This window comes from Dermacentor variabilis, chromosome 3 (assembly GCF_050947875.1).
Source record: "Dermacentor variabilis isolate Ectoservices chromosome 3, ASM5094787v1, whole genome shotgun sequence".
Lineage (NCBI taxonomy): Eukaryota > Metazoa > Arthropoda > Arachnida > Ixodida > Ixodidae > Dermacentor > Dermacentor variabilis.
In genome coordinates, this window is record NC_134570.1 from 178,205,375 (window position 1) to 178,277,463 (window position 72,089).

General features: G+C 46.5%; 1 pseudogene; it reads right to left on the bottom strand.

The window, feature by feature from the left end:
* Positions 1 to 775: 775 nt before the first annotated feature.
* Positions 776 to 48,989, bottom strand: LOC142576544 (monocarboxylate transporter 9-like; annotated as a pseudogene).
* Positions 48,990 to 72,089: the final 23,100 nt, after the last annotated feature.

Sequence of the window (72,089 nt, forward strand, 5' to 3'; positions counted from 1 at the left end):
GGCGGGAGTGCTCGGCGACTACCACTTCATCATAAACTTTTGCTGTATTGAATTGCATTTTTTTTTCTACTTATATAAATATACACGTGTTTGTTCAACGTCCTGAATATTGGACCCAGCCTCATGTTCACCTTCCCCGCCACGAGGAAAAGGGATCCCACGTTTTCGAACCCCAGTCTCAACACTAGGCTCAAATGAGAGATCAGCAGTCGCGTGCGGTTCTTCAATATTCACCGCATCCGCATCGCTGCCGCTTTGGTGCAAGGTACAGGCGTCGTCTGCATAGGCGCTATTTATTACGCGCTACTAGGAAAATTAGGCAATTACCAGCCCTGCGGATTTGCCACGATTACATTGCGAGTATACACTAGGCATTTATAGCACATTTAGCCCATGTTAAATTTCGTTGCAGTAGGCCTTTAAAATGCGCATTCCCCGTTATTGCTCACAGTTTATGATGAAACGCTATATTGCCACAATATCCATCTTTCGACTCTCATAATCACTGCTCGTGCAGTTCAAAGCTTAGACGCAGGATACTTAGTTGCAGCACCACACATCCTAAACTTCAGTTTTCTTGTACTAACAACTGTCAAATTCCAGCGAAGCTACGGCCGCCGCAGCGATGCAATGAATACCATGCATTTCGCGCTGAACGGGCACACTATAAAAAAATCACCGAGGTTATCGAAAGACCATGAAGTTCTCCTTGGCAATTCGGCGTCGTGATTAAGGTGGCGTGAAAGTCGCCTTCCTTTATGAAGCTTCCTACGGCTGTCCGTTAAGTATTTTTTTTATTGTACTGTAAAATTTCACAGCATAAGCTTGCATCAATGATTTGCTTAGTCCCGGCCGATACAGAAACAGCGTGACGCATTTATTTGCATTAAGGCGCTCACAAAAACGTAAGAGAAAAATGTAAAAAAAATGTGAGTGAAGCAATAGTACATTTAGAACACCTGAAGTATATATACATGTGAGCGATATAATTTCTTCAGCACGCAAAGCCCAGTGAGCACACTACAACATTTGAACACGTTCCTGCGAGTTTGGATTTAGAGAAATTATAAATGAATATGCATATAGGGTGTCCCAGCTAAGTTAGCCGAGCTGTTAAACAAAAAAAAAGTACTTACAAACGGTGCAAGATAGGATTTTAAGAGCTACGGTGATACGTCGCCAAACATTTGATGACCGAACTCCGTAGGTTCTATAATGACATCTTTCGCATTTTATTTTAAAAACTTTTTTTGTTGAACAGCTTGACTAACGTTAGCTAGGACACACACACACAGACACACACACACACACACACACACACACACAAACACGCGCGCGCGCACCCATATGTATGCATATTGTATGGGTCTGAGCTTTCTTCAGTGTTGTCGGGCGTTTTATAGCGAAATAATCTTGTCTAATTGCATTGCGTCTACGACCAAACTTCGCGCGTACATTCTTAAACGTAAGCGAGCGCTGGAATGTACAATGAGCCATGTACAAATAGCCGACACACATGACCCGTGAGTAAAGATTCCGATGACCGACGACGGCTCTCGCTGCCATCTTTGTGATTTGAGGGTCACATCTTTTTCACTGTACAAGTTCACCGAGTACAGAGCTACAATCGTGATTAACATTTGTAACACTTGCTTGTTCTTGGCCATCACGACAATGTGACAATATGCATAATGTGCTGTTGTTCCAGAGACGTAGTGCGAAACTGACAGAAGTGTAGAGTTTTTGCGGAGTTATGAATTGGAGATGCAGCGCCGATACTGTCACTGAGAGAGTGGCAATGAGAATCTTTCCGAATTCCCTCGCGTATGCTCAAGGCGATAAAAAACGAGGCATGAGGACTTCAGCGGCAGGAGGTCGACTTTACCCGTTGACGACTGCTAGTGTTTCCCTCTTCTACCCTGAATGAGTGTGCCATTAATACTTCATAATTTGTAATTCCTACATTTTTGTAGCGGCCTCAGCACCTTCCAGCGCACTACCTTTGCCCAAGACATCTTTTTTCCTTTCTTTCGCTTCCCACATGAACACAAGAATCCACATTATGGCTGCAAAGGCGATGAGCGACCCGCAGATAACGAAAAGCACATCGTAGGCTCCAACGTAGTCCCGAAAGTGTCCTGTAAAAGAAAATGAGAGAAGCATCACTTGAAAGTCGCCTGATCAAAGGATGTAACTCTCTCGTTAGCTTTGGATGTGTAGTTATTGTTAACTGTTTTGGCACGGCTGTAGGTCGTGAGGAGGGGCGGGGGCAGGTCACAGTCGAGAGAATCGGGAATTCTCGCTAAATTCTTACGGCACACAGGTTTCTTTATTACGGGCTTTGAGTTTTGCTCGAGCACGCCACACGCATGATACCAACTTCAGTGGGCAGATTTCTTGAATAAAAAAATATGCAACGTGCTGCGACCTATACAGTGCCTAGTTTTAAAATCTACCACTTTTCTAAGGAATTCGTAAACGAAGGCACAGAGACAGGTACTTAGGGCACCAGAAATTAAGAAATCTAGCACTTTTTATGCGAGTGCTCAAAATTCAACATTAGTGATGAAGTATTGTAATTTTTAGATTATCATCTTCAAACGTGAACGCTGGTTGATTTGATCAATTGCCTGCATGTATAATGGTGGTTGGACAAATCCTAGATAGACGAGACAGTATGTGCCCCTGTACGTCGTTTGTGTACCCCATGTCGTGTGCGTGCAGTGAACATTGGGTTTTCAAAATACCTTGCAAAGCTTCCACCAACTTGTATTTATAAAGCAGCACTGCAAAGCTTCCGCAACTTCAGCCCTAATTTTCTGGGACGAAAAAGGTGTTCTTTTGCTTTATTTCATGGAGCGTGGGAGTACAGTTACAGCTGACGTATACTGCGAAATGCTGAACAAATTGAGACGTGCGATCAAATATATACGGAGCAGGAAGCTGTCGTCTGCAATTCTCCTCCTTTGTGAGCATGCGCGTCCTCACACCGCTGCCCGTACCAAGCAGAAGGTTCAAGATTTTGGTCGGGAACTTTTTCCCCACTTTGCACCAATTGACTATTTCCCCTTTTCGCACTTGAAACAGTGGTTTGAGGGAGAACGGTTTGAAGGCAACGAGAAACTCAAGACCGCCGCTGTCATCTGTTTCAATTCCCAGGCGGTATACTTCTATGCAGTTGGACTAAAGATACTGCTCCAGAGGTACGAAAAGCCCTTAAACGTTAACGGTGGTTATGTAGAAAAGTTAATCAGGTTTATAGTAAACTAAGCCCACCGACAAAAACTTTGACTAACGAATATATATATATATATATATATATATATATATATATATATATATATATATATATATATATATATATATATATATATATATATATATAGATATATACGAGCGAACGGGCCTTACAATTTAAATAACCCTCGTATATATCATAATACTTCCTGACGACATTGACTTCTTCATCTTTGATTGCAAACATCTCTTTTCGGCAAATGAAGAGTGATCGTCTTGCCAATATTACGCTTTCCTCAGTATTTACAGCGCCTTTGAGTTTTCCTAATTTAGAGGCTCAAATTTCGCTTACTTCCCTCGTTGGTCAGTTTCAACAGCTTCAGTGTATATGGTCAAAGTTCTTTCCTTCGATACTTTCACGCTTTGTGGATTCTCCGTTTTCGCTATTACTTTTTTGTAAAGCTTGCTTCGCGCATCTCTTTATACTCTACTCCCGCCTACTATTCTAGCCTGAGAAATTATTTTACTTGCACTCTCCATTCATTGCCACTTGCTGTCCTTATGCGCCTGATTGAGAGCCCACATATTTGTGAGTCACGACCTTGATTTCTCTACCTTTCTTCCAGTTGCTGCTACATTTACTGATCTTAGTTTTTCTTTCCATCTTTACCACACTTGATGACAACTCTGGGGCTTGCTCATCCAAAGTCTCTACGCTTTGCCGCTAGCAGCTCTACGCATAGCACTAATGCTGGGATCTGCAATTATTATTAGGTATAGAACAAATCTTGCTTCCTGTGTGGGCTTTTCTGTGCGAACTTTCGACTGCTTCGTTTGCGGAAAAAGGCATCCATTCTTCAGTATCTCTTGCATCGCGCGATGTTTACTGACATGCCTCCTCCGCTAGTTCTAATTCTGTGAACGCAATTGTTTACAAATGCCTGCTCTCAAGCCCATCTTTTCAAAACTTCCACGTTGATATGGTTAATTTGGCAGACGGATGAATGGTACTGATTGGTGGGCATTCGTTGTTCTTGCCCAGTGTACCGTACAAATTAGCCGGCTGAAAGTAACACAGGCCAGGAATTGTGTCCGCTTGAGCATCCCTTGCTGATCTATGTTCCTTTCGTCTCGTTAGTTTTTGTCGTACACAGCTCAAGATCGAATAATGAGATATCATCGAACACCATAGTTTATGGAGTTTTGACATTCATCACCTCTAACTCGACTTCCACGTTGAATAAATCTGCAATTACCATCACGATGTATAACGCATGATTTAATATGACTTGCATTGGCTACGGACTCAGAATATGTTATATAGCCATATATTACTTTATCCAACTAAATGTGAACAGAAATATGTTTTTCAGTTAATTGTAATTTTTCGTCACAACAAAATTAAGCACATCGCTCACTGCGGCAAAAAGAACGAGGTTAAGAACATTTCACGCGTTTCACAACCACGGTGGGTATTGTGATTTGTATTCACTTTTTATGCCAGCAGATGTACGTGTTTAAGTCTGCTACTGCTTGCGAAATTGGCACTTTATGGGTGCCAAAAGTAGTAATGAAGGATAACATGCAATTTTTATTTAATCCTTACCTATCACAGAGGGCTTTATAAACGAGAGTAGCCCGGCTGAGGCGATGACCATTCCATATGACATGGACATCCTTTCTTGGCCCAGGTAAATAGCGAGGATGACGGGAAACAGCACTAGACCAGTGCCGATGGTGTAAGCGATGATGGCGGCCACGGCGAAGATGAGCCCGTGAATGTAGAGGAAAGGCAGGATTATGAACATTCCTCCCTGGACGGCAAATATTAGTACGATCAGCTGCTTGTTGGTCAGCCAGCCACGGTCGACGGCGGCGGGGGAGTGTGAGCCTGCCGAGTGCTTCGGCGATGGCTCCCATGGAAATCATAGTAACTGCACTGGAAACGGCGACACCTCGGTCTACGGCGAAGTCACGAACAATGATATGTAGCACTCGAACCCGAAGCTGGTGAACAATGAAGCTGTACATGACGAGGTAAAAGATGGGGTGCTTGAACACGGTGAGCCCATGGCGCAAAGTCCCGTGTTTCTTATCGCCACTGGAGGGTAGACGGTGAAGCCCGAGCCTTGACCAGCTTTTCCGCGGGAGAGGCGCTTCGCCACTTGGTGTCCGCGGGAACAGGCTGAACGCGAGCCCGTTCATTACAATGGCGCCGAAGATGAGCAGTGCGCCGCGCAGACCGTAAATCTGGTGATGTACTCGAGAAGTTTGGAAAAACGAACGTGCCCATTGTTACGCCGGTAAAGTTGATGCCCATGGCGAGACCTTTGTGCTTGACGAAGTGCTCACTGATTATGGTCGGCGAGACGACAAACACCATACCGGCTCCGATCGCTGCGAGAACGGAATGACAAAAACACACACTTTAAGTATATAAGAGTAGCACTTCGTCGCGTTCAGTGACGTAGCACTTACAGTCTCGACAGCTGCTCCCTGTTTTAGACAATAGCTTTCGCAATTATTCTAGCGGCAGTTATATAATATGCTAAATAATGCGGTACAACCCTAATAAAAATTTTCAAACATAAAAGAGCACATAAAGACGCCCCTTAGTTTCTCTTTAAATTAGCGAGTTTTACTTGCCAAAACCACGATATGATTATGAGGCACGTCGTAGTGGGGGGGGCTCCGGAAATTTAGGACCACCTGGGGTTCTTTAACGTGCACCTAAATCTAAGTACACGGGTGTATTCACAATTCTCCCCTGTGGAAATGCGGCCGCCGGGGCAAGTGATTTGATACCGCGACCTCGTGCTCAGAAGCCCAACTCATAGCCCCTAAGCAACCATGGCACGTCTCAGTGCCATGGTTGCTTAGGGCACTGAGACGTGCCCTAAAAAAAAACACGGCTGAACCTCCGTTTTCTCTGTGTATGTGTTGGTGTGTGCATTTGTGTTTGCGTCGATGCGTGTGTGCAAGGGAGTGGGCGTGGCTCACATACAAAATACCTTAATTTTGTGCGCACCCGCCGTGGTTGCTGAGCGGCTATGGTGTTGGGCTGCTGAGCACGAGGTCGAATCCCGGCCGCGGCGGCCGTATTTAGATGGGGGCGAAATGAAAAAAAAAACCGTCTACTTAAATTTAGGTGCACGTTAAAGAACCCCAGATGGTCCAAATTTCCGGACTCCTCCGCTACGGCGCGCTGCATAATCAGAGTGGTTTTGGCACGTAAAACCCTATAATTTAAAAATATTGTGCGCAATTTTGACACACCATCAAATAATGAAAATTCAGGCGTAACGCATCAAGATAAGTCCACGTTATTGCGACACAGTGTTTATGCCGCAGTACTTGTAACAATGGGAGCGCCTTGAAGATACGAAGTCTTGTGAGAATAAGGACCAATTGCGTGAAAACACTCCTCGAAGTTTTGTAACACGTGGCTATTCGTTAAGGTGACTGCTATGTATTACGATTGTGACCAGCCAGGCGCAAAGGCCTTGCTGAGGCAATGTTGTGGCTGTTGTTCATGATACTGACGCAAGCGCGCACTCTTGCAGCAAAGGCTCAAGTTACTCGCCGCACGTTTTCGGAGTCCCACTACTCGTGCTGCGCTCACTTCAAACTTTCTGTAAACTTTCGTTTGTCTCTGTAGCAAAAGATAAGTATGATCATTCTTTCCGTTTCTCTTACGAACGGGTTTGCCTGGCTTTCGTGCTTCGATGAAGCCACAACATATTGGCGACGAAGTTCCGAATGCCGTGTCAGTTTGTAGAGGCAACGCGACATAGTTCATGACCTTAGGTACCTCCGTGTCGATGCAAGACATGCCCACATCGTTGTCTTCGTCTTTCTTGTGTTTTTCTCTAATTTATTCGTGCTTAATTTTCCAAACAATTTGTTGACATAAGTTGTCAAATCTTGGAATCAAACAAATCAGGGTCCCGGAGGCACCGGATACTGTCTAGCCAGCCCACCACAAGCGCATGCAACAGGTGACTAACCCTCTTGCACCACCATGAGCCGCATGGCTTAATGTCGCCATCCGCACCAGAGCTGCCGTCAGCCAAGACATCTGAGGCACTGTAAGATCTACTTCAGGTCCAGTTTGCTCCGCAGCTGTCCTTCATTGCAGAGACGACGAAGTTTTATAAGAGACGTCAAGCAGACAACGAGGTTGTGGCTAACTTCGTTGCCGAGCTAAGGAGGTTTGCATAACTTGCGACAACATGTCTTCCTGAACAAGCCGTGACTGCGACCGATTCGTAAATCGATTCATACGAATCGGTCGCAAAGTCCGCGACCAATTTGTATGCGCCTTCAACCACGAAGCGGTCCAACTACTCTTCCCTTAGAACAAGAGAATAGCGTTCCAGAAAACTGTAGCAAGCGGTTGCCACGAAGACTGCTCCTAGAACTGCATTGCTCACGCGTGCTTCGGAAAATGGTTCGTGCTATGTGCACGAGATGCGTCATAATAATCGCGTGCGTCGTTTCCTTGCAGCTTCCACCAGGACTAGCCAATTTATACGAACAAAGGCTGCCCACATACTGCTGTCACTTTCTGCAAGTGTCAAAATAAGGGACATATATAATATATACTGCTCCTGTAACAGTTGCTCGCAAAAGAAACGCAAGCAGCGAAAGAGCATAAAATCCCTCGAAAAGGTGGACGAGAGCATGACCGACTCCGTAGTGGTAGAAGTGAATGACGTAAGGCGTCCTCACCACGTCGCGATAACTGTCAGTGTTACAAATGACAGTAAGCCTGTGTGTATAAAATTCGAAACCAGTGAAACAGTGGTCGTCATGTTACTGCAACTGTTCAAGAAGATTTTCACGACCAAGCAGCTAGATCCAGTGTCGACCAGGTCCGAACATATGCAGGTGCTCTAATCGAGTGCACATGTACGAAACAACGATCATGTCGGCAAACTGTCGTCACATGCTTCAAAGGGACAAGCACCTACACATATCGGTCGAGGCTGCTATTAGAGCATGCAGTCCAATTGGAGCAACATAGTAGCCCTAAAACGATTGTAGACAGCCTCGTACAAGTCACTGCAATAGCCAGGCTGGTAACCTTGCTGGGTCGGTACAGCAATATCTTCAAGGATACACTTGGCACGATCGCTGAGGAACACACTGAACCGGTTCAGCCAGAATATGAGCGCCAGAAAAAGCTCGAAGCGTTCTTTTACTGCCAGCTGTGGAAGCCGAGTTGAACTTATAGCGACACTCGATATCATAGCTCCCATTGTGTTATGAGGAAGCTTCAGCTCGGGCCCAACTACGACGCGGCCTATTCAAATAAACGTAAAACGCGAAAACGCTTTTCTAAGGTAACTTCTGGACCCATTATAATGAAATTTCTTGCATTTGAGAGATAAAGTTAAATTTTAGTGACTGTTGGAAGCGGAATTTCAATTTAGGGCGTAAGATTTGTTAAAAGGCTTTTCGAAATTTCGCATGTTCAAAAAAAATAGATGCACGAATTTATAAATTGATAGCTCTGGATCAAGAACAGCATAGCGGTTCTGTAAACAGTATCCATTAGATTATTCAAGGCGGACAAATCTTATATGTCAATTTATATCTTAGCTGAATTTGTTACGTTGTGTACAAGCGTTCTGCAAAAGCTTCATTTCCATATTACTGAATATCTTTAGAAAAATGTGTGACATATCAATTTTCTCCGCATTATATGTACTGTATCATGCAATTCACAGAATTGTGATTCCTTGCTGTATTACAGAGCGGTGAACTTAGAAGTTTCGTTTTCAGAAAATTTTCCCTTTTTGTCAATTTTTTAGAAGAAATTGGCAACCTAAATAAAAAATATTGCTTTTTCCAGGGTCACAGATTTGAAATCGCTGTAGAAAATCTGGCGCAAATGTTTTTCTTAACACGTGCAGAACAATAAACGCAACAACCAGAATACGCGTTTCGCTTTACCGAAGGTCCAGTGCCGGTGCTATTCTTCTAAGAGCGAAAATGCTTTGCTCCACTTTTATTATATTTCTTCATAGCCAGAAGAATTTTCCGCTTGCGGTAGCTGCGGCAACGCTTATTTGCTGCTCGCCTTAAACGTGCAATCTCTACGATGAAGAGCACTGGGCAAGAGGAACTTCTACATCTACTGCGCACTAGGGAGTCTGCAGGGTTCAGCTGCGGAACAGCTAAACATTTTCGCGTTCTCGCATTCCAGACACCTATGGGGAGAGTTGAACATGTTTTGTGGGTACAGTTGTGTAATATTGAAACGGATGTAACCTTACCATGTATCGCTCCAAGTGTCACTGTCATCACGGCGATGCTATTGGCAAAGAAGCTCAGCATAGCACCAATGCCCGAGATCACCGCTCCTGCAATGATGACTGGCCGCGCGTTGAAACGATGCGCCAGGGGCCCCGTGATAAGGCCTGTAAAGCAACAATCGCGCGCATCCTTTAGCAGGCAGCCTCTACGTGAATTTTTGATTGCTCCATCCTAATTGTTGGTCCTCCTGCCAATGCATTTGCGCTTGAAACTTCAGGTGCTCGATTGACTGGCAAAACCAAGCGTAATGACATGTGAGAGAAGCAGATACACAGGCTACCCAATATTGATTCTGTCCAAGAGGGTGTTCCGTGCTCTGCGCTGTATAGACAGCCGCAAACTTCGCGTATTCGAGCTGTTCTTGTGAAACCAAAGTAGAACAAGATATAGCGCAGCGATTCTGCGATTCGCTTATTCTGTTTTTCTCTACGTTTACACGTAAGAGAACATAACACTACTCGTAGTCTACCAGGATGTTCTAATTCGTTTTATGCAAAAAAAAGAGCAGTTCACCCTAGAATGACAGTGTCGCATAGGGAGTTCTAATGGCAACAATATCTCATTAAATTCACGATTCCTTCTGCCATATTAGGGGAAGAGCACTTGATGCAGATCCTTTTTACTTTTTAACTGCGCCAAATTCATCCACCTTGATGCTGTTGTAGGGCAAAATAGAACATCTGATTCTTAATAAAGAATCATCGAACGCGCAAAATACGACTAAAGGCTGTTTCACATGCTGCGACTGGAACGACGAAAATCGGTGAAGCTGCACGCGTCGCCATGCGATTTTTAAAGGGCCCATTTCGCATGATAGCGATTTGAACAATGCGACTGGTGCGACGCCCGGGTTGCTTACTGCCAGATTTTGTGGCACACTCTGTATAAGTATTCTATTGTAATGACTAAAACATTTACATTATATTATTGACTTTTCTTGATTAGGAGCAAATAATACGCATGTTTAGTAATTTAAAAACGTGTTAAGATTTGTTTTAGAGTGCGCAACGGCGGTTTCTGAAGTTCAGTGCGACATGGCACACGTAAACAGCTGTTCGCAGGTGGTTCAGCGCTGTGTGTTGTCTCATCTGCCTTCTATGACCGTTTGGTTCTGCCTGCGCTACAACAATCTACAAGATGACCTATCGACAAGTTCATATTGCTATCCTCATCGCATATGCAGTATTCGGAATTCGGTTGCCACGAAGTCGTCGTGTCAGCCCAACAAGATCCTCGCGCTACCTGTGCTCGGCGTCAGCTTCTGGAGAAATGATGTGTGTACATTGCTCGTGATTGCGCATATGCAGTGCCTGCTCCTATTCATATTCTGGCGCCAAACGCAACAAGACGCAGACACCCGAAAGCCCGCGTGTGCTCCTGAACGAAGCCGCAAATGATATGTGTGATTACTGAACGTGGAATAAAAATTGTGTTGTACAATTCAACCTTAGGGCTAGCCTGGTTCGTCTATCGCCGTGCATGTGCTGTGAATATATATATGGGAGTCCTCTCTAAACATTTCTAAAGGAGCAAAGGCGGCACATCACATGTTTTGTGCAGTTACCATCACTTTTGTAGAAACCTGTACGTTGTAACATAGCATTCTAAATGCACACTTGTCGTCCACTTTGTTGTGCTGCGTCTCGCGCTGGTAGTATACTCTGAACTTCTAACAAAATGACCATATCAGTACGCGCTATCCATAATGCAGGATCGTAGGCCCACGGCAGGCGCACTTGCCGTAGGGTTTTTCAGCTTCCTGCTCAGCCTCGCACGGCACTCACGGTTAGCCTGTTTTGTGGAAATAAATATTATTACATTATTAATGTTATAAGATATTATAGTTTCTTCACTGTAATTTATAGCAATCATCCAGACTTTTTAAGGTAGTCATGCATTTAGCCTGTAATACATCGACATTGTTTCGACATGCTTATGGGACTCATTTCAAACTAGATTGCTCCAGCCAGAGAAAGTACAAATGAAAGCCTCAATGTTTACACCGATTTGGAGTTGCTAAACAGATTATATTGGCAGAATTTTCTACCAGCTTGCTTTATCTGCAGTTCTATGTTCAGAGTTGGAAAAACTGATTCTTTTTTTTTTTTTGCTGTCGAAAGGCTACTTCAATGTTGATAGCATTTTTTGAAAGCATTCATTTCGAAAGTGTTAAGCAATGACTATATCTCTAAGTTTATCAATGCATTTTTGCTCCAGGAACAAAATTAGGTTTTCTTTCTCCCTCACATTGACAACTATGGAATGAAACTGTTCACTTTCTTAAGTATCAGGATGCAAACATTCTGGAGGTTGTCCTGAGCATTGGTCCACATCCCATAGTGTGCATGATTGTATCAAGTTCTACGCTTGCAATCGCAGGGATCTACGCATATTTTAATATTGAACCAAACGAATTTATTGAACTTTGTTATCAAATCTGCAATGTGGCCATGCAGTAATGACCATATTAATTAGCAAAAAAAATCTCCAGATTCAGTGTACGCGTTGGAATCTATGCGAAGTGAAGTTTTTGTGAAGTGGTCAATTAAATACTGTTAAGGTAACTGTGATATATACAATTTGTCTTATTTTGAACAATCCAACATGTCATCTCTTGCAAGGTTTGTTTATGCACCGCATATGTCACAACCTTAATGTCATGTAATCTTTATGCAATAAAATGTTGGCAAACTATAACGAAATGCAAACGGCAGTTAATGTAGATGCACACTGTCAGACATCAACACACTGACGTTTATTGAGCAAGAAATGGTGCGAGGTGTATGCAGATGAATGAATGACATGTGCGTATGTACTTGTTTAATTATATATTTGACAGGCTGCAAGGTTGGAGTATTAGGTGAGGGGGAATAAAAAAGTAGTTACAAAAGGAAGAAGGGCACATCACTAAGAAAAAACCAGCACAAAAAACCAGCACCAACAAGCCTAACGTGTTTTACTGGCACAAAATTATACAATACTTAACAAACAATAGCAGAAACATTACTGCCCATGCACCCTGTACACATGGTAAACCAGTGAAGTCGAAATGTGCGGCCCCTGTGTTTATCAACGGGTTAATTCCGACGGTTTAATAAAGTATTTCTATATTATTGGTTATGTCTGTGTTTCTTAATCAGGTTACGCACACGTTCGGCTTGGGTTTATCACATTGTTTATTTGGAATGCCACACATCGCGCTTCGCAGAGATCAGCATCATGGAAAGTGCAATCAGTGGCTCACTGTGTTATTCCAGCGGGTCCATCAAAGTCTTTCTGAATTATGTTACGCATTTGTGCTTTGTAATGTGTTAATCATAGCATTTATGACTCGGTCATGTACTGTAGTTACGAAGTGACACACTGGGGCTGCAAATTTCGTTTAATTAAAACAAGGGATATATTTTTGAACCTATTATGAAGTCGGAGAGAGACTGCTGCAGGCGCGCTCTGCTGCGAGAGAGAAACGACGTAACTATCGGTGTAGCCAATGGTCCACCACACCTTTGCTGCGAGATAATTATGACATCATGATCTTGTCTGAACCCCGTCCCCCTCTGTGTCCCTTGCCTGCAACAATACGTAGATAGATGTATATATTTTCAATGCATAAGCATTTATATGTCTACCCAACAAGGAATTTCTCTGTCCGTCATGTAGGACGAATGCAATGGCTCATACCCCTCCCCCCCCCCCCCCGCCCACTAGCGCTTTTGTGATCGGACCACGAGCGTTTCGCCTAGACAGATACAGCTGCACTGCAAAAACAATGAACACCTTTCTGCTAGAGACCAAGATGATCATGAGGCGTACTAACAAATGAAAGCTTATCGAACTTGCCGAGCAAATGCTGCTTGACAAACAATAAATCGAAGTTATACACAAAGCAGAAGGAAAAACTGATGTGTGTCCATACAGATGCGAACAGGAAACGAATCCATCTCTGAAAGTGTACCGGAGGCCTTGGTGACACAAGATTCTCCCAGTGTCTTTGCATCTACAGCTTCCATAATTTCTCTGGGCAGGTCTCCACAGAATGCTAGCTTCTTCCTCTACACTGCACTCTCGGCATCTGAGCGTGCAATCTAGAGGAAGAAGCTAGCATCCTGTGCAGATCGGCTGCCTAAGGAAATTATGGAAGCTGTAGATCTAAAAACGCTGGGAAAATCTTGTCAGCGTGGCCTCCCTTAAAAATGGATACATTTCCTGACAGGAAACACACAGTCATTTTTCCTTCTCCTTTTTGTGTACGTTCGGTTTATTGCTTGTCAGCCAGCATTTATTCGGCGTGTACATTAAACTTTTGGTTGTTAGATCATCTCGGTTTTCTTGTTCGTCCTATGTCTTTTCAGGCGCCATTTGCAGCCAGGCTATTTACTTTTTTTCGACTGCGACAACTCACTTTAATGACCCTTATGATGCTTCTGTGTACCTTATAATTTTTCTTATTTGGCCAGTGTAGCAAGCATGTATAGTGTGAAGCAGTAAGAATAGGGTACGCTAACTTGTAATTAAAACGTTAAATGTGAAAATGCAGGTATTTATAAAGGTTACCAGAAGGTAGTAAAGCAATAAAACCTGATAAAAACTAGTACTTGATGAAACCAAACATAAAAATGAGAAAGGGAGAAAATACACATAAGTATGCAAGTCCAGGGAAAGAAAACGTTGTGATCACCAAGTGTGCATGTGGCTACCTTCCAAGAAACTCGTTTTTTTTTCAATGACATGGAGCTGGGACAGTGTGCTTGCATAAGCAAGCTGTCAGTCTGTCTATTGGAATAAGACAGTGTTTCTTGAAAGGTGCTGGTATGCAGGATTGGCAATTGTATTGATTTTTTCTTCCACTTAGAATTCTTCTGTATTTTATTTCTGTTGCATTTTTATTTGTTTGGCTGCATCAAGCACGAATTTTTATCAAGCCTTAAAAGGTGTATTTTTTTGTTCTCGTAATTGGTATAACTCGCCACATTTGTACGATGAACCTTAGTTGAAAGTTAGTCCTCATCCATCTCTAGTGTCATCATGTTGATAGTGCCATCATGCTATGCACCCTTGCAACATTTGCGTGTGTGTGTGTGTGTGTGTGTGTGTGTGTGTGTGTGTGTGTGTGTGTGTGTGTGTGTGTGTGTGTGTGTGTGTGTGTGTGTGTGTGTGTGTGCGTGCGTGCGTGCGTGTGCGTGCGTGCGTGCGTGCGTGCGTGCACATGGATTTCGATGTGAAATCGGGCCCTTGGGCGACGCTATCATTCTTCTCCTGTGCAGCCTTGTCAGTTCATTAACTATACTGCAACAGAAATACGATGGGCAAGAACGAAGTGAACACACAGAGTGCTTCATTCTTGTCTGGTTTCTATCTGTTGCACATTAGTTAATAATGAATACACACCAACTCGTCCAGTTTTCCGTTCTTATGCCGGGCTTATAAGCCCGCTTGTGTCCTAGCATATGTGCTTGGCTATGTATCCTGTAATTTATTTCTTGGCCATGTGCTTGCAAGTCGCATGTCAAACTGCTGAATTTCCTCACAATCTCATGTGATGTGCAGGGCCAGACAGTTTCTGGTGAATCCATGCAGGTGTACAGAATGTTACGTATGTTTTAATTTGCACGACAAGTGCTGCTTTGATTGCTTTCAGTTCAGCCTTTCTACGTGTAGGATGGTTTGAAATGGTAGTCACTTATATGGGGCTTAATTTTATGTAGTGTCATACTACTGTTACACTGATATTGCCACATAAGTGTACTATGCCTATATGTGCCCGATGTTTGCTTGCATCTTCAGAATTAACAATCTCCTCTGTGTGTTTGGCAGTTGCTTATAGTCTCCTGCCCTAATTGTTTGCCCACATAATACCCATTATTGCACGGTATGTGCCCTGTTGTGTTTCAAGTTCAGGTGCTCCCGAGGTTGTTTCTGAAGGGAGGGGTAGTCGTCTTTGCATCTCACACGCTATCTGGCATAGTGTCTTGGGTCCAGGTTCTGAGCTCCTGAGGCAAAAAATTTTTGCTGCAGGCTGCAACTCTACTCTGTCTAGGTGTTTGTTTGTTTGCTCTTTCTCATTGAGGTCTTCAAGCATGATAAAGTCGGAAAGACCTGTTATTACCAGATACCTGTATTCGATGAGTTGTCTTTTTGTGCGCTGCTGGTAATTCATACCGTACAACACCTTTGACACAAGCATAACATCTGCAGTTTTCCATAGTACCAATTTGTCCACCCCCCATGATTTCAAGATTATTCTCTTCACCCATTTTAGAATTTGCGTCTAGGCATTGCATAATTGTTTCACCCACGTGCTGGCTCTGCCGTCATGGTCTTACACTAGCTGAGGATTTGTGGATGTTGACTTGCGGGTATATTTGTCCAGCTATGTGGAGTACAATGTGCCATCTGGGGTAGTTCTTGATTCGTCTTTTATCCGACGTCGATGTAAGATTACTTATCAAAAGCGAAAGAGCAGACTGAGCAAGAAAGTCTGCAGTGTTCTCGAGAGCTTATTGCATCATTCTTGATTTGTGTATAAGATAGCTTTCCCATAGACTGTAGTACAGCACAGGCTGTAGTACTTCTTGTAGTATGCCTGTGTTGTTGGTGTGGGTGGGCCAAATGTATCTTCAACTCTCACGTGGAATTTTCTGTCTTTCAAAAAGTTACTGTTTACCTGAAGTGTTCTACCACAAATTTGCTTGCTCATCGTTCCTCTTATTAGAGTAGCATGAGGTACTGCTGTTAAAAGCCTCTTCACCCTCTTCATTCTTTCATAAGCGGTATTACACAATGTCCTGTAATAAAGTTTCTGCTGCTTATGGCCCACGCATGTCTGCCAGAAGAGATAACTCTTGAAAAAGGTTTTCTTTGTGCTGTGTGTGTGACGTAGCATGAGCATTCCTTTCTTGACATTTATACATATGTAGAACCAACTTCCTGACATAGTATTTGCTATACCTGATTATGCTTATTTGTGCAGTGCTGTTGAACAATACATATTGATGCAATGAATGTTTGCACCCTCGCACTATCACGAAAGATGGTTGTTTTACAATTGTGCCCTTTGCTTTCGATTGGTGTTAGATTTTGCAGAAGCATGCCCCCTTATGCAATAGTATTTGGCAGTTTAAGGGTTCAATAAAAGGTGATGAACTAAATCTAAGTGCAAGAGCTTTTTTAACTATAACTCCCATCGAAATGCGACTTCCACGGCTGGCAATTCAACCCCTCGCCTTGTGTTAGCAGCAGAATGGTATAGCGACAGTGGCAGGTGAATAAACTGAAGAACAATATTTTCGTCTATAGATTCTTTTTTTTTCTTGTATGTAGGTAAAACTTGGAATCCTTTGTGATTGCAAAAAAGCAGTTTGTGATCCTTTATTGAATAAACCACATATCAACTATCTCCATGGGGCTAGCTTGCCGTGCGGCTAATTACGCGCTCCATATTGTGTGTAGCTGAAATGCAGAAATTTTTTCTAAAATCCCCGGTGATATGTTCTTGCAAGTGGCATGGTATTTCATTACATAAAGGTAGTAATCACAGCAGATATCATTATATGGGTTTACACGCTAATATATGTGATGACAAATTTATTAGAAACCGTTATTAGAAACATGTATGGCATGGATGTTTCCGCATAGTTGATCAGCTGTGAACATGCAAGTCCTTGCACTTATACGATTCAAAGTTTCACACGAATGGAAGCAACTGGCTGACTTCACCGCACAATTTTGGTTTAGTTTTCTTTATCGTGTCGTTTACAACTGTTTCATCCCCACAAGAACAGGCTGTTTGCCTGCTTTTCGCATTGTTGCCCGAGTTTTACAAGACGGTGCAGGAGGGTCCGTTGTCACTGTGCCACTATAGCAAGCGAATATTTTAGTTAATTTAGCAGCTGTATAGTTATTTACCCTTCAAAGCAAATGTTAATACAGGTGCAGTAAGGATAAAAAGTCCGCAATACATTGAATGTTTATTGGTTTCTCTGCAAGAAAAAAAATTCTCTAGAGAAAAGGCGCAACATAACGTGCATGTAACATTCGAAAACCAATTAACGACGCTTTTATTCAAGCCACAGATTTAATGCTATCGTAGAAAATTCATTAAGGTTGCCTACACTTTTGTTCTGTCAAATTTAATAAGTGAGGTAAGATAACCTCTCAAGATGCATCGGGAAATTCACGCTTGAAAACCGACAAGGAAATGCAATTGAAAGGTACCGTGTTCAGCACAACATTGAAACTTCGGCTACTTTGCTGTCTTGTCATTTGCCCTTGCCAAGGTTGAAATTACTTAAGATGCTCCGTACGCGCGATTTTTTTATGCTATTCAACAAAAAAAAATTGTGAAGACCCCGAAAGGCCATGTCGTCTCGCGGCAACTCGCAAAGGTGTACGAAGCAAACGTGAAAATGCACTTCATTTGCTGCGTAGCGTGTCACCTAACGCGTAGAAATGGGAGGCTGGACTCTGCCGTACGAGTATTTTATTCTCCCTTCGCGTACGTACCGAATTCGACAGTCCACGTCTCCGCGCACTGAACTTGTTGAGCGAGACGCCATTTCCCAAAACTAACCGGCGAAATAGCTCTCCGCACAATTCCGACGGAAAATCGCAGTGATCGCTGAGACAGTGCGACTGTGCGACCAGCCGGTTGGTCGCAGCCGAGAATCGGGGGGTCGGCACTGCGACTGCGATTTTAGTCGCAAACGACGCAATTCGCACTTCCGGTGCGACGAAAATCGCATCATGTGAAACAGGCTTAACAAAGCAACCAGAGCTGCTGGCGCTATCCAGGTCACAGTGGTCTAAACTACGATATAGCGAGCGGAAAGATTAATGGGGCCCTGGCCCGCTTTTTATTGAAGTCGGAAAACGCAATTTAAGGTAAAACAGACTACCGCAAGAATACGTTGCCGCAAGAAGTATTTCGATGCGTTCTATAAAAGCGGAATTATATGCAATCACAGCACGCCTAAGGATCCTCATCGCGGTGTTACCGCTATTTCTTTAATGCCTTGCACTGCGAATTTAAGGCTACGGTAGAGTGCGGCGCGCCCACAACGCCCCGCCTACTCAACGTCACCATGGCGTGCAGTTCGAACTTTATCATAGATGTTGATGTAGACGGAGCTATTTTCGATTTTGTCGCTTATGACGCGCCAAACACGGTTATCCTCAGCGAGCTGCATTGCACTCAGCCAGCTGAGGTCCCTTAATGAAACTAAACGGTAGCGACATTCCTCCTTGCCCGGCCTGTCCATCTGCTGGCCTTCTCGCAGCTCACTCTTTCTCTCGTAGCTAGCCGTAGCAGTTTGGTCGTTCGCTCGAAAGCAGTACATAAAGTTCCACGAGGTGAGACAATAAAATTCTTGGGTGTTTGCGCACGAATTTTTTTACCGTATTTAAGCCTTGATTGTTGTGTGCTGTGCTAGGAGTGATGATGGAACGCTATGAAACTGGCAGAAGCAGATGCTCTTTCGTGCTTTTTCGGCGCGTAATTGCGCGCTTGTTTTGTGACTTCAGGTTGGCCGCCTGCTTCCAGTTAGAAGAAGGCTTTTGAGGCTAGTTTGGAGGTCAAATTCCTTTTAGCGCCGAGTACTAGCAGAAAAATCAGAATTATTTATCTCGCCAATAATTTATGCGTAATGTACACGATGTTTACATACATTCCTGAGCTTTGTTTGAGTGTTATGTCGTCCACGGCCATGCATTGTACTCGTAGGCAAAAACAATGCCCTTGCTTGCGCAGAGCAACACGCTTCACGAGTTATTTCTATGCCATTGATAATATTCTTTATTTGCCTTTCTAAAGACACTTGCCCGGCGTGAAAGGGCTGCGGTGAATGTTTCGCCGGTACACGCCAAATGCGATGCATTTGCGTGTGCGCAGCACTATGTAGCTGCCGATCGAGAACTCGGATTCGTTTGCGCTGCTCGATGTGCGTATTCGTGTACTGGCGTTGACCCAATCGAATGCCATGTGTCCTGCTTGTGCAGATTTATAATTTAGTCTTAGTACCGTGATTACCTAACGCAAGGCGCATGACGTATTCGCCTGGATAACGCGAACCTCATGTAGAAACGTGCGCGGCAACACGGAACATCTCAGCTATTCTCGTTGTTTCGTCATGACGCTGATATTTCTTTATGCAGTGAAACTGGCCCTACATTTTTATGACAAACTAGTGCCATTGGCTCCCAAGTGCAAACATCACAGTGGAACCTGTACTTCATTTCTGAACAAAGCGTATGCAAGGACGGAAGTTACACATAGAAATGGTTTCCAACAATGAGTACTTCCCCCTTTGTGCAGTTCCAAGTCAGTACGAGCCAACAAACTCGTGCACCACTTTATCCTCCCAAGACGGCGAAGCGGAGAAAGCCTACTCACAATAGTCAAAATCATTTTCACTGATCGTTAACAGCTTGTCCTTGCAGAATATATATGCAGCACCTAACAAAAGCGTGGACTGACAAAGCTACGCACTCTCAGTACTACAGCAATAACACGTTTTACGTTTCTAGCACGATGTTGGACCGAACACAGCCTACGCACTCCATAGCTTCTTACACCTGTTGACGATAGCGCGATCAGGAAAACAAATCTGAACTAGCACCGAGAATGGCACCCTTGCATAAGCCTACCCACAAAGCAAAACAAAGACTGAGTTCTTCAATGACGCGGTCAGCCACAAAGCGAAGACAAAGAGGGGATGAATACAGATAAGAGGCATCTTCACCCAGCAGGTACACAAACAGTTAGAAACAATTCCTGGCAGAAGAGTGCATTCACCGACTATATAGCGATGGCCTTAACGTTAAAAAGTAACTGCATGGTTTCTAAGCGGCCAGTGGGTCTCAAGGTAGGCTACGCAGATGTTTATTTTTCTCTCACCTGCCAAGTAGACGAGGCCGCCCATAAGCATGATGGGCCACGATCCCTCCGTCCTGTTGACTTGAAAGGTGTCCAGGATGGCCACGAACAGGAAGCCCGCCGAACGCCGCCCAGCCATGGCGAAGAAGCATGCCAGCGCACAGGCACCTTGGCGAGGGCGACGGCACGAGAAAATTGTTCAACTAAAAGGTATTCCCATACAGAATCCTACCTCTACAAATGGCGCTCAACATTACTAAACCAACGCCAACGAAGCATATTAAAATTTACCGCACTGCGCCAATATCATCTATGCCTGAAGAGGTTTGAGCCGCTATGGTTGCCTGGGCGCAGCCAAAGAGGGTAATGAAAAATTATACCTGATTTGCGCACTCGGTCACCAAAAAACACATCACAGACGCCAAACAGCCTTTCCTTTATCACATTTCCTCTGTGACGTCATGGCGTCTTCCCGATCCCTTAATTTTTAAAAGCCATAACCGAAATCGTGGAGCCACATCAAACTACTGCTTGCTCGGCCATGTAATGTATATATAGCACGGCGCTAACATCTAGCGAGTGCAGCGCCGTGCTATACGTGTATGGCTTAGCAGAAGCTCGAATCACGAGACGAATAGGTGCCAACAAGCCCAGTTGCCCATCGTAATTGAACATAGACGTATGACAACACGTCGCGCTGACTATCGGGTCTTATGCCGCGGTCATAGCTATAGCTATTAGCGCTACGGAGATGCTACGGAAAAGCGCCGAAAGGATGTTTTAGTGAAACAATACATCCTTACGGAAGGAAATAGGTCCTTTTTGTGATAAACCACTCTTGAATCCATAGTTTTGCACATTTCCCTTTAGCAAAAGGGTGTCTTTGCTGCTCCAAATACCGGTAATGGTACCAAGTGGGTGATAGTTAAATAAAGGTCCTTCACAATATTGAACCGAGGGCGAAACAGATTGTATGTTAGAAAAGGTTTACGAAGTTAAAAGCGCATGAAGTGTGGCTGGTTTCAACGGCCTTAGTTTATTGCTTGGCCGTACGTCCATTAACAGGAATATTATTAATTAATGAGGTGCTGATTACGTAAATGGAGCTAAAATTTATCACTGAAGTTCTTGCTGCGCGGTAGCGGAACCACGGAGAGAAAACGCAAATTACATCTTGTGACAACAATTGAAGTAAGCCGTCCAGAAAGGAAATGGCCTGTCTGGAAAATTCTGGGTTGCGCGTGCGATGATTTTCACTTGTGTGAGCCGGTATAAATACCATACTTTTCTGAAATAAACCTATGTTGATAGTTAGCGCACGTCCTGCAGTCTTTCATGTCCCTGTCAATCCAGCGCTATGGGTTGAATTGATGCAGTGAACCAACTAGCCCAAAAATCTGCACTCATACATCGTGTAAAATTTTAAAACTTAGCATAGGTTCAGCATGTATTGCTTCAGCTACCGCTATTGCACTACTATTTCATCTAGTATTTTCAGGTGCCATAGAGAAGGTTTTTGCTTCTATTTCAACGGCGGTGGTTATACGTATGAAGACAGCAGAATGCACATGCAAAAAAGAAGAAACTACGTGCTACGATTTATGCACGCTTTCAAACCAAAAAGGAAAAATGGCTCAAAAGTAAGAAAGTAACAAGAAAGACCACACTACAGCTTGTCTCATGACAATCGTGCAACTTAGCGGCGCAGAGCTCCAGCAATGATAATCATTTTTATTGAATTTGGGAGCTGGCTTTCGCACCAACAATACTATATAGTGCCGCGCAAATGAGACGTGGACCGAGAAGAGAATAAGGGTACACAGGCACTTCGCTTGTGTCTGTGTGTTCGTGACCTCTTCTGTGTCCTCCTCTTGCTTGTATTAAGCACTGGTAGTACACACGATAACATACCAACATACTAGCATTTCGACAGTGACTTAAGTACAAGTAATGAACAGCCCAAATCGATATGGCCGTTTTTGCACTCGGAATGTCCAGCCGGCGTACCGTCGACTAAGAGCTAAGAAGCACGGCAGTTTCGGCAGAACTGGTCAGACCGTTAACGCATTGCGCCTACATTCTCGGAAATGTGTGCCGTTTTGGATGGCTCAAAAGCTGTTCTGGGAAAACTCACTCGCGGTAATATTGTATATATTTTTTTCTTTCTATGGTGCATCAGCAGCTTCCGTAAATGTGTCAGAGGAACAGAAACAAAACAAAATTGTTCAGACATCTACGCAAGAACTGCGTTGCGAGAGTCACTTATGTTGCAAGGCCCGATGCGCTCCTTATGCAGCCTTTTCTTCGCTCTTCCCCATGAACTATATGGCAAAATAGAGAGTTTTAGATTAGGGGATGCAAGCGGCTTGCGTGCGCTAGAACTAGGGCCCACGGTGCTGCGCATGCGCAGACCCCTACATCTAGGTCTGCGCATGCGCAGTACTGTCGCCCCTAGGTTTTGTGTACGCAAGCCGCTTGCGTCCCCTAATATAAAACTCTCTAATAAAGAAACCACAGACTGCAAACTTCAGAAGTAAACGCCTAAAGTTTATACCGTACGAAGGCAGCCAATCGATACATTCCATTTTGCTGTGGGCCTTAGTCAGGCACAACCATCGAGCCCGGGCTTCGCTGACCGGCTTTAACTGCCTCAAGGAAATACGCGTTTCGCTACCACGTCTCGTATAATCCTTTAAGGGGCGCATTCGCCCAGCAGAACAAGCATGCACCCTTTCTTTCTCGTAGGGCTTGTGCAGAAATTATTATATATTTTTTTTCTGACACCAAGTGCTATCTTTTCCAACATTTAAACGAGCTGTGCGACTTCAGGAAATTTTTTCCGCTCACCGAACTTTTTATTCTAGAAGCTTCTCGTCACGCCTAATGAAAAACATAATGTGACGTTTTATTTAGGTGGCGTTCGTGCTTTAGGAGTTGGCACCTTGCCTGAGTCGTAACGCAATGTGTTTGCCACATGCGGGGTTCTACCAAAAGTAGTGGTTTTTCTGAGAAGCAACACGTTCTAACTAGTATTCTAGTTCAAATGAGGGCGACCTTGATTGACGCGGGAACTCGTAATAGGTCTCACAATGCATCCTTACTCTAACACCATTTCCATACGTTTCCTCTATGCCGCCCTGTTTCTGTTGCGCGAACACTCGAATGAATGCGAACATGTGAAATATGAATGCCGACTTGTTCAAAGCTATTCTGAAAGGCACCGCAATGAATACCGTTTTATCGCGCCACGGGTTTTTATTATGAACAACGTAATAGTCTTGCATCGCGAGGCTATGAAATGTGTTCTGCTCGCCTCCGCTGCGACGACTACTGATAATCCTTGTAGGAGCACGTCGCGTCAATTCCAAGGGCAGGCTCCACACTTGTGCAACTCGCACTCAATACCTCACGCTGTTTCGCTTGCGCCAAGCAAATCCTCTTACTGGGGGTCATGACGTACCTGACAGGGTGCCAGAAAACATCCACCTCCACCATGCTGTTCGCCAGCTTTCCAATTCACCAGCTTTCCAAGTTCAACAGAATGACAGCGCAGACCTGCTCCAGGCCAAGACGATAGCTGCCTGCCATTGTCCATACGGCGAACATACTCGTTCTGGTTTGCGCACGTGATTCCATTAGACTTGCGCTCGCTAGCATCATCCAGGAAAACGAGCAACGCTGAAGAGTACTGCGGCCACGAATTGAAGTGGCTCGAAGAGAAATCGCGAAAAGTGACTCTTTTTTGTTTTGTCTATGTACATGCGCGCTATCACAGAGTAGGTTCCTTGTTTACAAACATGAAGCTTGCCTACACGGGGAAGGCGTGTCCCACACCGTCAGAAGCGCCATGGCCTCTGCTATCCGTGATGACATGAATTGCGCCACAGAGTGAATCAGTTTCGATGTCCTCGAAATAAATAGCTTAAACAACTCGGCACATAAAGTTCTCCTAAAATATTCGCACGTAATAAACAGCACATGTCCGTTGTGTGAAAATAGTATTTGAGGTGTCACGACTGATCAGCAAGCGACTACAGTGTACTATGACAGTATTAGCGCTGCTCATGCCAAAATACACCACCAAGCGAAATTTTTCTTGTTATACTTTCTTTTAGTGGTGTCTTTTTTAAGGGAAGTAGAAAGTGTGTTGCTGCAATAATGTGGTAATTTTTCATGACTCACACACTTTAATCTGCAGGATTGCGCTTGACAAATATTCATCGCGGCGGACACATTGCCACAGTCGGCATATTTCTTCACTGTGATTGGAAAGCACTTGCAGCGGGATTACCGCAAACGATATAAGCTCCGGCTTAACTATGTTAACCATAATGACAGTTTAAATAAGGTTCGTCTAAATAGGTTTGCGCTGCTGGTTATTTATAGTTTACTGTGCCCAATTTCTCTGTGTGATATTTCACGAGAAACAGTAAATAATATAAAACATCTATTCGTATTACCCGAGCTCTAATGCCTGTTGAGTTTGAGAGTTTTCTTTCGTGACCACTTTCATTGTGCCTCAGTGCAATGATGGCATAGGGAAACCGTTCGGGGTGTGAAAAGTTTACACAGCCGAGTGTCCATATCTCTGCGAGTGTTCAAGAACCTGGGCTGGTCAAGAATTCTCCCGAACCCTCTGTTGGGAAATCATCAAGCTTAAACCTATCACGCGGCTTCCCGCAGGGAGTGATTTGTCAGATTTTTTTTCTTACTCTCACTTGCTGCACTTAATCGGAGTCTGCAACCACCGCGTCGTCCACGCCTAGCATTGCGCGATGTTTCTCTAAGCTTTCTTTGTACAATCATCTGCCAGAAGGATCCCGTCTGTTTCCCCTTGTATTGCCAGAACTATTATCCCAGACATGACGCTGGCCCCAGTCCAAGTACCTTGAGCCCTCTGTGGATGATTACTGCCTAGCAGATGCTAGCGCATTACGCGCATTTGGCACAATCATCTCGCACAAAGGTCAAGGTCAGGTCTCACGCCCTCGTACACACGGAAACATACGCGTGCAACGCAGGCATGCCGTCCTTTCTCACCGGCGATGAGCCAGCTGTGAATGCTGTCCGGACCATGCTGGGGCACGTGAGCGCAACCATTCCAGCGTCGAAGCAGTTGGCCTCCGGCCATGGTGATGACTGCCCCCTCTGCACGGGCAAAAAGAAGAAACGCAGACAAAATCATCAAGTGATTGAGTTAAAGATAGACTGATCGCGCGATATAAATATTAAGAAAGTCAGCATTGTGTGCACGGATGGAAATGACGATCAGAATACCGCCTTGAGGCACAGCCCGCGCAGGGTAAAACGAATGAATTGTTGGGTTAGTTGGTGTTGCATTAATAACGGACAAGATTAGCGCAACGAAAAGGCAACGCATACGGGAACGCGTTTGTCTTTGTGCTCGTATTTTCTTTCTGTGTGCATTGTCTTCTTCTTGGGATAATTTTCCTCGTCGGGGTAAAATGAGGAAGGCTAAATGCACCAAAATTGACACCACCGCCATTGCACGATTTGAACAAACGTAAAATGCTTGGCATAATATTCTGTAAGCCTGTTTGCATTTCTGTTTCACTACATACGCGCCCATCTACTGTTGCCATTGAGGAAACTTCTGGACAAAATAAGCATCAATCACCGGGAGCATGTTTAAAGTCTGCCGAATTTACCCTTCTCCAGGCACGTTCAACTGCCACATCATTCCGTCGAACGCGTGAGCGTCGTGCTCTTGCAGTCTGGTTTTCAACACACCCGTACAGGCGAGCAGAGAGAATATTTTTTTTTCAACTATAGATTTGGAACGTACGCTAAAGAAATCAATGAGAATGCGGAGCGGTTCAAGTGCCACCGGGATATGCAGCGAGAGTGGGAGGCGCGAATACATCTCAGCTCGAAAATCGAGACGCTGGTAACTGATTGTTGCTTCCTCCGCGTGCGCCTAAAGGGGATGAGCGTAAAGCTAATAAATCCAGTTTCCTCCAACCTGTAACTCAAGTAGTCATTCTGAATGACTTACTGCCCCTTCTGGGCATCTGAAAGAGCTGACGTGGTGTCAGTTGTCCGCTCCCTAAAATTATGCCAAGGAATGCAATCGCTTTGCCAACCCTGTGTATATATTCTTCTTAGATTTCTTTTCTTTTTCGCACCTCAACTGGACCACAATGTTACCGGGAAAGGCCGGACCTTGTATATTCGTATTGTGGCACTGTGTTATTTTCTACAAGTTGCCGCTCTTCCGTCTTCCTACAGGGCCCCTGCTCTATTGTGCTCGCCGCCACACTATTCAACTTGCCCCCTCTCTCGCTACAACAGCGGAACGCGCATTGGTGCTGAGCACCGGCCGTTTTCCCTACTCATCATCATCGTCATCATCTTCATCATCAACCTGGTTACGCCCACTGCAGGGCAAATGCCTCTCCCGTACTTCTCCAACTACCGGGAAGACGACGAAGTGTCTTCTTGGCAGAAGACTTGTTTCTGTGCTCTGTGAATTTTTGGTGAAATCTTCGCTATTCGTGGTGCCTCGCCTCCCCGTCTTGCGGCCATGGACGCGGAGCATGCCAGAAGCCCCCCTGGCGAGAAGTCATCACGGCCGTCAACCGCAAGGAAGCGAGTTGGCTCCCCCAGTGACACCGAGCTGTACTCTATGTCGGAAGACGACTCATCCGACGACGGCTTCATACCCGTCCGGAGTAAGAGGGCGAGGAGAAAAATCGCCAACACAGCGCCGTCAACTCCTGCGAGCACAAAGACTGTGAAGTCAAGGCCTGCGCGCTGGCCACACGTCATCATCTTTATGCCGGAAGAACCGTAAAGCAACCTACGATTGCTGAACAGGCAAGCTCTATCCATTTTTCTGGAATGTGCAGTGCCGGATCAAATTAAAGACATAAGAATCAATCCACGCAAGAATATACTCGCCATAGACGTGTACAACGCGAGTGCGCTTAGAAAACTTCAAGAAATCACAGAGCTAGACGGAATCAAAATGCGCCCCTTTATCCCGATCGACGACACATCCATAGCCGGTGTGATTTACGACATTGACATTGCCATTCCCAATGATGACTTACCTAGCCTCATCAAGCCGGCATACGAAGGCACGATCATTACGCAAGTGCGCCGTCTTGGGAATACGCGCTACGTAAAAGTAATATTCAAGGGGGATTGTATCCCATCCCACGTTAAAGTCGGACATTTCCGACATCCGGTTCGACCATTCATCCAGAAGCCGCTTCAATGCCATCAGTGTTTCAGGCTAGGACACGTCAAAGACGTGTGTCCCAACTCGCTACTGTGTCCCCGTTGCGCTGAACCTCATGCAGAACAGACCTGCGGTGCCACGGTCCTGAAGTGCGTCAACTGTAGCGGCCCTCACGCGGCCTCGTCGAAGGACTGTCCCCGCATCAAGCGGGAGCGCGCGGTTCTTAAGCAAATGGCGAGAGACAATTCGGCCCACAGGGAGGCAGCCGAAGTAGTCCGGCGTCGGCGTGACGTAGGCGCCATCGTACGTCTTCGACGAAGGCGCATGCGCGAAGTGACAGTACCCACTCCACTGCGGTGCCAGTTAGTCACGCCGCAAAAAGGCCCACCACTTCCACGAAGGAAGCAGAAAAGACTCTATCTTTAGAGGAGTGGCCTACGCTACCGAGCCGCTCCCTTGCGAAGGAACCTCAGAAGGTCCGGGCCCCACCTGATCCTTCTCCGGCCATGGATGATTCCCCTAAAACAGACCGCCAAGTCGTCTCGATGCTACGTTCTCTCATGGAGGCCATTCGAGCAATTTTAGTGGACATCGGGACACCCTGTGCTCAAAACGCACTTAAAGTGCTGGACGCCTTAAGCCCAGTGCTTGCATCCCTCAACTAGAAAGATGGCTACCCATACCCCATCCTTCCAGAAAGAAGTCAAGGCAGCGTCCGTCATCCAGTGGAACGCCAGAGGGCTAAAATCACGAATTTCAGATTTTCGTCAGTTTGTGTACACCAATCTGTTTCCACTCATCGTCATTTGTGAGCCCAACTTGTCGAAATCAATAAGACTGTCAGGATACGAATTTATCATGTCATCAACAAATGGTGCATGCAGCAAAATCATTTTTGTTCGTCGTGAACTCACCTATGTTTTACAACCAATTGCGCCCCACGACGACAATCAATATATATGCATCACAGTTAAAAAGAACAAACTCTTGTTTACTCTCATAGGCGTGTATATATCGCCTTCCAGCAATTTCGATACCAAAAGATTTGCGGATATCTTGAGTGTTTGTCCCGCCCCATGGGTCATCATAGGAGATTTCAATGCACACCATCCAGCATGGGGAAGTACAAGGACAAATGCAAGGGGACGAAGATTAGCAAGCATCGCCCACAACTATGGCCTTACTCTCCTGAACGATGGTAGCCCGACCTTTCTTCGAGGCGTGACATACGGCAGCTGCCTCGACCTTGCTTTCGTCTCCAACTCTCTCGCCAGATGTGTGAAGTGGTTTCCAGACATTGAGACACATGGGAGTGACCACATTCCCACCTATCTGAACATCAAAGGCTTGTCGTCTAGATCAGGCTTACGGAGTACCATTCGGACGATTCAATGGGCCAACTTCAAGTCTGAGATGGAAGATGCCTGCCGCGAGGGCCTACCATCTGGGTTAGAGCAAACGATTAAAATTACGATGCAAAACGCCACTCGCATCATGACGATCTCTTCCACGCGAAATGACTTCGACATAGAATTAGAGCGACTTCGAGCGCTTCGTCGCCGGGCGGAACGTCGATATCGGCGTACAAAATCAATCCACGACCTTAGGGCAGCCAGGAGGGTGCAAAAGAAGATTCAGCGTCGTATGGATAGATTAGCGTCGGAACGTTGGGCAACGTTTTGCCAGAAACTCGACCCCCGCAAGCCACTGTCTCACATTTGGAAAACGGTGCAAGGTCTGCGTTGCCTTCCGGAACGGCGTTTCCCATTCAAGGCGCTAGCGCTTTTCCAAGGGCGGCAAAACATCGATGTCGCAGCAGACTTTTGTGCACGGATCGCAGACCAAGCGACTCGTCCAAATCCTCCAGGCCGAGCTGACGTCCCCCATTCCCGTGATTGCCGCATGGACCTTCCTTTTACAATGGAGGAGCTCGAAGCGGCTCTAGCTCTATGCAGGCGCTCATCATCTCCGGGTCCGGATGGTATATCATACCGGGCCTTGGGCTATCTCGGAGAGTCCGCACGGATAGAGTTGTTGAGCCTTTACAACTCCTCATGGCAGGAGGGAAATGTTCCTGACGAATGGAAAGTAAGCCGCCTGGTACCACTCTCAAAGCAGGGCAAATCCCCATTAGAACTCACCACTTACCGCCCAATAGCGCTGGCCAGCTGTGTAGGAAAAATAATGGAACGGATGATCCTTGGCCGCCTGGAATGGTACCTCGAATACTACAAGATTTATCCGATTTCCATGGCTGGTTTCCGAAGTGACTGCTCTTCCATCGACAATGTAGTTGATCTCGTTTCATATGTCCAGCACGAAAGGTCCCGTAAGCGTATATCTGCAGCTTTATTCTTAAATGTGAAAGGGGCATACGATAACGTATTACATGAGGCCATTCTCGACGCCCTTGCGACGGTTGGCCTAGGTGGTCGAGTTTTTTTGTGGATTGCAAGTTACCTATCTCCAAGATCATTCTTTGTGTTAACTGACGATGGCCCAACTGCGCGACGCTATACCAGCAGGGGCGTTCCTCAAGGCGGTGCTCTCAGCCCGACGCTATTCAACCTCGCTCTTGTTGGACTTGCTGAATACTTGCCAACTACCATCAAAATTTCAATATACGCTGACGACATCTGTGTCTGGACTTCGGCAGTCACACGTCCTCAGATACGTGCGCGACTTCAACGAGCGGCCACTTTGACAGCGAACTACTTGTGTAAACAGGGTCTCAGCATATCACCAGAAAAATGCGCACTAGTAGCATTTACTCGCAAACCGATGACGCCTTATATGATCTCAATCAATGGGCGGACCATTTCCTATGTCCGAACCCACAGATTCCTTGGCGTAATTATTGACCGAGACCTCTGTTGGAGCCCGCACGTGGCCTACATGAAACGGCGCCTGACAGCAACTTCCCAGGTATTTAAATACTTGACAGGAAAGACGTGGGCGATGTCAGTAGACGCAATGCTTAAACTCTACAGAGCTCTCTTTCTCGGTTTTCTAAGATATAGTCTACCTGAATTGACCAACACCTGCAAGACAAATATTCGTGTTCTGCAGGCAACACAAGCTCAAGCACTCAGAGTCTGCCTTGGTTTGCCCAGATGCACGTCAACAGAGGCAACTCTTGCGATTGCTCGGGACCACCCAATGCGAACTCACATTACGGTGGAAGCCCTGAGAACGCACATCAGACATTTTGCACGTGCCACCTATCACCACCTTGCAACACTACCTTCAGACAGGCACCAATCATCATTCTCCACAACTATCATCAAATACAACGACAAACTTCCATCGGGCTTCATCGCTGCATCTAAACCATCGATACCCCCTTGGTGTCTTATCAGCCCCACAGTCCATCTCAGTGTACCAGGAATCGGGAAAAAGTCTGAACTGTCGTCGCCTGTGCTGAAACAACTGTCTCTGCTTCTTCTGCACGAGAGGTACGCGGGCAGTGAACACATTTATACTGATGGTTCCACAAACATGCAGTGTTCGTCCGGTGCTGTGGTTGTCCCAGCAAAAGCTATTACCATCAGCTTTAGGACTGACCACCCAACATCATCGACATCTACTGAACTAGCTGCTCTTCGCGCTGCACTTCGTTTCGTCAATCGGGAGCCACCTCGACAATGGTCAATCTTCAGCGACTCAAGGGCAGCCCTACAATCTGTACAATCAGCTCTGCGTCGCGGGCCATTCGAACAGCTCGTATTCGATATTAGGTGCCTACTCCATACATCACAGGAGAAAGGACACCACGTGACGTTTCAGTGGCTGCCAAGTCACTGCGGCGTCACTGGAAACGAAGATGCCGATAATGCCGCTCGGGCAGCTCTTGAAGACGCACAAGAAGAGGCCATACCGCTTTCAGGATCCGACGCAGCTAGCAGACTTCGAGTGCTTGCACAGGAGATCACGCTATCTCTATGGTGCACACCAAACAGCCAGACCAACCAGAGCAACCGTCAATACCATCTGCCCTCGTTGGTGCATCTCTATATGCCAACTGCACTCCGCCGAAAAGAGGCGACTCTGCTTTATCGCTTATGGCAATGGGTTTAACGAAATCTTACTCCTTCCGCATTGGAATGGCCGACAACGCTCTCTGTAATGCCTGTCTTTGCAAGGAGACGCTGGAACATATTCTGTGCGACTGTCCTGGATATAATGTTCAGCGACAGTCCCTGGCATCTGTTCTGGCGCACCTTGACAGTAGACCATTGTCCCTCGACACGATTTTCACATGCCGCCGACAGAAGACATCGCAGGTGAAAGGCGACAAAGGGACTACTTCGGTTTTTGAGAGAGACTGGATTAGACAAGCGGCTGTGAGAGTGATGGCACGTACCAAGCCAGATTGATGGACTCCAACGGACGATGTGTGTGTGCTGTGCTGTGTGCTCTCTCTCCCCCTTCCCCATCTTTAATCTCCCCCATCCCTCTCCCATGTGTAGGGTAGCAAACCGGTTAAGCTAAACTGGTTAACCTCCCTACCTTCCCTTCTCCACTTTTTCCTCCTCCTCCTCCAACTACCCCGGATATGTACTAACTGTGGCATTGTTGTCCCTGCAAACTTCTTAATCTCATCCGCGCACCTAACTCTCTGCCGCCCCCTGCTACGCTTCCCTTCCTTTGGAATCCAGTCCGTAACCCATAATGACCATCGGTTATCTTCCCTCCTCATTACATGTCCTGCCCATGCCCCATTTCTTTTCCTTGATTTCAACTAAGATGTCATTAATTCGCGTTTGTTCCCTCACCCAATCTGCTCTTTTCTTATCCCTTAACGTTACACCTATCATTCTTCTTTCCATAGCTCGTTGCGTCGTCCTCAATTTAAGTAGAACCCTTTTCGTAAGCCTCCAGGTTTCTGCCCCGCACGTGAGTACTGGTAAGGCACAGCTTTTATGCACTGTTCTCTTGGGGGATAATGGCAACCTGCTGTTCATGATCTGAGAATGCCTGCCAAAGGCACCCCCGCCCATTCTTATTCTTCTGATTATTCCAGTCTCATGATCCGGATCCGCAGTCATTACCTGTCCCAAGTAGATGTATTCCCTTACCACTTCCAGTGCCTTGCTACCTATCGTAAACTGCTGTTCTCTTCCGAGACTGTTAAACATTACTTTAGTTTTCTGCAGATTAATTTTTAGATCCACCCTTCTGCTTTGCCTCTCCAGGTCAGTCAGCATGCATTGCAGTTGGTCCCCTGAGTTACAAAGCAAGGCAATATCATCAGCGAATCGCAAGGTAGTAAGGTATTCTCCATTAACTCTTATCCCCAATTCCCCTACTCGCCTCGTGTCAAATGGAACCTAGCTGCCGCTAATCTCCGTCCCCTTTCCGTTCTCCGACCTATGTCTCTCTCCTCGTTTTTTTTATTTTCTTTTTTTTCATTGACCTCCTTGCCCTACATACATTCCCATGCATGGTGTCGAATAAGTCAGCTGTACATCTGCTAAAGCGCCGAAGAAAAGTCAATCACTGTCACAACTGTCCCTTACGGTTTGATGTATCTGAGAACAACCGGGCACCCGGTCTGCTGTCTTCTCTATACGTGCAGAACTGCCATTATCTCGTAAACCCTCATGAATATCAGACCACTGGTTGAATATATATATATATATATATATATATATATATATATATATATATATGGCGCCGAAAAAAGTGCACTGGCTACGTTGGTATGACACTAAAGAATAAACACAACGTACGTGAACACGCGTTCTTTTTTACTGTGAAAACGTTCGGCTGGACCACAAGCCGCAACGTTCGCCAATAAACAAGAACGTGTTTTCGCATACGTTGGGTTTATTTTTTTCTGGTGTATATATATTAGCGTGTTTGAGTGTGCGCGCGCTATACTACACTGGCTGCTGCCATAAGAGGGCGCCCTCTATCCCCTTCCACTGATGGGAGACATGAATCCCTGGAGATAAGGTGGCGTGGGCTCACTGGTTGTATTCCATCACCGGTCTGTTTCTATTCATGCCACGACTTCCCGAATACAATGATGTGCAGTGGGCAATGAAATCAATGATCTGCCTCATTCTTGCATCAGCGCATATATACCTTGTAGAGATATCTCTGCGGAGGTAAACGCCACTGTGCATGATGTGGAGACCAGTGGAAATACTATACAATGGGTGAGAAATATTTGCGTATATTTTGTTGGTTCTTCATTTTGAGCCCTACTACTTCACGTTAATGAAAACCGGAGATCTCGAAAAGCATTCAATCGATTACACAACTTTCAGACATCGTAAATCAATTACCTCAAACTTTGCGACAACACTAAGTGAAAGCCCAAAAAGCGTTCCATTGTGGCACCCTGACGGCTAATTGTGTTTTCGTCAATATGCACGTGAAATTTTAAGTGAGTGGATACTACTTCCCGTAAATCTTCTGGCGCCACTTGACCTTTTTGAATCAAACGTCAGGGCTACAATTCTCTCAAAGACGACAGTGGCGTCTCATTTCTGCCCAAAAAATCAGGCAGGTTCTGGTAACAAACAATCATATATTGGACACGCATATCAGACATTCGTATATATATGCGCTCAACAGGTGAGAGCTTCTCTAAATTTTAAGCACTTACCTGCCGCAGTTGTTTAGTGGCTATGGTGCTGGGTTGACAAATATGAGGTCACGGGATCGAATCGCGGCCACGGTGGCCGTTTCGCGATGTGGAGGAAATGCGAAAATACCCGTGTACTTAGGCTTAGGTCTAGGTTAACGCCAGTCCTCCACTACGGCGTGCCTCATGATGAGGTCATGTTTTTGGCGCGTAAAGGTCTATAATTGAAAATTTTAAGCATTAGCCATGAAGGGGTAAGCGCAATCACTATTACACTTTGTACAGTGAATGCGAGATATAGACATACAACAATATCTACTATGTGCACCTAGGGAAATACGGCCAAAGTGGAGCCCATATTGTAAGAGTTGAGGAAGACTGCGGGATGAAAATCTTGGGAGGTTTATTCACATTATTTACAGTGAGAGTGAATTAACTGTCTTAAAGTCATTACGGGCCGGCAGCAACTCGGACGCTGCGGCCCGTGGCAAGAAGCTCGAAAGAGATGAATCAAGGAATGCTCTACGAATGCTCTCGGTCTGTGTCTTTTAAGCCCTTCGGTGTCTCGAAGACACGTCACGTTCGGTCAATGGGCGAGCCCGCTCAGGTGACGCCATTTTCGGCCAATCGGCGAGCCCGCTCAGGTGTCGTCATTTTCGGCCAATGGTAGGCGCCCGTGCGATTGTGTCACACCCGACGAAGAAAGTCGCTGCTTGGTCCCCAATTGTCCGAGGGCTTACTTCTCCCTGCGGTCTTGCCTTGCTGACTTGCAATGCGCCGTCACAATAGGCGGATGGGGGCGACGCTGCCAGGGTTTCACGGTGTATTACACCCGTCCTGTCTGTTGGACCCAAGTTACCTGGAACATTACCAGGCTCTCGATCACTTTCGGGAAGAGTCAAGCAGTGAATAGCTCCACCTGCGGCACACGACGTGGGGGCCGCCAACTTGTATGCACGTGCCGCGCCTCTGGAATGTGGTATCCGTGCTTCTGCGCTTCTTAGTTAGCTGTGGCCCGATTCAATGTGGTCTGGTGAACTCGAAGTAGGCTCAGGAAACGGTCCCATATCTAACAATATGTGGACTCGAATGATCGCGGCAGAGAAGACGTTATCAGCCAAGGCATGCGAGAATATTTTTTGTATTCATCGAAGAAAAAGAAAGCGCAACTTTGCCCTGAAGAAGAAGCATCAATTGCGATAGCGAATTAGTCGACGCCTATAAAGAAGTAAGGATAGTATTTTTTTATCGGCCTTCTAAATTTGCAAACATTCGCTTACAAACTAAATTAACAAGGACAGTGTCACGAGCTCACCGGTATACATGAATACATCCTTCATGACGACCGTGGAAATCTGTGTCGAAACGCTGGAGTGAAAAAGCGCCACAGCGGCAGCGAGCGAATTGACCTTCGTGCTGCCTCTCGCTCAACGCGAACTAGGCGTCGAAAGCACAGCGCATGCGAAGCTAGCAGCACTCGACGTACTTTGTCCACATGGCAGGTCGCTCTGAAGATGAGGCCCGCGCACTGCACAGTTTGTCCACATCACAGATCACCTTCGAGATAAGGCATCCGCCGCAATAGTACGTTCGCTCCCCCCTCTTCCCGTCCGTCCGTCTCCTCCTTTCGGTGTTTAGCGCGCATCAGAAGACGGCCCGCTACCTCCCCGCTTTGCTCCCTTGCACGCGCGAAATTCAGCCAAGATCTTCGGGTGACTGTCGCAAGTTTGCGTCGCACATAAAGTATACAGCACACGGCGAAGAATTTATTGTCCTTAGACTTTATACAGAACATCACAGCGGCGACGATGGCAGAAATGCGCCTGGAGTGTCCATATAGTTGCTATCGCAACAGATAGGTGACTATAACTTACTTATTTATCTATTAAATATATTTTTGAATTCTTGTGTGTTATCCGCCGAAACTATGACCTGATTATGAGGCACGTTGTAGTTGGCGATTCCCAATAATTGCGACCATCTGGAGTTCTTTAACGCACTGGACCTATATTCGCATTTAGCAGCGACAGAAGTCACAAGTTTCGGGCGGTATCTTGCCTTTAAAAGGTGTTATTTCATCACAGTGAGGTAGTTGCAATTGCGAATTGGTAATAACTGCTGGAAAATGGCACTGCTACACCTTTTAGCTGGTCAGTAAGCACAATCAATTAAGGTGGCTAAGCGTTGCATTGCGTGTTCGTGGTGCACTTCTTCTGGATCTAAATGAGTTACCACTTCTTTAAAAGGATAGCCATTAGGGAATAAGTGACTATTCAATGAACATGTTACGGCATAATCGCACTTCGTATCTTCGGACAACAGCATTGTGTCGGCCTCTGCAGTTCAACGTAGACTTCCAAAGGAGACAATTTACTTGTAACATTCGAGGCAATGTTGCCACGCAAAGCAGTAAGCGGGGAACTGGTGTAAGAAATCAAAGGAGCAGTGCTAGGGCACGAAGGCGTAGCGGTGCTGTGTAGTGTCATTAAAAAGGTGGTGATTAGGAGTAGTTCGTCGATGTTGCTCTTGAATTTAGCTTGAAGGGCGGCAACAGAACCAAGTAAGTTAAAAGGGGAACGTGAGAGGACAAAGCGCTTGTCTCTTGTTTATTTATGTGTTTCGATGCCTACATTCGCCAAAAGGCATATTAGTAAGGTGGGTGAGGGCGTGTGCAATAATACAAGAAAGTAACAAATCACGCTAAAATGGAGAGTTGGAATGCTTCTGTCCAAAGGGTAGTGCATGACCAAAAAAAAGTAAAAAGCGCAAGCGTCACAGTCATCCCTTGAAACGTAATGCATAAAGGCGCACAAGACCTGTTACGATCCCATTTTAACTTACTTGTCTCCGCTGTCGCGCTTCAAATTAGAGTCAACCCGAGCTGTGCTGTAACGCGGAAAGTGTGCACTTAAAACCTTCACATCAGCAGGTTTAAAGATGTAAAGGGGGATACGATTTTGCATATAGACCTGCGGAATTAAAAATGACGTGTAAATTTCTTGTGATCATCTGGTAATCGGCACTTCCACAATTATAGGCTGAAAAGAAAGAGTGAGACTGCTTCGAAGATGAACAAGTCACGCGCGGTCATTCGCAGCGCCGCTTATAACGCTGTAGCAATTTTATAGATAGTTAACCAAGTCTCGCCCACATATCGCTGTCGTCGTTGCCATGTCTGTAACTGCTGTTTGCCGTACATAATTCAGGAATCCTAATGGTGGTAAAGTCCTGGTATGTTTTTTCGCTTACTTCTCAGCAAAAAAAAATATGCTGTTGAGATATAGCGGTAAATGCGAGGGAAATGCGCTAGCGTTGCGTCACGCCTCTTTAAGGTAACGGATCTATGATTTAAGCAGCGTTCACGGCATTTCAAAGTGCTGTTCACGAGCTCGACACACGTCCTGCCTGTTCAACAAGCTAAATGCAACTGACCCCGTTGGTCTGGAGCCGCCCGCCGTCACTTGTACCATACATACATACATACATACATACATACATACATACATACATACATACATACATACATACATACATACATACATACATACATACATACATACATACATACATACATACATACATACATACATACATACATACATACATACATACATACATACATACATACATACATACATACATACATACATACATACATACATACATACATACATACGAACGTACATACATACAGACACTCTTCTAAGCTTTTTCATCACCTCTCCACCTCAACCACGTGAGCGACTTACTCCGCTTTACACACACTCGTCTTTTTCACTTTGACACGAGTAATGGTAACACACAAAAATTGTTCTAAACACTAGTGGCTGTAAGTAGACTGCTGTAGACGTTTTGTCACGGACATGAAAGCAGTACGTTAGAAATAAGGAAGGCGGAGCCGTCCGGCGCTGGCACGGCATACTGCATGCCGCGATTGGACTACGCAGCGCACTCCTCTGTATCCGGAGACAGGCACAAGGTTTGTATTTCCTCCTAAGTGTAGATTTCATTTAGCAGGTAAAAATGATCCTGTTCAAGGGGCACTTACGCTGCAGACGTTTTTCAGTCACCAGTTTTCTGAAGCGGCTGGTCCAACGTTCACTCAGGGCGGTGAGGCCATGACTCTGAAGTTACCGTGCTGAGAGTATGCACGGTGAGATTCCTGCAAAAATGACGCACTTAGATGAGACGAATTTACGACATTTTTAATGTCACCATTACATGCATACATTTAGCCACTGAAATATCTGTCAGTGTCAAAAGAATTTTTTTTCTTGTTTTTAGAACAAAATATTGCAATTTGCAACGCCGCTAGAACGCATAAACGCCGAAGCAGCGATATAAAGTGACACCTCTAGAGCATTCAAAATTCCTTTTGCGCAGTTCTGCACTGTTAAGAACACAAGGTAAGAAATAACGCCGAGGGATACTTTTTGATGGCAGTGACCGACTTTGTTTCGTAAAGCAACAAAAGTGAACATAGTAGAACGCTGCAGTGCGTCTACGAAAACGGCGAACAGATCGCGAACAGTCGAACATAGGAACCATGGGGTCCACTGCTGGCGCTGTCCTTAACGCTACATGTGACACAAAACGTTTGTTGGGCGAGTTGGTACACGATACAGAAGAAAGTTAAACCGCACAAAACGGAAAAACAAGACGTATACAAGATAGGCAGCACTACAAGCGCTAACTAACTGATCTTTTTCAAAAGCAAATAAAAAGGCAGTTCATGGTCTGCACATCCTCATCATCATCAGCCTATTATTATGTCCACTGCAGGACGAAGGCATCTCCCAGCGATCTCTCATAAGACATGTCTTGCGCTAGCCGAACGGCTAGCGCAAGATAGGGGTGATGAAATTAGGAAATCTTCATCACTACACTTATATTTCAGCCAAAGTCAACTGCAGTTCACTTCCCTTGGAACTTATTCTGCAGCTCTAATGATACACTGGTTATCCGCCTTAAAGGAAAGCTGAAAGCTTTTCCAGAAAAAATGAGTGAAGAGCAGTACACCGTGGTTTTCAGCCCTCTGAATTCGAATATCGCATCAAAATTGAGCGAAAGAAAGCGCAAACATATTTTATTTCGACGGAAAGTGCAGCAGCAGACACGCCCAGCTCGCGCGCCTCGTTTCCGCCTGTCATTGGTCGGGCGCCTCGTGACGTCAACAATGGTGTTCGTCCGGACCGACTGCTGCCGCTACACACGAAGCACAGTGAAAAGTAGTTTGGTGGTGTTTTGCTCAGACGGTCATGGATATTTTCGAGAGCTTGCGTTTCTCTGAGGAGTTCGGCGTTAAGTCCAAACTCTACGAGAGCGATCTTGCGCGCGACGGTGACGGGCGACGGCTTCGAGCGACAAAACGGGCCGTCGCTTGAACAAATCGCTCGGTGTTGTCGCTCGATCGCTCGTTTCTAGAAATCTAGAACTCGTCGCTCGGAAATGCTATGAGCGACTAGCCAATTGTGCGAAGCCGAAACTGGATGTACATAACTCAAATACTACTCTTTGTCGCACGGAACGGGCAAGCTATTGAATTTTACACGCGCAAGAATAAGAACCTAGCGCAACACTTTCAGAAATATTTTATGCTTCTTCTACAGTAAAATACATCAACTTAAATTGATAAAGCAAGCGTCACGCTAGTTTCGGCGCGTATATTGCTGCCCTCATACCGGGAAGTCGTCGCTCAAAGCCGTCGCTCGCGTGGAGTTCGGCTTGCAGACGACGAGTGAACGCGACAGCCATCGCCTCGCTTGTAGCGCTATCGCTGTCGCGTGCAAGATCACTTGTAAGGGGTTTATACTTGTACATACTACACGTACGTACATACTTGTACATACTACACGTACGTACATACTTGTACATACTACATGTACGAGCCGATTGCGAAGAGCCGGCCTCCCCAAGAAGCAAAAATTGCTGGGGCAAGCACTGCCTTCAACGCGAACGAAGGCGGTGTTAGCATCTCCTTGTGTTGGAGACATTCTTTGGCGAGTATGTTTTTTGCTAAGCTGCATTCAGCGTTCCAGTGAGTACGTTTCCGGGCAAACAACTGTAGTGTTATGTTCCTGCATGCCTCCTCGTAGAACGTAAGCGATGATGCGATCTTCAGCATTTGTGCGCTGCCCCAAAGCTGTCGGCAATCTACACAGACGGTTTAAACGCGGGAAAAGTTTACCGGCTGTTGTAGCACGTGTAGTATAGAACCTTCACCAGCGCGCCATCCGCACGCTACTCGTAACCGGCGAATTCCGTCGGCAACGTGAGATGGTCGGTTTCTTATGTGTGCGAGAGAAGGGGGAGCGCAGCGTCTTGGCGTGAGCAGGTTTTGCAACATATGCACACTTTACGCCTGCACTGGGTTATGGTAGCTGCATGCAGGCTGTTTCACAACACACGTGCGAATAGAAAATTCGCCGCGCTTGGCGATGAAACCTGCGTCAAGGGTGGGCGATAAACATTCACCTTCCGTTCAGCTTGCTAACAATTTTTTAGGAGAAACCAAAGCACGCATTATTGATAAACTCCGGTAGAAATCTTCACGGAAGTGGTTAGAGCACAACACTTGTTCTTGAGCGCTTGAAGTTGTTTCGCTTCACGGCAGCCTCCCACTTAGCTGAAAGCTTCTTGTCTTGCAGGAACTAATGGAACATCGGAACATCGTCGCGGCCGCTGGTGTTCGTGCAAGCGTAGGCTACACAGAACGCCGGCATGATCGGCCTACAAGTTCAATTGATGCTGCGCACGTCAACTACCACTCCTATATACACACAAATAAAGGAATGTAGGGTCGAGCGAAGCAGATTAGGACGGCAAGCACGCAGAAATAAGCCCGGTCAGGCACGGTCGCGAAGACTGCGAAGTGGCGGAACACCAGTGACGACGTCACTAAGCCGCGGTTTCCGGTCTCCGCTCGCATCGTCAGCGTCAGCAGCAGCGCGCGGCGCTCGACGGGGGGCGGAGCTACTGCGCAATTTTAACCGACGATTGCGTCGCTCCTAAGTGAAAAATCCCCCAAAAATTTTACCTTCATGGTTTATAAGGTTCCCGCATCCGTATATGAGCGTCTTATTGAATTGGACAGACTCTTCAGTTTCCCTTTAAGAGAAGCTGAAAGCTTTTCCAGAAAAAAATGAGTGAAGAGCTGTACGTCATGGTTTTCAACCGTCAGAATTTTAATATCGCATTGAAATTGAGTGAAAGAAAGCGCAAACAGAATTTATTTCGATGAAAAGTGCAGCAGCAGACTCGGGGCAGCTCGTGCGGCTCGTTTCCGCCTGTGATTCGTCGGGCGCCTCGTGACGTCAACAATGGTGTTCGTCCAGACCGACTGCTGCCGCTTGTGGGGATGCGCGACTCTCGCGCGTCCCCTGATATGTTTTTCCCGCATGGCGCGTCTCCTGTAATCCGGCTTCGCCGCGTGGCCTGCGTGATGCCCGCGGCGGTCGATGTGGTTGGGGCGCAGTGCGAGAGATGGCGCGAGTGTTGCGTTGCTAACGCCGCGTCACGGCACGGTTACTTGGGGGCGCAGGGGAGAACGGGATGTCTCTTCCCCGGCGGGTCGGCGAACGGCGTGGACATCCCGCGCACCGCCGACCCATGCTTCTGCGAGACCGCCTCGCGTGGCCGCCTTGGAATGCGCCACCATTCGCGTGACAGTACGCGCGAACGACCAGGCGTTGGGATCCAGCATGGGGCGAACATATTCGCTCGTTTTCCGGTCGCGGTGAGTCGGACTTCTAGATTTGTCGCGCGCCCATCGGCATGTTTTGTGGATAGCAACTCGGCTAGCAGGCATTGATCTATGAAAGGTGCAATAAATGCCCTTGTGACTGTTTGCACTACTGAGTTGTCGTTCCTTTGTCCCAAGAGCACGGTGTGAGAGACCCCACACGCTACACACGAACCACGGTGCAAGGTAGTTTGGTGCTATTTGGCTGAGACGGTCACGGAAAATTTCGAGAGCTTGCGTTTCTCTGAGGAATTCGGCGTTGAGTGCAAACACCACGAGCGCGATATTGCGCGCGACGGCGACAGGCTACGGCTTTGAGCGACAAAACAGGCCGTCGCTTGAACAGATCGCTCGGTGTTGTCGCTCGATCGCTCGGTGTTGTCGCTCGATCGCTCGTTTCTAGAAATCTAGAACTCGTCGCTCGTCGCCCGGAATTGCTATGAGCGACTAGCCAATAGCGCGAAGCCGAAGCTGGATATACATAACTCAAATACTACTGTTTGTCGCACGGAACGAGCAAACTATTGAATTTTACACGTGCAAGAATAAGAACCTAGTGCAAGACCTTCAGAAATATCTTATGCTTCTTTTTACAGTAAAATACGTCAACTTAAATTGACAAAGCACGCGTCACGCAAGTTTCGGCACGTATATTGCTGCCCTCATACTGCGAAGTCGTCGCTCAAAGCCGTCGCTCGCGTGGAGTTCGGCTTGTAGGCGACGAGTGAACGGGACAGCCATCGCCTCGCTTGTCGCTTTCGCGTGCAAGATCACCTGTATGGGGCTTATACTTTAGTCCCTACATGTACGAGCCGATTGCGAAGAGCCGGCCCCTCCAAGAAGCAAAAAATGCTGGTGCAAGCAGTGCTTTCCACGCGAACGAAGGCGAAGTGTTAGCATGTCCTTGTGTTGGAAATGTTCTTTGGCGAGTATGTTTTTTCCTAAGCTTCATTCAGCGATCCAGTGAGTACGTTTCCGGGCAAACAACTGTAGTGTTATGTTCCTGCATGCCTCCTCATAGAAGGTAAGCGGTGATGCGATCTTCGGCATTTTTGCGCTGCCCCAAGGCTGTCGGCAATCTACAAAGACGGTTTAAACGCGGTAAACGTTTACCGGCTCTTGTAGCACCTGTAGTGTAGAACCTTCATCAGCGCGCCATCCGCACGCTACTCGTAACCGGCGAATTCAGTCGGCTATGTGAGATGGTCGGTTTCTTTATGTGCGCGAGAGAAGGGAGAGCGCAGCCTTCTGGCGTGAGCCGGCTTTCCAACACATGCAAACTTTACACTTGCACTGCGTTATGGTAGCTGCATGCAGGCTGTTTCACAACACACGTGCGAATAGAAAATTCGCGGCGCTTGGCGATGAAACCTGCGTCAAAGGTGGGACATAAACATGCACCTTTCGTTCAGCGTGCTAACACGAAGGAGAACCCAAAGCACGCATCATTGATAAACTCTGGTAGAAATAGTGATCACGGAAGTGGTTAGAGCACAGCAATGTTGTTCTTGAGCGCTTGAAGTTCTTTCGCTTCACAGCAGCCTCCCACTTAGCTGAAAGTTTCTTGTATTGCGGGAAGTAATGAAACATCGTCGCAGCCGCTGGTGTTCGTGCAACCGTAGGCTGCACAGCTCGCCGGCATGATCGGCCTACACGTTCAATTGATGCTGCGCACGCCAACTACCACTCCTATATACACACAAATAAAGGAATGTAGGGTCGAGCGAAGCAGATTAGGACGGCACGCACGCAGAAATAAGCGCGGTCAGGCACGGTCGCGGAGACTGCGAACGAACGGAACACCAGTGCTGACGTCACTACGCCGCGGTTTCCGGTCTTCGCTCGCATCGTCAGCGTCAGCAGCAGCGCGCGGCGCTCGACGGGGGGCGGTGCTACAGCGCAATTTTAACCGACGGTTACGTCGCTCCTAAGCGAAAAATCCCCCCCCCCCAATTTTACCTGCATGGTTTGTAAGGTTCCCTCATCCGTATATGAGCGTCTTATTGAATTCTACAAACTCTTCAGCTTCCCTTCAAGGATTACAAGGCCTGCTCAGTTCCATTTATTTTTCCTGCTAATGTCAACTTGAATATCGCCTATCGTCGCTTGCTCACTGATCCATGCCGCTCTCTTCCTGCCTTTTAATGTTACGCCTAACACTTTTCCCGATCTAGGCGTCACCACAGCACCAAGCGCACTGCCTATGCGCAGTATTCTTGGTGCTGTGGTGACGCCTAGATTGAGCGATGGCTCACTTTACATTTTATTCTGTCTCTTTGGACACGTTTCTTCGATGTATTCGTCGATCAACACACAATAAAATACCAGTTGCTAGCCATCACACAGAGTGTGTATCTTTGCTTTCTTGAGTCCTCGTGCTGAGTCCTCGCTGGAGCCCAAAGAAGATTCTACAGACTGACCAAACAAACTGAGCTATACAAATAGATGAACACGTATAGAGACCATCGTGAAAGCAGCGACTGTCATCTAGACAATCGCTGATGACAGAACTGTCTAGACGAACTGCGAAAATGCGTTTGTTGAAAGGTTAGATTGACAAAATTTTCACTTTGCATAATAAAGGAGCCGTGTTTTATTTTTCGCATCACCCCCTGTGGCCTTCGGGTTCGCAGGGGGTGATGATGAAGAAGTTCGAGAAGAAGTTAAGGACCGCGCTGACAGCACTGGAACGAAATTGTATGCGCCGTAAATTAAGCTCTTCAACCGATAAAGCCAGCAAGAGAGAGCTGATGCATTGCTTTTTCAATTTTACGATCACCTCCGCTTCCATCACTTCGCGTTATGCGTTTTCATCACTTCTCATATTTTAGTTAATTTTCAAATAGTGGCATGCATCTGCAATCTTCACATTGAACTGCAATGTGTTTTTCTGTCTGATGTGTTTGTGTCCGCCTTACAGTTACAGTCCGTCAGCCTCTACGTTGAGTCAGCAGCCTGCCTACCCCACATGAGCACACTATAGCGCAGCTTCGCAGAACATCGAAGAAAACACAGAAACGCTTTACGAATTAATTCTGAATTTTAATTTGCGCAGTTGCGAGCTCTAACGCAACTAGATATAGCTAACAGGCAAAATTAATTGCAAAGACTAGGTGCGGTAATCGTCGTGTCCACTCCGCTCCTCGTGGCTATATTTTCAAGTTCGACGAGAGCCGATGAGTGTATAGGGAATAAACAATAAATGTTATGATCTGCCGAACTATCAGAGCTAAAGCCACAAACACTGTCATATTGGGGGTGAGCTCCATCACTGGAAAAGCTGGCGCCACCGTCGGCGTGGCGGGCCATGAGGGATCACGTGGACACAGCGGGCGCGTCGGCTGCTCCGGAAGCGCCGAAGCGAGCTGAAAACGAAAGCGTAAAGTGCCAGCTACGCTGCAGTTCTGATTAAGTGGCGAGGATTTACCGCCTTGGGTGTCTGCTTGACAACATTTGAAAGTACTATAATAGGAAGTGGCTGCCATTGGAGGCGTGCAGCATCGTAGGCTAATGCTCGGTGCCGCAGTACCGGACGTACGCAACGGAGCCCCGTGTGAGCCTTACTCACATGTAGCCGCAGGACAAAAAGCTGCGTGAAGCTTGGCTCGCGAAACTTAAAACCGGCAAACTGCCATCGGCTACAACTCGGGTATACAGCAAGCACAAACGCGAGGAAGATTTCTGCTACGGCGCCGGGACTGCGCGATGTTCGGCGAGTAGCAGAAAACGCGCACTGAGACGCTCGCCCGCGCCCGCTGCCCGGCTAATGTCATGACGGTTTGGTCTATGAACTTGATGATGCTAGATACTGCGAAGTTCACTGGAACGGAAAGGGAGCGGTAAGACGCACATTAAAGAAAGGCATGGAACACGGTAATGTTTGTGTTATGAATTAACGCACTGGATTACGAAAAAGAAGGACAGGGAAATCGCACGCTGAGAAGACTAATAAACATACATTGCGAAGTAACCTGAGAAATAATGTTGAAGTGTCCAAGAATTTAGAAGACAAAAAAGCTTGAATCGTCGCGACGGCACATCACAGTCGCCGTAGCTAGGCGTCGAAGTCTCTATAATGAAATTATTTTTAAACATTTCTGATGACGTCCACGCAACAATGGTTGCTTGTGTTCTGTGAAAGTCTCATATGCTGCGACATAAAGCTCGTGGCACGGTGCGAAAGCGCGCATACAGCGAAAGCAAAACATTGTGCGCGGGCATGCATGCAGATGTGCATTCGGTCACTGCGAGCCCGTGCGATCGCTGCTTGAGGCTTCATTCTGTTATGCTCCATTTGGTTAAACAGACAACCCACTATGAGAACATATTTCTTCACATAGTTTGCGCTTGCCTACCTCTCACGCGTGAAGCCGGTTCGGGAGACTCCATCGCGGCGATGGAGCGCTATGGCGTTCACTGTACGTATTTCGGTAAAGAGATAGCGTTTGTAATCGATTCTGTGCTTTCAGTTTGCCCAACATTATTATATCCACACTAAACAAGTTCCCTTGTTTTGAGAGTACTAACATAAATGTCTAGGAGGGGTGCCTCGTGAAGTTTTATTTGAGCGCCGTAAGCGATACCTATGAGGAGCGCGCCGCGTGATCCCCCATACTACGCAAGGTAGGCGCTTCCAACAGACGGCGACTCCGTAAGTACTCGTCCCCAAAAGGTACGACCACTCGTTTCTACCTTTAGCTAAATGAGGAACAATCAGCCTAACGTGTAGTCTTAAAAAAAGTTCTGCGGTAAAAGGTTCCAGAAAAATATATTGAAGGGGTGCTTAGTTCATACGCATTCATCCCTACGGGGATGAATGCGAAAGCATTGCCATCACCGCGGGATGTCTGTGCTCATTCAGTCATCTTAATTTACCTTCGCCTTAATTAACACGAAAGGTCGTGGGTTCGAGTGCCTTATTTATTTTTATCTTAATTAACCGTGCCTTAATTATCTTCATCCTAATTACACCGAAGATCGTGGGCTTTACTGCCACCAAAGGTTGAGGGTTCGTAGCCTCATAGACCATCACATGGTCACACCAACACCGTATATTCCACCTAACGAGCCAAAGAATGCTATGTAATATTTAAAAAAATTATCATCAGGAGTTCTGCAACCTGTGCTCAAAGCCCGGTACAGCAGAGTCCTCGCGTGACACCCCCATCGAAATTCGGGCGCCGCGATTCGAACCTGTAACCTCGTGATGAGCAGGAGAACGCCATAACCACGCGACAACCACAGTGGTCCTTCAACTTCGCCTTTACTTCAGGTAAGAAAACTGCTTGAGGATCGTTAAAAGCAGTTGCGGTCGCTTCGCGATATTGGGCGTGCAAGGCGCCAGTATAGGAAGACTACGAATCCTTCCTCCTTGTCGGCCGCAAGCATACAGCGCTAATAATTACGCGATAATGCGTGACACGTCGTTTGAAGAGCAATACTCCTCGGCCTTAGCGGCGTGTTGTAAAATGGAAGCTTCCGTAGATTTCTGTTATACTTCGTTGCACCGCAGGCACAGTGACATGGGCATAGCAGTAACACCAGACAACACAGCACCTTCAATGTCGCTATCATTGTACCTGCTCTACAAGAAATTGCAAACCAATACCTACTTAAGCAGTACATAAGTCACATTCGTCGATTTCATGTTGAGACAAGGCGTTCCGTGGCAAACGCGAGGAGGCATGTGGGGTGACCTACAGCTGGGAAAGCCGTGAAATGACTACTGTATAAAAAAAACTGTATATTGGCATTACTTGACACCGTATGTTCATGTTACTTTTTTTTCTATTCCAATAACACGTCGTAAATGTACTTGAGGTCGACAGCCCCCTCATCCTACAAAGTCTGAGAAAATATAGCGTGGACAGAATGATGTCAGGTACCCTTGCTGCTCATTGCGAAGATTGCTGTTGCGTGCCACAAGTCGTGAAAAAAAAATAGAACAAATGAACTAAATTGTCAGAAGTACCGAGAACACAACACGTAAAAATGTGCAAGTGCAAGAAACGATAAGATTACATAGAAACGCGGATAAACGCCCTTTCTTAGGCTTTATCGGGCAAAAAACCTAGTATACTGCTGATGTAAGAGTGGCGCACTTTCTGACGTAGCCACGCCTGTAGGTCGAGGTAACTGTCACTTTATCCTTCACTCTCTTGCTTGCGCACTTGGTCTCCATATACATTCGGCTGAACATTGCCTTAGAATTTACAACACTTTATTGCAGCATGTACAAAATACCGGTGTATGTTGAGGACTGAGCGCACAGCCATTTTATGCGGCCGATATGACCAACGCAGAACTGACCGGTCATTAGCTTTACAGCCAGTCAGATTATGCCTTCGCGTGCACGCACGAAGGTCTGCGCCAGGTTATTAGGCGTCCAGTTAACAAGCAGACGCCCATACCTGTTCTCCCTCTCCTTGTCGTGCTTTCATTCGCGTCGCATAACATCTGTACGCGTCGTATTTTCGTAAACTGCAGGTTGGGAACTTAATTTTCCTAGCATAAGTGTCTATTCGATGGCGAGCGCAGTGCGCACTGCGTGGGCTACGAATAGCCTATATAATGACCCGAGTGCAGGGTTTCTTGCACTCGCGTCTTGGCTTTCGTTTTACGCCCCGAGCAATCAGAGAAAAACAAACTCGACCTCCAGTAAGCGGATCACGTATGCGATGAAAGCGAAACACAGTAACCAAGGCGCGCAAAGCAAACAAAAGTTTTGCTTTCCGGTGGCGATCGCCAAAGATTCGGTCGCACGTGCTCGGAGTCGCCGCCCGAGAAACGCAGTCTCCAGGGTCGCCGACTTTTTTGCGGTGCAAAATTTCGTGCGCCATACGCCTTTCGCTATCCGGCTTAAATGAAAGCGCAGGCTGTTAGAGCGAAATGCTTTACCCTGCAAGCAACGGCCACGTACCTTGCGCGTTCTCGAATCCCAACGAGCGGCACCCAAGCACTCCTTCGACAGCGCGTCTGGCGCTCGGCACCAAGGTCGCGAGCTCGGTATCTCTAACCGGTTCGAAGGAACCGGGCGCCATTGATAATTCGCCCAACTCGATGCCGAAAGGCGAAAGCGCAAACACGAGGAAGATTGCCAAGAATAATCACAAGGAACGAAAGAAAGAAGAATGAATGAATGCAACGCGTGTGCTTGTCAAAACATGCCGCTCCCAATAATGACAGAGAACCGTGGAAGTACTCGCTTGTGTGATCGACGCTTGGAGAAGGCGTTAGGCGCCTGCTTCTGGCCCCTGAACCTTGAACGACCGCTAGCTCTGTGTTGCGCACGGCCTTAGGAAGAGCCACGTACGGATAAATATTTATTGCTCCTGGTTTGTGGCACGCCGCTCACCCGGTGTTCGAGCCAGGTAGGTCAGACCGGTCGAAAGTCACGGTGTACTAGCTTTGAGATTAACGTTCCCGACACATGACAGCAAAGGCTCGCATAAATTACACTAATATAAGGACTGCGAAGGTCAGTACAGGCTGAATGTAGAGCCGCACTCTTACATTTAATTATGGAGTTGCCAAGTAATGCAACCAATAATGCGGTCCTCTTACCCCTCTAGAAAAAATGGCGCCATCTGTTATTAGGACTTACCGTCACACCAGGCCGTCTATATGTGTGTGTGTGTGTGTGTGTGTGTGTGTGTGTGTGTGTGTGTGTGTGTGTGTGTGTGTGTGTGTGTGTGTGTGTGTGTGTGTGTGTGTGTGTGTGTGTGTGTGTGTGTGTGTGTGTGTGTGTGTGTGTGTGTGTGTGTGTGTGTGTGTGTGTGTGTGTGTGTGTGTGTGTGTGTGTGTGTGTGTGTGTGTGTGTGTGTGTGTGTGTGTGTGTGTGTGTGTGTGTGTGTGTGTGTGTGTGCTTTATTTCAACCTGGGTCCAGCCTTCCGTCACAGAGCGTGTATGTACGAGTTGCTTTTTCATACACTTTAATTTCCATTAATTTATCCTTTCTTTATTTTCATTTCTTAAGCACAATCGGATTCCTGATTCATAAGGATATAGCTGGTAACATTCAGGGATTCTATGGCATTAAGGAAACCGTGGCAAGTGTTGTTGTCAAACTTAATAAGAGGTACAAATTGAAGGTCGTACAGGTCTACGCCCCTACATCCAGTCATGATGACCAGGAAGTCGAAAGCTTCTATGAAGACGTAGAATCGGCTATGGGTAAAGTCAAAACAAAATGCACTATACTGATGGGAGACTTCGATGCCAGGGTAGGCAAGAAGCAGGCTGGAAACAAGTCAGTGGGGAATGTGGCATAGGCACTAGGAATAGCAGGGGAGAGTTATTAGTAGCGTTTGCGGAACAGAATAATATGAGGATAATGAATACCTCCTTCCGCAAGCGGGACAGCCGAAAGTGGACCTGGAGGAGCCCGAACGGCGAGACTAGAAATGAAATAGACTTCATACTCTGCGCTAACCCTGGCATCATACAAGATGTGCACATGCTCGGCAATCTGCGTTGCAGTCACCATAGGATGGTAAGAACTCGAATTAGCCTAGACCTGAGGAGGGAACGGAAGAAATTGGTACATAAGGAGCCGATCAATGAGTTAGCGGTAATATGGAAAATAGAGGAATTCCGGATCAAGCTACAGAACAGGTTTTCGGCTTTAATTCAGGCAGAGGACCGTAATGCAGAGCAATGAAAGATAATCTGATGGGCATAATTAAGGAATGTGCAATTGAATACGGCGGTAACTTCGTTAGGCAGGATACCAGTAAATCATCGCAGGAGAGGAAAGATCTGGTTAAGAAACGCCGATGTATGAAGGCCCCTAACCCTACAGCTAGAATAGAACTGGCAGAACTTTCCAAAATAATCAACAAGCATAAGACAGCTGACATAAGGAAGTATAATATGAATATACTTGAACATGCTCTCAGGAGCAGAGGAAGCCTAAAATCAGTGAATAAGATACTAGCAATAGGCAAGAATCAGATGTATGCGTTAAGAGACAAAACTGGCAATATCGTTACTAATATAAATGAGATAGTTCAAGTGGCTAGTAGGCACCCACGACGCCAATGGAAGAGAGAATAGTCTAATGGAATTTGACATCGCGCAAGTGACACCGGAAGAAGTAAAGAAAGCCTTGGGAGCTAGGCGAAGGGGGAAGGCAGCTGGAGAGGATCACGTAACAGCAGATTTGTTGAAGGATGGTGGGCAGATTGTTCTAGAAAAACTGGACACCCTGTATAGGCAATGCCTCATGACCTCAAGCGTATCAAAATCATGGAGGAACGCCAACATTATCTTAATCCATAATAAAGGGGACAGCAAAGGCTTGAAAAATTATAGACAGATCAGCTTAATGTCCGTTGCCTACAAAGTATTTGCTAAGGTAATGGCAAATAGAATCAGGAACACCTTATACACCTGTGAACCAAAGGACCTTGCAGGATTTCGTAAAGGCTACTCAAGAATAGACCATATTCACACTATGATTCAGTTGATAGAGAAATGTGCGGGATATAACCAACCCTTATATATAGCTTTCATTGATTAGGAGAAAGCGTTTGATTCAGTCGAAATCTCAGCAGTCATGCAGGCATTACGGAATCAGGGTGTAGACAAGCCGTATGTAAACATACTCAAAGATATATATAGCGGCCCCACAGCCACTGTAGTCCTCCATAAAGAAAGCAACAAAATCCAACTTAAAAAAGGGAGTCAGGCAGGGCGATACGATCTCTCCAATGGTATTCACAGCGTGTTTACAGGAGGTATTCAGAGACCTGGATTAGGAAGAATTGGCGATAAGAGTTAATGGAGAATACCTTGGTGACTTGCGATTTGCTGATGCTATTGCCTTGCTTAGTAACTCAGGGGACCAATCGCAATGCATGCTGACTGACCTGGAGAGGCAAAGCAGAAGGATTGGTCTAAAAATTAATGTGGAAGAAACTAAAGTAATGTTTAACAGTCGCGGAAGAGAACAGCAGCTTAAGATAAGTAGCAAGGCACTGGAAGTGGTAAGGGAATACATCTACTTAGGGCAGGTAGTGACCGTGGATCCGGATCATGAGGCAGAAATGATCAGAAGAATAAGAATGGGCTGGGGTGAGCTTGGCAGGCCTTCTCAGATCATGAACAGCAGGTTGCCATTATCCCGCAAAAGAAAAGTGTATAACAGCTTTGTCTTACCAGTACTCACCTACGGGGCAGAAACCTGGGGCCCTATAACGTAAAACTATTACAATGTTTTTTTTTCAATCTCCTGAGGTCAAATTTGCGTAACCGCCGACGCAAGCCTCCGGCGCTCACCCGCAGGGTTCTCTGAACAGACCAATCAAACGCTCTCCTCGTTCATTGGAGGCCACATTTGTTTGCTTGAAAAACAAATAACATTGCCTACACTGAGCGGCTTGTCTTATCTGATTGCCTCACAAGAGGCGAGGAGCACGCTCAAGTGGAGAGGGATACGATAGGACCGAGCAACCTCTGGAAATCGATAACCGGATGAAGAGGGTGGTGCCGGCGTCTTCGATTGGTCCGCTTTCCCTTACTTAGCTTGCATTGGCGCGTCGACAATCGCGGTGGCATGCAAAGGAAGCATAAGAATGACGCTAAAACGGATCCTCACCAAAGAAGAGTTGGCAGAACGAGGTCGTAAACGGGCCGAAAGTGCTCAAAAATGTTACACGGCCACGTAAAAAGTTTTACTACACGCAAATAAACCCATGCTCTTGGACAGGTGCGAGTAGCCAGTGCCTTAGCGATCGGCCGCAGCCATCTTTTATTTCTTTCGGAACGGGGAAGCCTGCAGCTTTTCAAAAGAAAATTCAGTTTTGTTCAGCATATTAATGCATCTTTATCGCGTACACCTCACTTTGACGCGGTGAGTTTTTGCGGTTTTGTGACGTCGCGTGAGAGGCAGGTGAAGTGGGCGCAGCCCGAAAACTTTTTACCAATGCCCGCGGGCTAATGGCGAAGAGGCGTCAAACCAGAAATTACTATTTTCCTTTTGTTAGGTCAACTCATGCATAATCCGTGTGTACACGTTATATCAGATGGGGAGCTATCGCCGTTTTCGTGACGTCGCGTGACAGACAGGTGAAAGGGGAGTGGTCCAAAAGGTTTTTGACCAATCGCGGAAGGCTTGATTGCAAAATTGGATTAGAAAAGTTTGGAATAGTTTTACGTTATAGCGCCTCTGGAGGCTTACGAAAAGGGGGTGCTATAACGTAAAACTATTCCAAACATTTCTATCCCAGTTCTGCAAGCAGCCTTCCGCGATTGGTCAAAAACTTTATTGGGCCACCCCCACTTCAACTGTAGGTCACGTAACGTCACGAAAACCGCGATAGCTCCCCATCTGATATGACGTCTACACTCTGATTATTCATGATGTGACCGAACAAAAGAAAAATAGTTATCTCTGATTCGGAGCCTTTTTGGCACTATCCCTCAGCTATTGGTCAAAGGTTTTCGGGCAGGATCCACTTCACCTGCCTGTCACGAGACGTCACAAAACTGCAAAAACTCACCGCGTCAGAGTGACGTGTACGCGTCAAAGATGCATTAATATGCCGAACAAATCTGAATTTTCTTCTGAATAACCGCTGGATGCCCCGTTCCGAAAGGAATAAAAGATGGCTGCTGTCGATCGCTGATGCACTAGCTACTTGCACCTGTCCAAGAGCATGGGTTTATTTGCGTGTAGTAAAAGATTTTGCGTAGCCGTGTAACGTTTTCGAGCCCTTTCGGAACGTTTACGACCGCGTTCTGCCAACTCTTCTTTGGTGAGGATCCGTTTTATTGTCATTCTTAAGCTTCCGTTGCATGCCGCCGCGATTGTCGACCTGCCACCGCCCGCTAAGTAAGAGAAAGCGGACCAATCTCAGACGCCGGCACCACCCTCTTCATCTAGTTATTGATATTCAGTGCAGTGGCTCGGCCCCATCGAATCCCTTTCCACTTGAGCGTGCTCCTCGGCTCTTGTCAGCCAATGAGATAAGGCAAGCCGCTCAGTGTAGGCAATGTTATTCGTTTTTCAAGCAAACAAAAGTAACCTCCTATGCGCGAGGAGAGTGTTTGATTGGTCTGCTTAGACAACCCTACGGGTGACCGCCCGATGCTTGCGTCAGCGGTTACGCAAATTTGACGTCAGGAAATTGGAATAGAAACATATTGGAATAGTTTTACGTTATAGGGCCCGGGTTCTACTTAAATTGAGGGCGGCGCAACGAGCTATGGAAAGAATAATGATGGGTGTAACGTTAAGGGATAAGAAAAGAGCAGATTGGGTGAGGGAATAAACGCGAGTTAATGACATCTTAGTTTAAATCGTGAAAAAGGAATGGGCGTGGGCAGGACATTTATTGATGAGGGAAGATAACCGGTGGTCATTAAGGGTTACGGACTCGATTCCAAGAGAAGGGACGCGTAGCAGGGGGCGGCAGAAAGTTAGGTGGGCGGATGAGATTAAGAAGTTTACAGGGACGATATTGCCACAATTAGCACATGACTGGAGAAGTCGGAGAAGTATTGGAGAGGCCTTTGCCCTGCAATGGGCGTAGCCAGGCTGATGATGATATCTTTTCAGAAAGATGTTGAAGATGCCTGGATTCTTACTAAAGAGTGAGCGCTACCAATAAATGGGACAATCCCCTCATGCTCAACAGCCCGCGGTCTTCTATTTATCGGGCGTCGCCCAGCTTTGGTTTAAAAACAACGAAGCCGATCTCCGCACATGGGCTAGCTTAAAAACGAACATCGCGGAAGTTTTCGGCCGCCCTGGCATGCAGAAGCTTCGCGCCGAACAACACATACAAAAGTGATCCTAACAAACTGTGAAACCTTCACCAGCTATACAGAGGACAACGCCGACTTCTGCCGGCGTGTAAATCCGGCGATGGCGGTGGAGGACAAGGCCCGTCACATCGTGAAGGGTATTTTCGGCGATATATTTCATATGCTGCTGTTAAAAACGCCCTAGGACTGTTTCGCAGGTCATTGAGCTTTGCCTGAATTTCGACGATCTCTGTAGGCCGCGTCTTCTCACCTAGCTCTCACCTGTGTCCGACGACACACTCGCGAGAATCGCCACCGTTCGTGACGTGACGGACTTCCTGCTTTGGCAGATAAAGGAGTTTGTCCGTGCTGAGGTGGCTCGCCAGGTTTCGCTGTTGTGCTCAGCCGCGCAACCATCCTCAATTATGCCTGCCAACCTTCGACACTCATGCAGAAGCAAGTTTGCGCAGCCCTGCCTTCTGCCCGCAATAATTCGCCATTGCCGCCTCTAGTTGTCCTCAGCGAGGTGAACGCTCCTCTCTGCTTTGCCGCCACCTCAGCCCGTTGCGCCACCCTCATCAGCCGTGCCACTGCATCGGGCTCCTCAATTTGTTCAGCCGAGGTACCCACACAGGACATTGGCGCACTCCCGACAACCGGCCAATATATTTTGCGTGTGGAATACCTGGCCGCATCGCACTACTTTGGCGTCATCGCATAACATTGTACCGCCGTAGCTTCGACTCCAATCCCTACGTTTCACCGTACCCGTCGTCCTCCGCCTGTCGGAACCCCAGCCAAATGTCTTCATACACGGGCCACTGCTCTCTTGTTGGACGCCGTTCGCCATCACCTCGACGCCGTTCACTTTCGCCCGTGCGTCCTCGTCCTTCTACGCCGGAACTTTAAAACTAATCGGCGTAGTTTCAGAAGCAAGAACTGCGTAACGAACTAAAAGACGAAGCCCTCTCCCATGTCCAACTAATGTGATTGACGTATACGTGACTGGCATCGCTGCACTCGCAATTGTCGACAGTGCTGCCGCAGTTTCAGTTCTCAGCGTCAGACTTTGCCATTTGCCCAGAAACGTTACGAAGCCAGTGTCACACGTGTCACTTCGTGCGCATCACAACTGTGGCTAGGTGTAGTGCTCGCGCACGGATTAAAGGCCTCCTCTACATCATCGAATGTTTGGGCTGAATGCTTGTTCCCGCGATATTATTTTGGGCTGGGACTTTCTTTTCGCTAATAATGCCGTCAGCGACTGTTCTCGGCTGAAGTGAAATTTCATTCGCATTGGGAAGCCACGTTTCTTGATGCGCCTCAAGCTGAAACCAATATATTTGTTGCAGTAGCTGCTGCAATACCACCACACTTCTCTGCCCATGACGCGATGTCCTCCAGCTTCATCGCTGATGCAAGCGCACTTTTTACACCGTTTGCTATGTCCCTTCGTCGCAAATGTTACCCGCTGCATCTTGCTCATATAGAAGTTTGTGATGGAGGTGGCAGACTGCTCGTATTCAACCACTTGTAATGCCCCTTGACTTTGCTTCGGGAGCAACGCGTTGGCTTCGGGAGCAACGCGTTGGCAATGTGTCGACCCTGCTTTATATAATCGACATGCCACTTGGTCCCATCACGACGCATGATGTCGCCGGAGCGACCTGTAAGCTCGCGCAAGCACCGACTTCGACGGATGATTTAAATAGCTGCATCGCCGACGCGTTGACTGTTTGCCAACGCGCCCAGCTTCTGTGTCATCTCGACAAGTTCCGCTATTCTTTTGACTCCCAGCGTGTTTCCTTGGGCCGTACGTCATCTGTTCGTCACCGCATCGATACGGGTACCAATGCACCACTGCGACAAACACCATACCGTTTGTCCGCGACAGAGGGCCGTGTTATGGATGACCAAGTAGCCCATATGCTCAAGCCGGCATTATCCAGCCTTCCAATAGCCCCTGGTCATCCCCAGTTGTACTTGTTAAGAAGATGGGTGGATCGATTCGTTTCTGTGTCAATTTCCGTGGACTTAACCACTCGCACAGATGTTTACCCTTTGCCGAGAATTCACGATGCCTTTGACTTCCTTCAAGACGCGGAGTCGTTCTCTTCGATCGACCAACGTATCGACTATTGGCCAGTGCCCACGGCACCAGACGACCAACTTAAAAGGGCATTTGTAACGCCAGATGACCTATATTAATTTCGGGTCATGCCTTCCTGGCTTTTAAACGCACGCGCAACATTTGAGCGTCTGGTGGACAACCTTTTGCCTGGTCTCAAGTGGAAACCATGCCTCTTCCCAAGCCTTCCTTCATAAAACAAGTTCGTAGCTTCCTTGGGCCCTGTTCTTACCTTCGCCACATTATTCAGAATTCTGCGTCTATCACCGCTCCCTTAAATCATCTTCTACGGAGCGACTCCAACAATTATGCCTGGTCGCCGCTTGTGACGATGCCTTCCAAGAGTAGCGTTTACTAACCTAGCCGCCGACACTGCGTCATTTTCTACCCACCCCACAGCTCCGAGCGAAATACGCACTGACGCCAGTGGTGTAGGACTAGCAGTTGTGCTCGCGCAGCGTAACATTTGGCTTCCACGAGTACGTCCTTGCATACGCAAGCCATAGCCTCACCAAAGCAGAGAAGAATTATTCCGGCACAGAAAAGCAATATTTGGCCATCGTCTGGGAACCTTGCCTCTATGGCCTTACCTTCGACGTTGTTACAGACTAGCATGCGCTTTGTTGGCTGTCCACGTTGAAGGACTCCTCATGCCGACTAGGTCGCTGGGTTTTTCGGTTGCAAGATTTCGTCGTCTACAGGTCTGGCCACCCCCATACCAACGTCGACGCGCTTTCACGTTCTCTCGTGTCAACCAAAGGCGCTGCGTGCCTGTCTGCCGTTGACTAAGTACTTTCGTTCCCAGTAGGCTGCGACATAGCTTCGGAGCAGCGCAAGAATGCCTAGATTGCCTCTCTTCTCCGCTTCTTTTCAGGACCATCGACACTTCCTCCACCTTCTCGACCTTTGCGCCGTCAAGCTTCTCAATTGTTGATGCGGGAGAGCGCTGTATATCGGCGGAACTACATGTCTGATAACCGCAAGTGGCTGCTTGTCATACCTTGGCACCTACGTGGTAACGTGTGTTCTGCCTTCCACTCTGACCCACATTGTGCGCATGCGGGTGTATTTATAACGCATGGCCGACTTCGATCCAGCTTTTATTGGCGTGGCATGGACACCTTTGTGTGCAATTACATTCGATCGTGCCCTTAGTACCAACGCCAATTTCACGCTTGGAAGCTGTCCGTACATATCAATGCCCATTCGGTCGAAGGGCCTTGCAGGGCGCGGAATTGGCTGGAGTGGGCCATAGACAAGCAGAGCAGTAACCATGCAGCGTTGGCACTAATGACACGGTTGAATGTATTTGCACACAAAAGTGTACATGCTACGCCAATAAAACCTGGATCGAAGTCTGGCATGCGTTATGAAGACACGCGCATGCGCACACTTTGGGTCAGAGTGGAGGGCTGAACAGATTTCACCATGCAGGTTGCGAGTGTGACCAGCACTCATATATATATAGATATATATATTGTCGCGGTACATGACGCCTGTATTCTATGCACACGACGACGATGGGAGCACTACCGGACTCCGCCTAGTGGGTCCGAGTGAGATTGGATGAAGACAAAGAAGACGTGTCTCTGCTGTGTTTTTGAACAGATTGTACTTTACTGCTAAGCATACGAAAAACCCCCTGCTTCTTGGCCAATCCCCCATAGTGGGTATGTGCCACTGTCTGGGACACAAGACACAATACAAGATTGTCCTGTTGTTCGTGAAGAACCGTGTCCCTGAGCTCTGTCCGCGTTTTACTACGACACTGGTGGATGGGCTGGCTACTGACCGCGTCTGATGGTCGTCGTCTGCATAGAATACACGCGTCATTATATATATATACATATATATATATATGTGTGTGTGTGTGTGTGTGCGCGTGTGTGTGTGTGTGTGTGTGTGTGTGTGTGTGTGTGTGTGTGTGTGTGTGTGTGTGTGTGTGTGTGTGTGCGTAGAAGATATATTTGGTCTTTTTTTTGCCAGATACAACGTGAAATAAACTTTTTTATTCCCTATTTCACAATTATTAATGTTCTTTACCCGGATTCACAACATATATGCAATATTCGCACCACCCAGTGTCACTGCTTCGATGAACTATACGCTCTCATTAGCTGTTGGCTTGTAGGGCTGTCAGAAGGGATGTCTTCCCATAGCGTGGTATTTTCAATGAATTTCTCGATTTGTAGCTCTTGAGTTTATATCCTAACTACGGGGAGGAGCAGAGAACAGAAACACCCACTGCAACACTTCATCGCTCCCTTACTTACAGGTGATTTTCAAACCGAAGTATTGTATGCGATAGTTCGAATTCACTACAGTTACGTTCTTAAGTGCTTTGATAATATTTTTTTAAAGAATGGTGTCACCAGAATGGATATTTATTTTAGTAGCGCATCGTTTTCTTCAGTACTGAAAGGATGACGCGAGAGAAACTGAGTGAGGAATAAAACGTACTTTCACTAGCCTCACACTACACAGAAGACGATATTAGAATGCTAGGCGTTCATCCACTTCCAACAGATACACCTCCTCTCACCGCCTCCTTAGACGCCACGGAATACATGCAATGATGCAACCGTTGAGAAACAGAACATTATCCCTTGGAATAGACAGCACTTCCCTTTGGCGTGCCACATATCGTGTTTTGTGCTCTTGCCAAGTATTTGCTGTTTGTATTCTTCGCTCTATAGACACACGAGACGCGAGAAGGCTCACACGGAACAGAAAGCGGTGCGTGCAATTCTATAAACTGGTTTTGAATATGTCCTACGAGGAAAGCCGGAGAAATATTTTAAGCCTACTAACTACTCAAAGTTAACTAGGTGAGAACGTCACTACAGCCGCTGTGAGCTGCAAGGTGCAGCTTTTAAATTTATATACAACTGGCAACCGCTATGAGTTTCGTAGCTGTTCAAAACGCGCTTTTACCTCCCTGTCCTGCTTTTCTTTTCCATTTGGCGTATCGGACGCATCTTCCGCATTTTTCTGCGGTTCTTCTCGCGTGGTATATAAAGGCCTTAAGGAATTATTTAAAGTAACCCATGGGAGGGGGGTACCACAGTTGCACTTCCGCAAGTAGGCTATACAAAAAGCTGGACATATCAAATCACAATGAATACTCATTGTTATCTCTTCAATCATCGCTTCAGGGCACTTAAGGAAATCGTTGACGTGGTAATGCCTAAATAAGTAAGCATACATGAAACAAACACGGATAACATCACAACTGAGAGTTCACTGCCGTCTGTCTATCGCTAGCCAAATAATATATAAACTTTGAAGGGCTTATACAATACTGTCCGGGTCCTGCACGCAATTGATGAGTGGTAGGTCCAAACGCACGCCACCATACCGGTTCCGTCCACAGTAAATAGCACAAGCGTGTCACGTGATACATGTCTGAACCGCGCTACAGATCATAACCGCTTTTGTGACCCTGTGTCCGTTGAAAATTGTCTTAAAACATATTCCTTCTTTGCTGTAGATGACTGTCATGTCTGCGTTGCCGAAATTCCAAAGCTTTGTGTCAGTTTGGGTGTATCGGTCTTTAAGATGCTCTATGAAATACATGATTGTACCAGCTAAGACTTTTCCACAAACGTCCCTCTACCGGTTCTGGGCGACATTAATGAAACCCCAACTGCACTTTATAGGATTTTGGTCTGTGTGATGCTCATGTGCGTTCAGACCAGAACTGTTTCTTTGACGAAACGCTTCTCCTAAACATTTTGCGTCTGTCTTGATTCTATTTTTTATGATTTTATTACTGGTTTTCATTGAGCCTGAAGTATTACTAACTCTTGACAGCTGTATTTCCACCTACCAAACAAATTTATGACTCAGTAGATTCGAAAGCCAATAAATTAGCTCACTCGCAGCTTGAAACATTACACAGGCTCACTCTAGCAAAATGAATAATTACGAGAATGTTTGTTCGGTAGACTAGCGTAAAATAAGCTGACTGTCAAGGAATCGTCACAAATAGTTACCCGCCGTGGTTGCTGAGTGGCTATCGTATTGGGGCTGCAAAGCACGAGGTCGCGAGATCGAATCCCGGCCATGGCGGCCGCATTTCGGTGGAGGCGAAATACGAAAACTCCCGTGTACTTAAATTAATGTGCGCGTTCAAGAACCCCAGGTGCTCCAAATCTCCGGAGTCTACCAGTACGGCGTGCCTAATAATCACATCGTGGAATTGGCACGTAAAAGCCCCATAATTTAAATAAACAAATTATTCCGGAATTTGTCTGGAAACGTTCGGTTCCTAATCATGTCCGGACTTCGTGCCATGACTGTTCAGATAGTGGCGATGTGTTTTCCGAAATTAGTATTCCACGTGCTTAAGTAGATAACTTGATAGCGTTAACAATTTCAATACCCGCCGTGGTTGCTCAGTGGCTATGGTGTTGGGCTGCTGAGCACGAGGTCGCGGGATCGAATCCCGGCCACGGCGGCCGCATTTCGATGGGGGCGAAATGCGAAAACACCCGTGTGCTTAGATTTAGGTGCACGTTAAAGAACCCCAGGTGGTCAAAATTTCCGGAGTCCTTCACTACGGCGTGCCTCATAATCAGAAAGTGGTTTTGGCGCGTAAAACCCCAAATATAAAAAAAATATATATAACAATTTCAACTTTCATTTCGTGCCACCTAAGCAACGCGTTCGGGTAAAAAAAAGAAGTAATTCTCAGTTTTTGCGTGCCAAAACCACGATATGAAGCGCTTTGCCCAAAAACGACTATTTCCTTTCGTACAGGGATTGAGACTCCTCGTTTTTGCTGATATATCAGAAAAGAAAGCCTTCTGGAATCCTGGAATGATCCCCATATCCGTATCGAACAGACCTAGTGAACAGTGCCCCCTCTTGCGTCCCAGAAGCCTTGCGATGCACCTTTAAAAAGAAAAAGAACTTAATAATATTGCTTCCCACCCTCTTCGCATAGTTTCCCTCAAACAAAATCCTGAATGCCACAGAAAGCAACGGTATACCGACTGACGGCAACAAGGACCTGGACGTAAGGATGACGATGACTCCACAAAGACCAGACTGACCAGTCGCGTGGAACCTACTACGGAGATTGTTGGTGCGAGATGACTTGTTCTATGAGGTGCATTTTATTTTTCGGCTGTCCTTTTCTTCTTTTTTTGACGTGAAACGTCCTTGAAAACGATCAGAAACGCTTGCTAAAACCGAAGCAACGAAAACATGTTATAGCATTGGCACATATCCTTGCAACCACACTACACGCCCACCTTCTTTTGGTGCCGCTGTGTCGAGAAAAGAAGCCATCCATCGTCCACGCATGTTTGACGTGCTCCCGTAGAGCTCTTGTTGCGGCACGCATTTACCCTCGCGGGCGGCGATACGAGAGTACGTTTCTCGGCAGTAGGTTTGTCCGTGCCAGCAAGAATGGTCGCCTTTGAGAGAGCTGGCTGTGCCACAGCAAAGATGACTTATGAAACTGAAACTGGCGTTGATCAGCATGGTGCAAAAAAAAAATTCAGGCTCGCTCATTGATAATTCCACGTAGGCAATACCCTTGTTTTAGCGCGGAGTACATCCGTTACGACTGCACAAATTATTTATACCGGAACTCCAAGTTATTTTGTTTCCAGGTAAAAACTTCGGCACCTCTCGTTCGTAGCCACTGGAACCTGTCGCTTACAAAAACACCTCTGCGCAATTATCTTGAAAAAGAAAAATAATTGTTGAAGGTTACAAATATAGCATAATTTACCAATACAAACGTGTCATTAATACTAACCGTTCGTACATACTACAAGGCTGGGAATAGGAAGCAATAAAATCTTCATAAAAATCTGTTTAATAGTGCCGGAGAACAATATCGGGTGGTTATTTTGTGAATACCACGAAGACAAGCGCAGAAAGGAAGCGCGTGTGTGCCGTCTTTATTTCTTGTCCTGCCATCTGCGCTGTTCGCCACGGTACTTCGTTGCCACGCAATGCCGTGCAATTCTTCCACATTAAAGAACTGAAAGGTTTAAATAGCGGCGCAAACCGTGCGAGGGGTTCGTTTCGCGGAAGTTACAACGCTCTCACGAATCAAGGTCTCACCTTTCGACGGTCAGCTGCCTCGATGACGATACGACCTCAGGTGAGTCGTCCAGCTCCCACGGCCGCACCATTCGATTACGCGACTCCTCAACTGTGCGCGTTAAGGAGAAACAGCCGCGCCCGTACCGCAACTGTGCAGCTGGCATTCAGTTCGCTCGAGGAGGCCACTGTCTGCCGGCGGTTACCGCTAACCAAGCCCTTATAATTGGCCAAGGCCGCCTGCTCTGCTTACGTCCTCCGATCTCGGGCGCTGCGAAACGCGCGATGACTGCTTAACTATTCGTCCACTAAAGAGCGTTGAAATCGCGCGCCTCGCCTCGTACGAAACACTCCGCACACGCGCGGAAACACTCCGCGGCCGTCTGTAACGGCAAGGCGATCGAGACGAGTGTGGCCGCCCTCCCGCTCCCTCTCCGTCGCTTCACCCTCGGCTCTGCTACAATCGACGGCCTTGGCGCTCGCGGAAGAGGCAGCCTTCGTGCTCCCATCGTTGTGTATCTCCTTCGCGCAGCGTCGGTTTCTTATTTCTTTTTGTCTCTTTGCACGCCGGAATAATACAGATATAGCGTTTAACAGAAGCCAGAGACGTGAGCCCTCCTATAAGCAGAGATTGCTGTGTCTGCTGAGGTGGCTAACTTGAAATAAGACGCTACCTGTCATGTGATTCACTCTGATAGCGCGTCTTATTTCCGTGACTCATGACCATATATATATATATATATATATATATATATATATATATATATATATATATATATATATATATATATATATATATATATATATATATATAACAACATAATGACTTTTTCCGCATGTTTTCAAAGTTCTGTTTCGTAACGGTTTGGGTACGACCACGTGTTATCTTCGTCTGATCATTTCACAAGGTATCGTTTGTGGACAAGCCGGCGACACAGTACTAGTTAATACTAGTAATTTCATCTACATATATCAAGCGTCAGGGAAATGGGACGTGCTGCCAGAGTAAATCCCGTGGTGGCTTCTTACTCACACACGCACGCATAATATATATATATATATATATATATAGATAGATATCGCATGACACAAGAAGCTTGCCTACACCATAACACTTCTCTTCCCATGCACGCGCCCGACTCTTTATTTGAATAATCCGTGCGGCAGTCGCTCTCCTATTCGGTTACTTTCGGGGCGCTGCGCTTTCGCGCAACTCGATTGCCGACGCACCCCCCCCCCCCCTCCCCTGCTCGGCATCGCCGAGTACGCGCAGGCAACTCCACGAACCGGTTCGAGGAGCGTTTATCTCGCGCGTCGCCTGCGAGGTTGTTTGCAGCTTGCGGACTCGCTTTGTTGCTTTCTAGAGACGCGTTCCCCGGGCCCCCCTGAAGTGCGACGGCAATTGCTGGCGGAGGAGGTCGCGCTCTCTAGGTGAATGCCTGAAGAATGAAAGCTGCGCTCAACACGGGGAGAGAAGAGAGTGTTCAAAACAAGCACAATTATACGTGAGCGAAACTAGCAAACGACAAAAAAAAAGCAATATATTATCACATCGTGTTTCTCTTTGCTCGAAGGACACATATTATTCGAGGGAAGTTAGTGAGAAGCCAGACAGTTTCCTCGTGCTGAATTGTTCGGGAAGTCGAGATGCGTTCGGCCCGTTGAGCAACTGCTCATTAAAGGGTAACGCCACCAGGATCATAATTAGGAGGCGCCTAGCCTATCAGTGCAAACGTTTGCAATAACATCGAGGTATTTCTGTTATCGTCATGCAAGGTAAAGAAATGGAGCTGCCGCTTTTCTGGTATTTCCTATATCTTCCGCTAACACTTCGCGCCGCGAACGTTGACAGCTATGCATCAACTGGGCAGACATCACCAGTGTGCTAAACGATATGCCATGCTGGACAATGCGGCACTTCCGAAAATCCAGAAACCAAACACCCACGCATCAATCAAGAAGTCAAGAAATACAAGTCAGGACCCAGGGAGCAAGCTAATGAGAATCGCTGAAAAACACTTGACTGCATTGCGTTAGTCATGTAAGTGTTCGGGGGCTGTATCCAGAAAAAAAAATTCTCGCGCTACAATTCGCAAGAGAAAATTTCAGCCACTCCTAATGCTGCGCATATCCTTTAGCAAAGGCGGCCTGCCAATGGTAAAGAACAATCAAGAACGAAAAGCTTCGTGAATACGGCCCTTCTTTATGAGGGGCCGTAGGACTGCTCTATAGATCAATGCATCGTGCGACATTTTCATTGGTTTCGTGCGTTCCAGCAGATGAAAGGCACAGACGTTTCATAGCTGAATTTATCTCGCATTCAATAAACCGCAACCATTGCACCTGTTCACTCATAAGTGTCGTTCAGAATGCGCCGCCTATCCTGCCTCTCGATACGCGCGGATGGATGCGATCCGGGGTTATAAGCCGCAATACATCTAAGAAGTGCGAAGTAAACAAACGCAGGTGCAGATGACGCTACTCATAGAATCCGCGCACATGCAGGTGTTTATTCCGCTCTCTTTCTTTCTCCTCGGTAGGCTGAGGACAGGGCTTGACAGCTGCCAGCTAGCGGCCATTCGGTTTCGTTCCCTTCTCAGCCTTCTCAGCCGTCTCTGCTCCGCCGAACCACACGTAAGGCTCGAGATCTAGCGCGGCCGTGACCCGACGCAGGAAAGCACGCAATCGCTTATGCTTTCTTTTTTCTTCTTTTTTGCACCTCTCCTGTGGCTATCTTTCCAACAGCCTCACCCGCCTTCCGCGCTTGGTCGAGCAGGAAACGGGACTCGCATTCAAGGTGGCTAGTTCACGCAACATCCGGCATCACACGTCGCGAAGCTCACGTCTTACAATGAGTTTTCTCGTAGCAACGTTCAGTAGATTAGAACCTCTTATTATTATTATTATTATATATATATATATATATATATTTTGCAGTTGCCGTCTCTCTTTGTGACTGCACCTGCCCGCCGCCGTAGACCACTGGCATGAGGCGTTCCGTAGCCCAGTACGAGGTCGTGGGTTCGATCGATATCCGGCTGTGGCGGCCGCATTCCGGTAGGGACGGAATGCGACAACGCTCGTCTGCCATCTTCTGAGCGCACGCTAAGGACCGGACGTTATCATAATTAGTCCGGAGTCCTCTGCTACTACTGTAAGGTGTCTTCGATAACTGACTTCGGAGATGCGGGACGCGAAGGCCCTCAAATACGCAAACGACAAAGAAATTCCTCGGTGGTTTTCAGCGTAACTGACCCCATTAGAGCCGTCCCTTATATGTGAGAGAAACGCGAGAAAGAAACAGTTTATTCTAGACCCTACAGCACTGAAATCGAAGTATTGCGTAAACACTTACGCCATTTCATTCTCTCGTATTCTGCTTGCGAAATTTGGAAAGAAGAACAAAAGCCGTTTGTCGATCATAAACGTCTGCATTAAACATTCACAAGTGAACTGCTGTTCGCACGAACAAGCAAAGGCATAACAAAGGAGACTGACTTCTATGTACACTGCTCGAGCAATGGGGTGCACTCTCGCGATTTCGTTTCAAACTCACGCACAGCATACCTGCAAATTGCGCTTCTCTGCGGTTAAGCAATGATGTGGATTATGATTTTCTTATAGATTTAAAAGCACGGCCAGCCGCCGGCAGTGTGGAACTTGTTCACAGCGCTATGGCAGACAAGAAACAAATCAAGAAGTTCACAAGACTGCACTTAAACATCGATTGAATCGGCAACAAGAAGAGAACACGTTCCAAAGGCTCACGTTCGTGGCGAAATTCGACAGCATGTTTGTTATGATCACCTGTTACACAGCCGCGACAACCGTCATCTAACTGAACTAATGAAGGTATTGTTGCGAGATCCCATAAGATACGTATGATTTCTTTTTATGAACGATGTGTGATAGAGTCATCTGTTTTTCCTTCGAAAAACTGGTGACTCCATATATGACGTATATTTCGTGTATATATATATATATATATATATATATATATATATATATATATATATATATATATATATATGCAAATGCCACGCTGCTGAACCGAACCAAGGTAATGTTGTTTGCTGTCGCTTGGAGATACTCAGAACATTTTTTTGCATTCCACCTAATCTCATAATTATTATTAATCAATTAACTTCTCAAATATTATAATTAGATGAAAACTGTAAATGACAATATTACAGTCCAACATGAAAACCTCCGATACAGCTTTCTGTTGCTCAATAGTTGCTACACAAATGTGTCTTTCCGAGCGTGAAAAAAGCCCGCGATCACGTCCAAAATTGCCACGCGCAACTAGCCATTCGATGCACTTCGCCGTTATCTTCGCAGGCTACTTTCACGCTCAGAAAAAACGCACACTCTTATGTAGCACCTATTCACCAACAGAAAGCTGTATCGGGAGTTTTTCATGTTGCTCTAGAATCCTCTACTGGACAGTTTTTATCTAGTTATATTACCTGAGAAGAACAATTAAGGCTAATTACCCGATAGTATAATCCGAGTATCTACAAGCGACGGCAAACAACATTGTTTTGGTTCTGTCCAGCTGCGTAACATTTGCATATTTTTAAGCTTTGACTCAAGTGAAACACTTGACGTAGGATCGGTGCAAGACAGGATTCATTACGCATACATTACTAGAGGTAGGATTTTTAGGCATTTAAAAAGCGCGTTTTATGCGCCAGAAATAGGCAGGCAAACAACGTTTTAGGCCTCCAACGTCGTAGATACAGGCGGAATAAATTCTTACATCAATGCAAATAATTTCGAACGAATACGTGCGCGACCTGTATCTATGACAGGAAAACAAGAACTGTTATTGTTTATGATGTCACAAAGGCGCCAGCAGTTGAACATAGGCGTGCAATTGTCCCATAAAACTGCTGGACTAATGACGATCAACTGCCTTAATTCAACAAGCACACTGTTCATATTCATATTCAATGGCCACTGTCACATACTCGAGCGTCGCATATACTGAAACAGGCATGCAAAAGAGTAATGAAAAGCTGGAAATACTGATTAAGCAAAGCGCTACGTCATTCTGCCTGACACAATTAAATTAAGACACGACAAAACGGACAAATAAGAAATGCAAGAGACACGACGATTTATTAAGCAATTAACATGTTCTTACATGATGACTGTTTAGGTAGAACTATGACAATTTTCTCATATACAATGACATCCTCCGAATTGTACAGGCAAGACCTCCGAACACTGCCAAATACGGTTCCGCCCATTTTGAAGTGCACAAGTTTGAAGAAATCTGTTTGCAGAGCACGCGGAACGTAGTCTAAGAATCACTGTGAAAATTGTGGAAACAATAGCGAACTACAACCATCTCCAGATTTCTCGATTCAAAATTGTGCCTCTTGTCACTGAGAATGAGCTTGTACGCTGAGAAGGAACGCTCCACATCGACAGATTTTACTGAAGCGTAGTAGTACTTGAGAACATTCGATGGCTTAACCGACACTGGGATCCTAGAGTGCTCACCAGCAAAGGCTCCTGAAACTTCTTCAAGGACAGAAAATCCCTCGTTCTGGTCCAAGACCGATTGTAACTTCGCACTTGCCTTTTCGGCTACTAGTCCTTCAGGAACGGCGGTGATTCTTTGCTGTGCATGGAGAATTAGCGCAATGTTCGTAATTACAGTTTCTCCCGAACTTTCAAGTTTCTTGATAGTATTTGCGAGGAACGTCAATTTGGCGCACAAGTAGGCGAGGTCTCCTTGACGGCTATCCAGAGAGATGACAGCATGAGCCTTTCTGACTGCAGCACTCTCGTCACCTGAAAAGCCGTTAATCGCGACCTTGATGCCCGAAAAGTCGCAGTTGTAATACTCAACAGCTTCTAACCATGTTCTCCAACGTGTGACAATGGGCTCTGGCGGAAGGCGTAAGTCCAGCAACTTCTCCTTGTACGAGGGATCGCGGGATAGTGCCTTCAGGAACACGGCCTTGGCTGTAGCAATGAGCTCATTTACGTCAACGAAGTGCTTCCTCAGTTCTTCACAAAGACAGTGGAGCGCATAAGCTAGGCATGTAACATGCACCATCTGCGGGTAGAAGGTCTTCAGAAGATGAGCTGCCTTGTGCATGTATGCTGCGGCGTCTGTGTAGAGCAAAACAACCTTGATGTCATCGACTCCTGCAGGGTAAAGAACCTTCAGGGATTCGTTTACAAAGTATGCTATGGACTCCTCGTTTGTTCTTTCCAAAGGCTTCGAACACACAAGGAAAGCCCTTGTTTTCTCGTGTGCTGCAGACTTGCCAGCTAGCAAGTGAGCGACAAAGCACCCCTTGACGTCTGTTTCGTCTACGGAAATCCAAATGCAGAAGTCGCTAAGCTCTTCTCTGATTCTTCTTAACGTTTCTTCATACAAAGGCCGGAGGTAGTTCTTCCCCAACGTAGACTCAGACGGCACGTTGTGGTTGCAATATTTCTGTAGGAATTGTTTCTGTACAGGATTTTCAATCTTGACGCAAGGAATATTTGCAGCCACTAGGGACTCACACAAATCGACGTTGAAAGCGTTCCTCCTGTCGTCCTTGAATGCTGTTGTCAAAAACGATTGTTTGGATGCGGAGGGCTTGTCGCGCTTAACCTTTGCCAAGTGTTCTTCCGTCTTCTCATGCTGTGCCAGATAGTACTTTTTCTCGCAAGAAATCTACGAAGCGTATATGTAACATCACAACATCAATGAACATGCTAAAATACTAAGCATGTTGACATGCTAGCACAATATAAATAAATACCATAAGCATCAATAAACATTCCAACTTTCATCGCGAATTGCTCGAACCTCCCTGCCGCGTCCCACTTGGTGGTAGAACTGCACTTCATCAGAGGGCTGCCACGCGCGTCATACGACCAAAACGTACTTGAAGCGCAAGGAGAAGCTCACCTTCCACGGACGTAGTATTAATTTGACTCAGCACGTGCACGGTGTGCGACGTCAATCCGCTAAATTCCACGGTGGCAAGTATTAAAGCACCACGGCCGTGGATAAGGTACCAGTATTCAATCGGGTGCTAACTTGGCGTGGCGTACCTCGATAATTCTTGATGTTGTACACATGTTATTTAGCTGTGCAGCTACCATTTGGACATCGCTTTCACAAATATTTAGAGCACAGCATAAAAACATGCTCCGTACATCATCTTTTTGAAACATCGTCTTTCAGTATCAGCTGATCAATTGGTCGTTCCATCAACAAATCTCTGAATGTTCACTTAACACAGCACACGGGGACGGTACATAGAATTGTGAGTCGCTACCAAAAGGTTTCTAACACATTTCGTACCAATAAGCTCAATGGTATTGAATGTTTACAACTTTATAAACAAAGCTGGTATGCAAAATAAGCAACGTTTAAACAAAAGCAGGCACCCAAAGGAGCGCTATCTGCACTTTTCGAAACAATACAGGTGCTTCCTTCATTTTCTTAGCGCAAGGGACAATATAAACGAAAGGCAACGACAGTGAATCCCAGCCATAACGGCTAGACGCCAACCAACGCGGCGCAATGGACGACTTGACAGTTGCGGAATCAAATGAAACGCTCACGGCACGTAAAAAACACGTCGGCTCACCTTTTTCCCTCACGGTTCGCAAAACACGGCCTCTCCGTTTATTCTATAGCATGGTGAGTAAAGTGTCAACTGTCGAATGAACACACTCCTGGGTGTCTTTCTTTTCGGCATGGCAGAGAAGTGCGGACTGCTAAAAAACCAGAAGAGAGGGATGGCCGGATCGTAGGGAGCCAACATGCAAGCGCTGTTTTAAACAGAGCTTGCATATTGGCGGCGAGGAGTTACGGAGTCGCCATCTATCGGAAGCGCCTCGCTGGCGTAGTATGAGGGATCACATGGCGCGCTCCTCATAGGTTTTACTGTCAGCGCTCACTGACAACACCACGCGCGAGCTCTCCCGGACATTTCTGTAAGTACTTTCGAAACGAGAGAAGTTTCTTACTGTCTAAATAATAATCTTGGGCAAACTGAAAGCACACAATCGTTTACAGACGCTATCTCTTTACCGAATACGTACAGTGGAACGCCACTGCGCGAGGTCGCCGCGATGGAGTCTCCCGAACCGGCTTCTTGCGTGAAAGGTAGGTAAACGCTGAGAGAAAACTATGTGAAATATGTTCTTATAGTGTTTGTATAACTAAATGGAGTGTAATAGAACGAAGCCTCAATGCAGCGATCGCGCAGGTTCGCAGCGACCGAGTGCGCGTCTGCATGCTTGTCCGCGCACTGTTTCGCTTTCTCCGCGCGCGCGTTTTCGCACCGTGCCATGAGCTTTAGGCCGCAGAATATGAGCATTTGACAGTATACAAGCAACCATTGTTGCGTGGGCGCTATCAGAGCTGTTCAAAAATAATTTTATTCTAGAGACTTCGACGCCTACGGGGACTGTGATGTGCCGTCGCGACGATTCAATCTTTTTTTTCTTCGAAATTCTTTGACCTTTCAATACTATTTCTCGAGTTGCGTCGCACTGCATGTTTATCGGTGCTCTCAGCGTGCAATTTCCCTCTGCTCCTTTTTTGTAATCCAGTGCATTAATTCATAACACAAACATGACCATATGACATGCTTTTTTTTAAATGTGCTTCTTACCGCTGCCTTTCCACTCCACTGAACTTGCCAGTATCTATAGCATCGACAAGTTCATAGACCAAACCGTCATGACATTAGTCGGGCAGCGGACTCGGGCGAGCGTCTCAGTGCGCGTTTTCAGAACATCGCAGACCGGGCGCCGTAGCAGAAATGTTCCTCGCGTCTGTGCTTGCTGCATACCCGAATTGCAGCCGATGACTGTTTGCCGGTTTTATGTTTCGCGAGCCAAGCTTCACGCAGCTTCTTGTCCTGCGGCTACCTGTGAATAAGGCTGACACCGGCCTCCGTTACGTGCGTCCCGCCCTGCGGCACCGAGCAGTAGCCTACCATGTTGCGCCCCTTCAAAGTCAGCCACTACTTATTGTAGTGCTTTCAAGCGTTGTAAAGGAGACACTCGAAGCGGGAAAATTTCGCCACTAAATGAGGACCGCAGCGTTCGAGGGAATTTAAACTCGTTTTCAGCTCCCTTCGGCGCGCCCGAAGCAGCCGACGCGGCCGCTATGTCCACGTGATCCCTCCAAGCACGTCACGCCGACGGTGGCT